Below are 72089 nucleotides of genomic sequence, written 5' to 3'. Positions count from 1 at the left end.
ACGGTACTCAGTATCTCATCAGATTTATCTGAAGCAATAATAATACGACACATAGTGCCTCATCAACTCGAAGTCGAAGTATCCCTGAACACTTCCAATCCTATGGCATACCAACTATATCCGACTTAGCCCTATACAGTTAATAGGGTATTTCAATACATAATTCAATTTCCAATCAATATACAATTTCAATCCATTCCAATTCAATACACTTTTCAATCATACACATACTTTCACAAAATAATTCAATTCAATGTCAATATATCAAACTCACCTCAATTTTACTTACCATACATAATAATAAATACAAAAAATAATTTTAGTTTTCGGATTATAGAAATACAAACCATATTTTTCGAGTTAATCCTCGTTGACTTTTTCCTTTCCTTTCTTAGCTGAGGTCTTCAGCACCGCGTTAGCTACGGAATTAAAACAATTAAAAATTATTAATACACTACAATTTCATATTAAATATTTCAATTTACATTCAACTTTTGTATAGTTTTCAATTCAATCCTTAATCAAAACTAATTTTATTTTATTTAAAATTTCCTAATTTCACCATAAAACCCTAATTTCAAATTTCTTTCAATTTAATCCCTACTACATAAAACTTATAATTTGTTTTACAATTCAATCGTTTTCTCAATTCTAACTAAAAATTCTATCAATTCAAAGCATAATTCTTCAATTAATTCAACATAACCCACATCTAAAAATCAACTAACTTTCAAAATTTCCACTTATACCAAGTAGTATTTTGTTCTAGAATTCCAAAAATATCAAAATTACAAGAAAATGGACTAAATTGACTTACCAATTAAACCTTTGAATCTTTAAACCCTAGTTTCTCCCTTTCTTTTTCTTTCCCTATTCTTCTCCCTTGTTTCGTTTTCCAATTCTGTTTCTTTTTCATCCTTTTGTTTCTTTATTTCTTTTATTTTATGTTATAGAATATAATAATAATATAATAATATCTTTTACTTAAATAATAAGTAAATAATTAATTAATATATGCATTTTATTTTACCACATGTATTTCACTATCACCACACACTTGTCACTTATAGTTTTATTGCTAATTTAGTCCCTTGACGTTTCTTGATTTTATAATCCAACTTTTACCCTATATTCAATATAGTCCTTATACTAAATTAACCTTAATTCAAGCTTATTCATCTAACCAAAACCTAATTAACCACACAACTAACTTCGTAAATATTTTTAATAAATATTTTACGAATTCGTTTTACGAAAATAAAGACTGAAAATACAATTTTCCAATTACCGTAAATTTAGGGTCGTTACATAACATGTCCAAGATACTCTACCTGAGTAGCTCCAAAAATGCACTTAGACCGCTTAGCGTAAAGTTGATTAGACCGTAGCACTTGAAGCACCTCTTGCAAGTGAGTCAAATGGTCAATCCTTTTCTGGGAGTACACGAGTATGTCATAAAAAAAAAACAAGAATTGATATCTTCAAGAAGGATCGAAAAACTGAATTCATCAGTAATTGGAAGCTAGATAGGGCATTAGTTAAGCCAAATGACATGACCAAGAATTCATAATGGCCAGCATGAGTTTTAAAAGCGGTTTTATACATATCCTACTCATACATTCGACTCTAATGATAGCCTGAACGCAAATCCAATTTGGAGAAAAAATTTGCTTGCCCCAATTCATCATAGTCAAATTGGAAAAATTCCATACAATTGGACCAAGAGATAACAGCTAGTGAATACCAAGCACCAAGTCAAATCCTTTCACTGATAGAATTAAGAAATCAGTAGTAAAATTATAACCTTATGCTTCTATGAACTGCTCTGTACAGACCTTGAGTAGACAATCCAACCCCATTTGCTACCATCACTCGCAAAGTACTTCCTGATTCTACTGCCAAATTCAACTTTTTAGCCATCTTAAAATCTATAAAATTGTGTGTGCTACCAGAGTCCACTAACACAACCACTTCAGTGTGACCAATAACATTTGAAAATCTCATAGTGTTATGCCCCTGCCACCCTTGAAGAGCATGTAATGACAACATAGGAGTAGGGCTTTCTGGAATCTGATCTGCTAAATCCAAATGCTTACAATAATATTGAAATTCTTCAGAAGATGGAATCTTCATGTCAGAACCTTGTTCCCATAGTGGGTCAATAATAAGTTGGTACAGTTGAAACTTAGAACATTTGTGGCCTGGTGAGTACTTCGAGCCGCACCAAAAACCAAAGGCCCTTCTTCATTCTTTCTTCTAACTCTGCTTGAGACAAAGACTTGGATGAAATTATTTGTTCAGAGTTTCCATTCACTGACCCCCTAATTAAGCCGAGCTTTCTATCCCTTGCTACACCTTAGAAATAGAAAATAAAGGTCTCGATGAACTAACTCCACTACCAGCAGTGAACCCCCTTTTCACCGGTCCAAGCACAATATTCTCAACTTGCCTAGATAAATTGTAACCCTCCACCAACATTTGAGGCTTAAACAACCTGAGATACTAACCTATTTCAGGTTTTAAATTGCTGATGAATATGCTTAACACATATGTTTCAGGTAGATTCAGCTGATTCAACAAACTCAGAAATCCATCATGGAACTGATCAACAGATTTATGTTGCTTAAGAGTTACTAACTCAATCATGGGATCAAGGAAGGAACCAGATCCAAAACGCTCCCTAAGTCCCCTAGCATACATCTCCCAAGTCAGCTACTGCAGCCCTTCATGTCTGTGTACAAAGAAGTGATGCCAGACTAGTGCCTTCCTTTCTAGATACAACATAACCACCCTAACCTTAACATGTTCACCTATCCCTTCAGCTTCAAAATATTGTTCTAACTTAGACTACCACCCTCTAAAATTACCACCATCAAAGTGTGGACAGTTTACTCGAAATGAGGTATTCCCAACTTCCAAAGTTCCTCCTCTCGAGGACATACTTGAATGGCCTAGATCTGGTATATGCGACACTACTAGGTGTTCCTTTGTTAAGAAACCAGGAGGAGAGCCTAAAATACCTTTCCCTTTACCAATCATCACACCAGTAACTGTAACAAGAGGACTTTGTCCCGAATACTGCTCAAATAAAGAATAAAGTTTAGAATAAAGTTCAGATCGTATTTTGGACCAAACCTCAGACTTAATTCCCTCTTGAAAGTCATTCAAACGTGCATCAATCCTTGCATCTAACTGAGTGAATTTGACTTGCAGTTGAGTAAACTTTCCTTCCATTATTCCTAGTTCCTTTTGTATCCTCGTAGTCACCTCCTTCACGGCCATGATAATCGACAAAGCTCTGATACCTTTGTCACGTAATGGATCTAGAACAGAAGAAAAATAAAGAGAAAAAGAAGAGGAGAAATTGAGAGAGAAGAGAAAAAGAAAATACTGAGAATATTGATTTGAATTTCATAACTGTTTTTGGACTGTAGTTACAGGTGTATAAGGCAACCAAGTAACAGACTCACACTAACAGTAATAACATGCTAAAACACATCGTTTTAATAATATGGGTTTCGAGCAAAACAACCCATTTAGACTAATGCTAAAATGTATTGTATAACTCAAATAATAACAGAAGTAAAACGCAGCGTCCAACAAAATAAATAACAGCAATAACGAAAATATGAAAATGAAAAAGACCGTTGAAACTATTCCATAACAGATAATAGTTGGCGATGAAGGGGAAAGGTTAGTGGTAGAAGAGGAAAAAGGAAAGATAATGGCAGAACAAATAGTACAACAATAGTAAAGAATCTTGATAAGTATAGGGAGTTTTTAGTAGCTATTACTGGAAATAAATGACCATGTAAAACGAAAGAATATGAGATAAATAAAAAGTTGAAGATGAGAGGAATTAGGTTTCCCAACTCTACTTTTAAATTTTCAATTCATGATTGGGTGAACTATTTGAACGATGTAACCAGAGGCTTCTTTTTATCGTTGTTCATCTTCGAAGTTAGGTTCTACCTACCTTTGCATCCTTTCTTTTGCAAGGCACTGAAGGAGTATGGCATAGCCTCTGATCAACTGATGAGCTTCTCTTGGTATATCCTCGTGTGTTTCCTTATTAATTGTCATAAAAGAGGCAACTTTCCAATGCTAAATGTATTTTGTATGATTTACAGACTTACCATATCCAACATCATGTGCTTGAAAGGTATGATGTATTTCACACCTTATAAAGAGAACTGAGAGATAATAAGCAATAAAATGAACAATCTTCATCTTGATAAGAAAAACTAATTTTTCATCAAATAGAACAGTAAAGAGTTGTTTGATTTTTTAAAGAGTTGTTTGATTTTTCTATTTGATGGTTCATCCTAAGTAGCGAATGTTGCACCAAGATTTCAAGTTGAAAATGTATACAAGCAAACTTAGTATGCTCGTTACAGATGGGGTTACCCATTGAAGATAGAAGAGTTGGTAACCATAGAAAAAGTTTGGAAATATTACTTAGAAGAGAAAAGTCCAACAACTTTAAAGTGAACTTAGTTAAAGAATAAATGTTGATGGATTAGTATCATGTAAGGAAGCTTGGCTATGTGGTGTTGATGAATAGATAAGGTTGATTATGTTAGGGAAAATTAAAGAACCCGAAATCCAATTATTGTAAGTGACATAAACGCTAGTGATCATGAAGATGTATCAACAAGCTTTGGTGATCCTAATAAAGATGTTGACACTAATGTTGTTGCTGGTGCTAGGATTACTGGAGCTCGCAACACTATGGTCGAAATTGCTAACAGTGAGATTCTTTCTCTAACATTATGGAGAGCCAATCCTACATTCTTGTGATTAATTTAACTACCTCGAATTTGAACATAACTCCTTTGAGTACTTATTTTGGCAAAACTATACCATGTAGTTTACACTTATAGCTCTGGTGTGTGTAAAAAATCAGTAAATCACAGGCTTCTTTTTCTTGAATTAATCTTGTATATATTTTATCATTTTTAAAAAGTTTAAGTTTTTTTATTATAAGAAATCCTTTAAAAGACACTATGGATATCTCAGCTATGGTTAAAGATATCTTAAGGAAGAAAAGGCCTAAAAGCAAGCCTAATAGAGAAGAAAATCCTTCATTGAAGAAACAAAACACAACTATTGGTCAAGTTTGTATTGGCAAGGATGTCATTTTTAAAAAGAGGATATCCTTACAAGAAACTAGAGAATCTCTTCAACCAGGACAAAATGGTTCTCAGTTGAATAAAGAGAAGGCTTGAGAGGCCAGGGAAGAATCAAAGAAAGGAAAAGACCTAACTTACTAGTGAAGGGATGAACCTTGCAAAGACTGGGTGTCAAGACATTTCAAGGTCTCTTTGTCTATTACTGAGAACAACAAACCTTAGTAGCCCCCACTCCCACTAATATTCTGGCAACTAACCCTTACCGAACAAAAAATCACAAAATGCGTATCCATAATTTAACTTTCTGTTAGCCTTACGAACTAGAAAGACCAAACTCGAACTAACAATCTCAACCGCGTGGGTTGTTTACATCCGATTGCTATTTCTCTTGATGGAATCCAACCGACTACTTAATTGGACACGTCAAGGTATTCTTTGGTAGACTAAAAATGATAGACAATTAACTCGGTACTTCTAACTGTACGTCTACCAACACCGAATCAATGAACTCTTTTTAACTTGATGTCAATATTACTTTATGAGATGACAGTGTCTATCTCCTAAACCGGAGAAACAACATGTATCAAAATGAGGGCTTTTAAATGTGGATTCGGAACTCACGACTCTTTACTAGATTATTTATTAGTCTAAAACTATAAAAAAAAAATCAAATAAAAAAATTGCGCAATTTTGCGCGAGTCAAAAGATACAAACATAATTGAAATTTGCACTTGCTTTTAGTGCCACGTACAGGGGTTCAAAACATCCCTCCTGCTACGCATATATATAAATATATATTAAAAATATAAAAGCTTAATCCTACTTTAATGTAATCTAATCTAATATTAAAGAGTTATTTAAAAATAATTAAAAGATAAAATAATAAAAAATTAAAATATTATCCTAATGAAAAATTAAAAATATCATTTTTACTAATAAGTCTTCAAAATAAAAGTTTCCAAAATAGATAATTGTTCATCAACTTTGTTCTTTAGCCTAAAAGTTTTACAACAGCTCGCTTCTTCGCCTCCTTTTTATTTTTTAGATTTATTTTTACACTTAATAAAAATCAAATAATAAGGTCAAAATTAATTAAATCTAATTTAAAAATATATCAAAATTAAACACAATAAATATATAAATTGGACATATTATCAATAAGTGCATATTTAATAATAATTTAGATTAGAAAAAATTTTACTTAAAAATGTCTATTGCCACCCATCTCTCTTTCTTAAGAACTTACCTCGTGCATAAATTTTCCAATATATTCCATAATCGTCTTGTTCTTTAAAAGCTTAAGAATAAATTGTTTGATGAATCAGGAAGGTAAATGTTCCTGTAGGCATGGGTGGAGGCACAATGACCCCACAAAATTGACCCAAAAAGAAATATTAAAAAGTACTTATAATTTTATTTTTTTAAAATTATATAATTGGTAAATCGACTTATAAATTTTTTGAAAATAATCCAGAAAAATTTATTTTACACAAACTTCAAAAATATCTACTAAAATTTTTGAAATGAATTATTTTATAAAACAAATTAATTTATAAAATAAATAAATAAATCTCTTTCTACTATTAAAATTTAAAATCCCTAATCTTTTTATTTTCCTTCAACACTCATCACTTTTCTTTCAAATTTCTCTTATTGTCACACACACTCTTTAAAATTTTCTTTCATTACTTTCAAGTGGGTCTCGCTAATATAGTAACAACTCTTCTTTTATTTTCAAGCTTTATTAATTAATCTCTAGAAAATTAAGATTATGGTTAACCCCAAAAAATTAGAATTGTGGTTTTTCTTGTCATGGATTAGGATTTTTCATGCAAGATTTAGATTTTATTTATTAAATGAGTTTGGGATATTGATTTTGTATGAGACTCTAACATCTTGATTGTATTTATACAAATAGGATTGATTCTATTTATACTCTGAATTTCTTGAATATTTATTAAAATTTAACATTTTTATCTGAAATAGTTGTTGTTAGTGTGATTATTGTGAATCTTGTATTTGAATGTGAATCTTGTATTTGAAAATTGACATATTGCATTCTTATGATATTAGTGATTTTAATTTTTGTGAAAGAAAGTTAATAATTCTATGTTGGCTTCCATAAAAACTTTTGAGTTTAAAGTTGATATTTATTTGTTATAAATGTTTAACAAGAATGGAAAATGTTTTAAAAGAATGTTTAATAGTGAAGCTGAGTATTTTCTAAATGTTGATTTGTGTTGATTTTGCTAGTTGCTACAACAGGGGTGGAAATAATATTTTTTGCAATAAAATTTGTGAAAGAATCATTTGAGGAATTGAATTTGAGATCAATGGATGAATAATTACCTGATTATATAACTTGAGAAAGATATTTTTAACAACGTTGACAATGAAAAGATAATTTAGCTATTTTAACATATCAAAAAGCATCATGAATAATTATAAAAATAAAGCATGTATCATTCAAATTTATTTGATGTATATTTTTTTAAGTTACTCTTTTAATAGTTTTGTAATAATATTATATTGGTTTATCCACAATTAATATTATGCATGCTTTTATATGACTTTTACAAATATTTTAAAGCAAAATAAAACTTGTAATACATAAAAAATTATTTCCATTATTTATAATTTTATATTTTTAGATTATATATTTTATGAATTTTTAAATATTAATTTTATAATTTTTAAAAGTTCACGTATATTTGATAAAAGGAAATATATATTTTACAAAAGACTGTCATGTGATGCTATTTGATTGGCCACCAATTTTTATATGTTAGTTAAAAATTGTATCATAAACTAAAATGTAGTAATACTTAAAGTATCAAATTAGACAAAAAAAATTTAGGTGTCAAAATGAAAAATAATATACTTTAAGAATCAAATCGTGAATTAAAACTTTTATTAATGAGGTTATGATTGTATTGATAAGATGGAAATTTTAACTATTTAGGTTCAAATCTTACCATAGTTTTGGAGAGTGATTTTATTTTTCAAAAATCTAAATTACTTATAAAAACACCCTACTTATTATTTCTTTTGTTTTACAATTTTGATTTATTTGTATTTTTCAATGCATTAATATTTAATTAATTTGTAATATTTTAATTTTAATTCAACATGATTGCTAAAATTCCTCCAAAATCTAAAAAAGACTAAAATATTTTCAAAAAAAATGATAAATGATATAATATTGAAATGAATCGCAGCTAACATTACATATATGGTATTATCACTCAGGATTTCAGTTTCTGTTTCTGCCTTTGAGATATTATTAGCATTAATTTGATTATACTTATGGCTGTATACATTTCATTATTCTCTCTCAAATTGGTCAAGCTTATTACTTATCGGTAATCTCTTAATATTTGTTATTTGTATTTTTATAAAATATTTAATATGTTATTTTTACTTTGAAAATATTTAATATGGTACATGAATTATCAATACGCGTTTTATTACGATATATTTATTTTCATAAAATCTTCAATGTAATACCTGTATTTTAAAAATATCTAATGCGATATTTGAACTATCAATATGTGTTTTATTACGTTATCTCGTATCAGCAATGTTAGTTAATTGTTAAATTAGTCAATGAAAATTTAACACATAAAATTGTTTTTTCTAAATCATCAAGTCTGCATTAATAATATAATATTATGTGAAAAACTAAATAAAAACAATTTAAAAATGACTAAAGATCTAATTAATAAAAAAAGTAAATACTAAACTTACATAAAAATACATGTACCATCATGGATAATAAAAATATACTTCAAAAATAAATTAAAAATAATATTTTAAATGTGAACTCTTTGGAGAAGATGACCATTTACTTGAATGGAGAAAATGAGGTTTTTGCATATATTTACGCCTTTTATTAACCACATATATATATTTTTGGTATAATGAATGATATCCTATCCTTAATTATTTAGGAGAAGGTGATATTCTAGATGCTGTGGAGAATTTTTCGTATAGAAAGTTTTTAATTGAAGAAGTCTTCATTTTTGTCTTTGAGATAAGCTTGATATTGAGTCTTAGGTCCATACTAGTATCAAGAGTAAAAATAAATAAAATTAAGATTGTGATTAATGATTATCAAATAATTGATAAAATAGATTTTTTTATTTCACAATTTATCAAGATAAAAAAAAAAAAAGCAACTCATCCAATAAAAAAAGGAAGCCCTTTGGATTGGATGGGACTAAATGAAGAAATATTAATTTAATTTGATTTTTTTTGTTTAATTTAGTTATTTATTTATTCTAATTAACCATATTGAAGTGTCATGGGGCTAGAATTATAGTCTACAAATCGCGAGACCTTAGACAATTTCTTGGGTTCAAATTCGTCTAAGTCAGCTTTGCTCTTGAAAAATGAGAATTCTTGTAAAAATTCAATGTAACACCCTTCACTCGTCACCATCATCGAATTAGGATTATGGGATGCTACAATAAATAACATAACAGAATCATGCTATATCAATTCAAATTTCTCTAAACGATTATTAATCATCAATCATAAAGTCAAGAACAGGTTATTCATACAATATTAGGGTTAAATCGAGCTTACAAAAGCTCTAAAAATAATTCAGAATAAAACACAGACTAATTTAAAATATTTTAGAAAAATGTTGCAAAAATGCAAAACAGGGGTCACACGGCTGTGTCGATAGGTCGTGTAACTAACTGTGGCCATGTGGACCTAATTGTAAAACTTTGCAAACATTCACACGGCTGGGTAGCCAGGCCATTTGAGAGACTATGCTCGTGTGTACTTAAAACCAACCTAATTATATAGAGCACACGGTCGTGTCACTTGCCCGTTTGTGACACACGGACATGTGTTAGTTTATAGACCACCTAAAGCATAGCACAAACCAACCTTACGGAAATGACCTATAATGCAATCAATATCTAACGTAAAAAGTGTCCCAAAACTTGATCAATTCATGATATATCATAGCATAAAATCTTTCCTAAACATACAACCAATATACCTTCATTGGCACCAACACAACATTAGACTCAAGTCATTATAATTCAAACCAAAGCCCTTAACCATTTCATACCACATTTTATTTCATATTCATACCAACATCTAAACTTTGCCATTATTATTAACCTTCTAAATACCAAACTTGGCATCAAACCATTCATCACATAACAAGTTATCACATAAAATTTTATGCAAGCATAACTATACCAAAACACATTCATCCACTTATACAAGTTTAACCATCCTATGTACATGCCACAAATAACCAAACTCGAAACATCAAAAGTCTACCAAATCGAGAGCCAAAAGGTGTGTGCTTCTCATTTATCCGATTGACACTTTTGAATGTCCAAAATCTACAGGAAAGTAATAACAAGAAAATATTTAAAATACTTAGTAAGCTTATACAATATAAACAATTACTTACTCCAATTACTTATCACACATTCAATTCATTATACAAAATAAGTATCCCTATCAAGATACAGTACAACAACATCATATACATAAGGCTTTGAGCTCTAACCATGCATATAACCTCAGTTTTCCATTTTCTATCATAATCCAACTTATACCTTATATCCAATCATATACATTACTTTGCCAATATCCAATGGCATATCATCACATTTTCATTCACAATATTGCTCAATGAAACTTTTTAAAAGAACTTCATACACAGGTGAAAGTAATAATGCCAGATTACATGTTTGGGTTAAACCTACACAAATCGGATAATAGTGTCCGGTCACCCGTAAGGTTGAACCTACACAAATCGGATAATAGTGCCTGGACAGCCGTTAGGATTGAACCTACACAAATCATATAATAATGCCCGATCACCTGTTAGGGTTGAACCTACACAACATATAGCCTGACCAGGGCTTAATAAACCTATATTCTCGAGTCTGAAACACATGCTGGAGCTCGGAACCCACTGACAATAATCCGTAACCTCGTATATGAGACTTACTAATTTCATTGGTATTTATTTCACATTATATCACAATTCACAGTCACCAACACTCATCATTGCCAAATCAAATATAACATATTAGTATTAACAATTTAATTATACTATATGAGCTTACCAGGGGCTAACAACAAAAGTAGAAGTGTTAGTGAATAGTCTGTAAATTTCTTTTTTCCTCGATTATCAACCGTCTTGTTCAAATCTTGATCTATAAAATAAATTTATTTCAATTTAATCACTCAAATATCATATAGCAGCCTATCACAAATATATGTAAGCTCAATTTCATTATTTTGGTTAATTTCTTCAAGTTTAACATTTTATTCAATTTAGTCCCTAAAATCAAACTTATCATAACTTTCAAATTTGGACTCCAAATTTTAAACCAACTTCAAATATCCAACTACAACCTCCTATTATAAAAAAAATTACAGAAATTACATGCCAATTTAAAGATATTAATAATTTAGTCCTTATGTCCAAGATTAACAAAAATCACTTTATAAAACAGTCATATTTTCCATCAAAGCTTCAAACTCTACCATAAACATTCAAAAACTTCAATTAACATCAACGAAAACTTTAAAAATCTTTAACAGTTTTGAAAATAGTGATACGGATTAATTGATCCTAATTACAACGATTTCAAAAATATCAAAATTACAAAAAAGAAAAATATTGATTTTGACTTACATGCATCAAAACAAAGCTCAACCAAAAGTTAGTATTCTTCTCCCATGAAAAATTGGTGGTGAAGGAAGAAAAGAAAGATGATAATGGCTACTTTCATCTTTTTTTATATTTTAATATACTTTTAACTAACCCTAAAGATTAACAAATAAATTGTTAATTACTAAGCATGACCGTCCACTAAAAGTTACAATGGCCTAATTGTCATTTTGGCCTTTGTAATTATTTTTTTTCCTATTTAATTAATATCATTTAATAGCAATTAAGTTTTATAATTTTTACGATTTAATCATTTTTCCCTAATTAATCATCCAAACTCTAAAATTTTCAAACCAAACTTCAATTCACTAAAATAGTAACTCCGTAAATATTCAACAATATAATTTACAGACTTGTTTTATGGAAATGAGGTATCAAAATCTTCTTTTTCAAAATCACTTGACTTTCGGTACGCGTCACTTGTATCTTAACTAACTAACCATTTAATAAAATTTATTATATTACGATTCACTATTATACTGTATTTAGTTCATAAATATTGATTAAATATATTTATAGACTCACTCGTCGGAATTGTGGTCCCAAAACCACTATTTTTTATACTACTAAAAAATGAGTTAGTACATTCTCTAAGGCACCGAAACAAAGTAGAAACAAAATTGAAAGAGAAAAGAGTTACGGATGAACAAGAAAAGCCCCAAAAAAATAGTGCACACCAAGTGCTTGAGTAAATGCTTTCGAAAGTATTCTATTACTTTGAAGGTTTACAATTGAATGAATACCAATGAGAGAAAAACCTCTATTTATAATTGAACTCTTTTAAATCCAACGGTACAGATTGAGTTACATCGACGGTTAATATTTGTGCCTAACTATAAAATGAGTCTTAAGGAATTTAAACTCTATATATTTTTATCCCTCAGTATTTATATTAATTACCCTGATAACTCTAACTTAGACTTTTTAAGTAGATGAACTTCTCCATATGTTCTACGAATCGGGTCAATTTGAGCAGGTCAAATGAGTTTCATTTAATAAATTGACCTCCATGACACATTCTGTACATAATGGTCACCAGCTTCGATCCGCGACCCATGTCATGTCATTGAAATCTCATCCTAACGTTCCAAATTAGCGGTTTGCATCCACAAATTGAAGGTGAGAACCAATAGATTTTTAGACCCCATCAAGAGATCTCTAAACAAACCAATTGAAGCAACCTTCGATATACATCATAGCACTCAGCGACTCAATCTTGAGGTTGAAGAGAAGCAGTGAGAAAACACAACCCTATCTAAGTCCCCTATTGATAAAAATCTCATTGTCAAGGAGCCGTTCACTTGTGTTAGAGTATGAGGAAGGCGTTCATAGTCTATTAGGTTGTTATGCGGTTATAGTATGGTTAGCATTGTTAGCTGCAGTTAGCTCAGTTAGTTCATTTAAGCACTGTATATATATGTGCTATTGTAAGCATAAAATAAGTAGTAATTCCATTTTCCAAGAAGCAGTTTCTGATTTACATTTCTCTGTTGAATATGCTTCATTAGTTCTTACCTTCCTTTAGATATTTATACATCTTCTTTAGATATTCTTTCATGGTATCAGAGCTTCACTCTCTCAAGAAAGCTAGTCTCTCCATCTAATCTTATGTTGATAAAATAAAAAGATTGTGTGCTCTTATTGCAGCATTCGATTCTTCGATTTTTGAGGCTGAATGCACGGCAGTGTTACTTACGGGTCTGTCGGCTGAGTCTGATGCGGTTGTCTCCTTCGTTTCCCTTTTCTTGGCTCCATTACCGTTTCAGCGAGTAGTTGATGCTCTCGTTGACTGTGAAGCTCGTTAAGAGAGATCTGTTCAAGATGTTTTATTGTCTGTGAATCTTGTCGAAGGATCTGTTCAAGGGGCAGATAGCTCTTCTCCTGGCTCTTCTCGTGATGGATGTCCTCCTGCTCATGGCCGTGGTTGGGACTTTCATCCTCAGGTCCAGTGCCAAATCTGCAGTCGATTTGGTCACCTTATTCAAAAGTGCTATTATCGTTACTATCGTGATGAGCAGCTGTCGACTGATGCTCCAGTAGTATCGCAAGGAGGATCAGTCTTTGGTGTATCTAGGGATGATTGGGGGCGAGGCTCTCGTTTTCAACAAGAGCATGGTCAAAATTGGATGGCTGCTAGTCAAAATTGGTCTACACCACCACCTGTTTATCCCAAGTCGAATATGGGGGTTTCAAATGTGGATCCATGTGGGCCACATGCAGTGAATTTCTCTCTTGGCCCAACTTCGTTTGTGCCACATGGAAATAGGCCATCTAATATTGGTTTACATTCGGCTTATGGACACCGTTCTTTGGATGATCTTTATGAGAATACTAGTGGACTGCCTACTCGGCCAAATGGGCAAAATGATTCAGGATAGGTTTTTGGGCCTCATGGATCAGTGAGGCCTCGGTTAAATGTTGGGCCAAATTCTTCTGTACCAAATGTTAACTGTGTTAATCTTGATAGGCCCTTACAAAATAATGCCCATTCCATCCCTTGGCGCATAAAACTGTGGGCCCGGGTGTTTGATGTTGACTTTTCTTCGTACGACTCATCTCAGTTCATTGGGATCCCTCGACTTCCTAAGTTGTATGCTTCGAATTTTTCTGATGGCACGGCCTATGGTTCAAATTCTAACGGGAATGACTCGTATGTTCCGTTGCCGGTTGGGAGCACGTCTTGGTGTCTTGACTCCAGGGCTACTCATCATGTGTGTCAAAATGCCTCGGGATTAAATGCATCCACTTCTTATTCAGGTAATTCCTCTCTCCTAATGGGCATGCGGTTCTGCCCACGTTGAATAAATTGTTGCATTTGTTTAATGTTCCCTGTGTGTCGACTATTCGCAAGAATCTTATATCGGTTTCTCAGTTTGCATCTGATAATAATGTGTTTTTTGAATTTCACTCTTCATATTGTGTTATTAAGGATGCCCAGACACAGGCGGTCTTGTTGCGGGGCCAAGTACGTGATAGTCTCTATCAGTTCACTGTTGGTCAATCTATCCCTTCTGCTAAAGCTCCGTCTATTCATAATACTGAGGTTTTGCCTTGTTCTGAAAATAACACTGTTTTTGCACTGTGGCATAAACGACTTGGACATCCGACTGCTACTGTTGTTACTGCTGTCCTTAATAAATGTAATATTGCTTCTACTAAAAAATGTTTAGAAAATGTTTGCGTAGCTTGTCAAAAAGGGAAAGTACATAAATTGCCTTTTGTATCTTCTACTACTGAATATTTGGACTCTTTTGAATTAATTGTCTCTGATTTATGGGGTCCAGCCTCGGTTCCATGTGAAGGTAATCGGTACTATGTTTCTTTTATTGGCATGAACAGTCGTTTTACTTGGGTTTATCTTATTAAGCGTAAATCTCAGGCGCTTAAGTGCTTTCTTCAGTTCCAGAAAATGGTTCTTACTCAATTTGGCAAACACATTAAAAAGTTTCAAAGTGACTGGGGAGGAGAGTTTCAGGCCTTTACGTCTGTTTTAGCAAGTCAGGGAATTTTGCATCGTTTATCTTGTCCACATACTTCCGAACAAAACGGTGTTGTTGAGCGGAAGCACAGAAACATTGTGGAGACTGGGCTTACTCTCTTAGCTCAAGCCTTCCTATGATTTATTGGGGTTATGCTTTCTGTTGTGCTGTCCATCTTGTCAATCGTTTGCCCACACCTGTTTTGCAAAGTCATTCTCCTTATCAGGCTTTGTATAGGACTGACCTTACGTATGATCATCTTCGTGTATTTGGCTGCTACTGTTTTCCGTTTCTAGGGCCTTTTCTACAACACAAGCTAGAGTTCTGGTCATAACTATGTATATTCTTAGGTTATAGCTCTCAATATAAGGGGTATTATTGTCTCACACCGGATGGTAAAGTGGTCATTTCCCGTCATGTGGTCTTTGATGAACAACGTTTCCTTTTCTCGTCACCTGCCGTTAGCACTACCAATAATAACTCTACTCTCAGTGGTTCTGTTTCTACTTATGTTCCTGTTGTTCGATCTTCTGCTGCTCAGACACCTGTTCAGCCACCTGTTTGGCAGTTTTCCACTCCCGATCAATCTATTCCTGTTGACTCCTATGCTGTCTGTAGTGCTCACAATCCATTCTTGTTGCTGAGTCACTTGAGGTTTCTGCCCCTCCTCTTGTTAATACTCATCGCATGGTCACTCGATCTAATGCAGGAATTTTTAAACCCAAAGTTCTCCATGAGAAGCTGATAATTTCAAACCTCGTACTGTGGAGGATGCTCTTGCACATCCAGATTGGAAGTTAGCTGTTCAAGCTGAGTTTGATGCTCTTTCAGTCAACTCTACCTGGACTTTGGTACCCTTACCCCCTGGGCGAAAAGTTATTGGGTGTAAGTGGTTGTTTAAGGTTAAGAGAAATCCTGATGGGACTGTTGATCGTCAAAAGGCCCGTTTGGTTGCTAAAGGTTGTTCATAGGCCCCTGGCTGTGATTTTAAGGAGACTTTTAGTCCGTGGTCAAACCTGCTACTATTAAAGTCATATTATCTATGGCTGTGTCTAAAGGGTGGAGACTTTGTCAGGTAGATGTGAACAATGAATTTTTAAATAGGGACCTCACGGACGAGGTGTTTATACAGCAACCTCCAGGGTATGAGCAGTCTGGTCCTAATGGTGAACATTTGGTATGTCGTTTGACCAAAGCTTTGTACGGCTTACGTTAAGCTCCACATGCCTGGTTCGACAAACTAAAAGGTTTTCTTCTTTCTGGAGGGTTTACTCTATCTAAATCTGACGCATCATTATTTGTACGTGTTATGACTACCTCCACTTTGTATGTTTTGGTTTATGTGGATGATATTATTATTACTGGTGATTTGCCAGATAGCATTGATGTTTTTGTTCAACAGTTGCATCGCGAGTTTTCTCTCAAAAATATGGGTGATCTCCATTACTTTCTTGGCATTGAGGTTACGCGAACGTCTATTGGTAGTCTCCACTTATGTCAACGGAAATATATTCATGACATTCTTGAGCGCAGTGGACTGGCAAATGCAAAGAGTGTGAACACACCTATGATTAGCTCGTATGTTCTTTCCAAAGATGATGGTGAACATCTCAGTGATCCCACCGAGTATAGAAGTCTGGCTGGAGCTTTACAATATATAGTTTTAACTCGCCCTGATATTGCATATGCCGTGAATAGGGTGTGTTAGTTCATGCATGCTCCAATTTTTGAACATTTGGTAGCATTAAAGTGAATTTTGCGGTACTTATGTGGTACACTTAGCTATGGGCTGGTCTTTCGACCCTCTGATCGGTTGTCTTTGATGGGCTATGCCAATGCCAATTGGGGGTTCGATGTTGACGATCGTCGCTCCACGATTGGGTATTGTGTATTTTATGGTCAAACCCCTGTTTCTTGGTCCTCTAAAAAGCAACAAGTCGTGTCTCGGTCAACAGCTGAAGCTGAATATAGAAGTTTGGCTGCTGCTGCCAGTGATGTTACCTGGTTATTATCTCTTCTGCAAGAATTACATTTGTGTTCTATAGATGTTCCCGCTCTCTGGTGTGATAATTCTAGTTCCGTTGCTATTGCTGCGAATCCTGTTCTCCACTCTAAGTTCAAACATGTGGAGTTAGACCTGTTTTTTGTTCGCGAGAAAGTGGCTGCTGGCTTGCTCGTGGTTGGTGAGGTTCCGGCATGTGACCAGGTTGCTGACGTTCTCACCAAGCCACTCTCTGTTTCATCCTTTGTGCGGTTTCAAAATTTTCAACGGGTCTTTCCACTAGAGAAGATGGGAGAATGTTAGAGTATAAGGAAGGCGTTCATAGTCTATTAGGTTGTTATGCGGTTATAGTATGGTTAGTATGGTTGCTCAGTTAGTTCATTTAAGCACTGTATATATACGTGCTATTGTAAGCATAAAACAAGTAGTAATTCCATTTTTCAAGAGGCAGTTTCTGATTTACATTTCTCTGTTGAATATGCTTCATTAGTTCTTACCTTCCTTTAGATATTTTTACATCTTCTTTAGATATTCTTTTAACTTAGATAAAATTTGACACTCAGGAAATGCAGGTTTGGATCCACAATATCATCCACTCCTCAAACCCCATCTTAAGCATAAAAAAAAATAAAAAAAATCAAGAAAGCTCCAGTCTACTGCATCATGAGCCTACCTCAAATTCACTTTGAACATGACTCCCTTGAAACCTCACTTCTTCATGTAATCAATTGTCTCGTTCGCAATCCGTAATCTGTTTACTCTATTTTTCTTCTGGTACATTTAGATTTTATAATAATTTATGTATAGATGTTGATATATTGTAATCTTCTCATTTCCGTTATATATATACATAAACATATTATAGATTATAAATCGTGTCAAAATTTTAAGAAATATTGAAAACTTTAACAACAAAACTACACAAAGGAATTAATAGATATAAATACACACACAAAGGAATCAAAGAAAACAACTCGATACAAAGCTCCGGAAGAAAAACTCGTTTTTATTACAGAATTCATGAAACATTTAAGTTTGTTGCTTGTGCTCCCTCCCTTGCATCATTCTTGTTTCCTTTTTTTTCCTCAATAGAAAGAAAAGAAGAAGAAAATCATACATAAATGGAATTGGAATGCCGAGTGGCATATATTATAAACATGCAAAAGAAGATTACGTTATACAAAATCATGACTTACGTTTGTTTGAGACAATTTTCTTGGTCGGTTTACCAAGAACCCCACAAAAGCCACATCCTGAGATCTTAGGAGAAGGAGGATCGATGGTAGGGGATGCCGCATTTACCGACATACGTCCATTGTGTCCTTCGGATCCGCTGCGCGTCATCAACGCAACTGATCCTCGGTTTCCTTGATTGGTGTTAAGCTTTTTCATTAGGTTCAAATCCCCCGATAAAAACTTGTCGTTCCATATCAACCCTGACGAGCCTTGCCTCCTAAATGACGTCGTAGACCTCTGCAACTTCATCTCCATGATGATCTCTTGTTTCCTTTCCTCAAATCTTGTTGTTTTTATGGATTAAGTTTTTTGGGAATCATGTTGTTGAGTAGAGTTTTTAATTGGAAGGTTGAGTTATGCGGTGTAGGTCCATGGAATGAGAGGATAAAACAATGGATGCTTACTATTTTCAATAACTAGATATATGCCCGCACTTTGCTGCGATATGAAATGATATGTTTTAGTAAATTTAGAAAAGAAGCAAATTAAGTAAAAATATATATGTCAAAATTAAGCCTGCATCAGATAATATTAAATCCAGAACATGAGAAACATAATTGAAGTATGAAATCATATATCTCGTATCATATAGATTTGAACATAAACATAAGAGTTAATTTTAATGAAAATGGGATAAATATAAGATAAAAAACCGTGAGGGGACAATGCCAATATAAGTTCTTGGGCATTTACCTTGTGATACCAATAACATGAAATGCCAAAATAGAATCAGATCTAAACAATCGTTGAAGACATTGGTGAATTTAGGTTTGCAATATAATGTAGAGAAGAATATATAGGATGGTGAGAAAAACTAAAAAGAAAGGACTAATAAAGATGAGTATGTTGTGAATTGGAGGATCTTTAATTGCTGCATTTAAATTGTATTTTCAGTCGATATGATTGTTATTATAAGGTAGATCTTATTACAAATATATTTACATTAATTTGGCTTTATGTGAATATTTAATCTCATGTGCAACATATTGGAATCAATAATATATATGTGAAAATTTACCTTACGTACATTACGATAGTTTAATTAGAATTTTTTGATTCCTCCCTAAGAGCAATTTAAGCCTAAGATGAAACAATAATACATGACCTTGCCTATGTGTCACTTGTCAGCCCGACATTGCTTCTTGCCATATTTGCCAAATATTCTTAATTCGGCGTAAATTTAAATGCGAAATGTATTATTTTTTATTTAAGAGTTAGAGGTAAAATTATAAATAATTATAAGTTTTATATAAAAAAATTATAACTCATTTTTCATACACTAGCATTGGTAGTTTTATACTTATCATTATTAAAAATAGTACAACCCCAATTTTAGCATTTAAAGTTATCCTCAAAAGTCCAAATTCATTATTTAACTCTTAAACATCTTACCATATTAATATAGATTTTAAATGTCTTTAATATGAAAATAATGAGTTTATTATGAGTTTACAAATCACAATATTTTGGTAAATTATAATATTATTTTATTTATGCCAAAATTACATTTACTTTCTCTTTTAGAAATTTTATAGTACAATTTTGCATTACGTATCTAATTAATAATTAAAATTGTATCTGTTATATTATATTTACGATTACATGCATTGCATAAGTATAAACACTAATGATAAAAATATAAACACCACGATAAACAAATATAATTTTTCAAAATCGACATAAAAAATTATTAACATAACAAATTGAGAATTATTTTAATAGCATTGATCATATTTTTCAAATACAACATGAATATAATATCAAAAGAAAAAAAACAATTAAACCGCGAAAAAACGATAATTATCAAAATCTATAAATATGTTAAATAGAATAGTTAAAAACACCAACATGACAAAATTTACATTTCTTTTTCTCCCTTTGTGCACAAAAAAAAAGTGTTAGTTATACATAGTATTATCTAATTAATTAGAATTCAAAGTTACTTCTTAAAATTCCTAAATTAAATTACATGGAATATTGGGAAGACGTGGTTCTTATTTCAATATTTTTTTGCAATTATTATTAAGGCAACTTTTCACTTTAAGATTTGTACTTTTGTTTTTCCATTTTAATGGTTAAATTTGGCATTTATGTCCATTTTAATCGGTTCAATCATTTTGTTCGAACTATTATATCGACCAATTCTCGGTTTGTCCAATTCTATTCTAGTAACATTGGTCATATCATCAAATCTTAAAAGAATCTAAGTTCAGAGACAAAAATGGACAAAAAAAGTACAAATACTAAAGTTGACCTAACTATCAAGTTCAGAGGCAAAAAATCTTATTATAATTATTATTATTTCTCAAATTATGGTATTGTTTCTCCTATTAGCTTTGATGTTCCAAGCTTTTGATATAACAACATTAAGATAAATTTTTATTTATATTCCCTAAGTCATTTGGTGAAAATACTTATTGAAAATTTTGTTAAACATTTTCAAAGCATTTCAAAGACTTATAAAATTACTCAAAAAACTGTTGGATTTTGTGCCTTAAGTGTAGTATATTTGTTTATAAACTTGTAACTTTTTATAACAGATTGGTTAATAAAATAAATCCATTGATTATTGATTTTTCGTAATTTGATACGTCAAATTAAGTTCTCCGTTACACTTAAGGAGCTTATTCTCGAGCAATTTAGATGTCTTTTTGTTACTTTCGTTGATTTTTAATTTTATCATTAACAAATTATTATTTGTTAGTTTTATATAATTTTTGAGACCCAAATTGGCCAAACATGGCATGAGGAATCTAATAGGTTGATTGAGTATTTCAGGGAGTCGACGGTGGGCCGAATGTGAAGAAAACATCACCTAGAAGGGGGATATTGTGATATCAAAGTATGAAAGTCATGATGCCCCTGATAGTGTTGAAACGAAAAGGATTGAGGTCATCTACAATGGTATCGTGATATTAGCCATGGGTATCACGATACCAAGACACCCAAGGACACCCAATTTCAAACTGTCTTGGGTATCATGATACCGTTGCTTGACGCATGAAAAAACTGTAGGAGCAATTTTATGTTCAACAAGCTTAAGTCTATTTTTCACTTAAGGGCATAATGGTCAATATTATGTTAAATATTAGTAGATTATAAATACAATTTTATAAGCCTTTCATTTCAGATTTTGTTGGTTGAACATTTCTTCTAGGGTTTTCATAGTTTTAGGTTAGGTTTTCCTTTCTTTTTCTTTTTTTTTTCATTTTTAGATTAAGTTTTCTCTTTTCTTTTCTTTTTAAATTAGATTTTATTTTATTTTTGTTATTTTCTTTCTTGTTAAAAACTCTTGTAAATGAAGATGGATCAAGCTTTGGGGTGCCTTTGGTTCTACATTTAAATGAGCATTTCTTACCCTTATCTTTATATTGTACAAATTAATTGTTTGATGAAATGTCAATTTGGGTGTTAAGCTTTATTATGTGCTAAATTGGTTGATGGTTGGTGGATTGGTTATTTTTTAGTTTAAGTTAATGTTTATGCTTGATTAATTGATTGTTTGATTATAATAAGCTAGAATTGATGCCTCTAGTGGAAAATATAGATAAATGAGATAGAGAGGAGAATTTATCCTTAGATAGACCGAGAGGAGATCTATATGCCTAGGTGAGACCGAGAGGAGAGCTTAGGTGGTATCTTTTAGTGGAGGATGACACTGAGAGGAGATTCCTACCTAAAAGTGACAATAGATATAATAGTATATGTTTATTAGCTTAGTTAGCGATTAACTAATCAATTGATCACCGTTTTAACATTTACATTATTTAAAACAATAGGAAGAAAGTTTAGCTTAGTTGTTTAAGTGACAGGTTAATTTTAGTTTATAAACAATTTATATTTGATTTCGCACTAATAACTTTCAAATCCATTAAATTAGTAATTGTTTAACTTGTAATTAACTTGATAAAAGCGTATTTTTAAATTATTTTCATAAAAATTGTTTGTTTTCTGTGTACATGCACATATGGTCAATTACATTAATATACTTTGTATAAATTGTCCTCATATGTTTTTTGCAGGCAAAAAAAAAAAAATGGAAGCAAATGTTGCTTATTGGTTGTATAATGTTTAACTAATATTAAGCAATATTACGTCGTCAGATCATAATACAGAAAGACAACTTATATTAGTAGACGAACCTAAACATGTTATTAGTCTAATCAGAAATGAGCAAATTGAATGAAACACTAGTATGTCATTTATCAAGTCCAATTGGGAAAATGTCTTGTCTTGGACATTGGAGTGATTGACTCCCAGAATATAGAGACATAGATGTAACTAACTGGACTGACAATATATCGGATTGGACCCAAGCAGAATAAATTCTGAAACTGTTTATGGATTTATTCACTTGTGACATTCATAGTGTGGCATACCTAAATTCTGAGTGGATGATGGACTATGTATGCATGACTCGTACACTTTGATGTAATTAAAAGTCTGAGTTTGAATAGATAAGGAACCGAAAGCTGGTGCGTTTAGTGTACAACTTTTGCATTATGTAACGTCATTCATAACAGTGGAATTCATAAATTGAGACATGGGTAAATGATATCCTCGTATTAGTATTACATGGTTGATGAAAAGTAAACATATTCATGGGTTGTTTGTCTTTGTAATGAATGACTTAATTACTATTTGATAGTAATTGACCTTTCATGAAGAAAGATGTAATGGTTATCACGAGATAAAATAGGATCATATTGGAAGAATGAATATTATCTCAAAGAGATTAAAGGTATCCTATGAGAATAACACACTTATGACAAGGTCATTGGACGAGAACTGAGTAGTTACTTTTGTAATGGTATGTCGTTAGGGAGAGTTCAGTCATGATACTATAGTGGAATGACTTCGTGACTAAATGAATTTATAATTAATAGGTGAAAAAATGAAACATATTTATAAATTATTTGAGCCCTAATTACATATATCCAATTGGTCTCTCCGCTAATTCGTTGAAACCATAAACGAATTGCAAGATGAATGAAATGAACAGAAATGGATGGAAATAATAAAGTTAGAGAAATGTGATACATTCAAAATTGAATGTGGTTTTCTCACTTAGTATGAAAATAACTTGAGAATTAATTTATGGTTTTTGAATTATTAATTAATTAATTAATTGAAGTTCAAAAATGAATTTATATTAATTGGTCATTGTGAAATCCGTTGAATGTAGAAATATTAAAGATATAATTGTTTGATGTAAAATGAGTAATGAAGAATAGTTTACATACCACTTGTGAATAAAAAAAGTTTAAGTACCAACTTAGGGTAAAAGTCTTTGGGTAATAGAAGTACCAATTTTGAGAAGAAAAAGTAGTTTAAGTATCAATTGAGAAAAAAATTTAAATACTAAGATGAAAAAATAATAATTTAAATATCAATTTGTGAATTAAGCTAAAATGGAATGATAAACACTATCTAAAAAATCACAAAATTCTTTAAAACAAATCAAGAAAGATGAAACATAAAAGAAATATCTAAATTCATTAGAAAAAGCAGTAAGAAAAATTAAAATAGTTTTGGTAAATAAATAAACCCTAAAATCTCCATATCCTTGAAAAGAAAAAGGCGATAACTAAATGCTTGGTGAATATTGAAAAATGTGATATATATAAACAGAGATGGCTGAGTTGTAAACAACATTAAATAAAAACAAAAATGATAGAGTGAATAAAGGTTGCAAGTGATAGGAGTAGGGGTGAGTAAAATTCGGTTTTATTTAAAATTTTTAAAAAAAAAATTTAAGTTAATGAATTGAGTTATTTGAATTATTCGAGTCAACTCAAATAACTCCATTCAAGCTTCGAGTTCGAGTCGAGTTGAATTTTACAATTCGAATAACTCGAATATTTCAAATAACAGATTGATGTAAATACCCTTTTGGTCACTGTCAACTATGAAAATAAACAAATTGATCTCTCTCAACAAAATTACAAAAAAATTCAAATAATTTTAAAATTTAAAATATTTATAAAAATTTTAATTTTAATTTTTAAAAATTCTAAAAATATATAAAAAACTTATGATTTTAAATTTTTCTAAAATAATAATTTTGTGGACCTAATTAATTATTCAAATTTATCATACTCAAATATATTATTTTTATTTTTTTAATTTAATTCGAACAATTTCACTTGATTTGACTCGACCTGAATTTCATTTCACTTGACTCGATTCGAAAAAAATTTTAAATTGAGTTAGGATGATAAAATAGGACTCGTGAACTCGATTAACTAGAAATTTTTTCATTAGATTCGACTCAATTCAATCGAACGCTCACCCCTAGAGAGGATAGGCTAATAAATAAACATGATTTGTGTTACGTTTCCACAATCCTCCCTCGGTTTCTTTCTTATGCAGGGGCGAAGTCAAAAATTTGTTTTGAGGGGAGGTTGAAATTAAATTGTATATTTTTACAATAGTAAAAATACAATTTCATCATTTTAATAGCCTATATCTTTATAATTTTTAAATGATTAAATTAAAATTTTATCTTTTGGGGGGGCAAAATGCAATTTTACTATTACGAATTTAAAATTTTATAAATTATTAAGGGACTTAAATGAAAAATTTTCATTTTAGGGTGCCAAGGCCCCTGCCAGCCCCCTTGACTTTGCCACTGTTATTATGTATTATAATTTATTGTTGCAGTGCATGAGAATGTGACAAATAAAACTCTTTCTATAATTTCCTTATTTTCAAAACACAAGTATGAGAGAAAGAGGAATATTGGGCAAAAGAGATGCTATTGTATTTGGAGTCGGATTGTATTTTGATCCCTTATTAAAAATGGGCAAATTGGTTCTTTTACTTAGATAAAAGAGCAAATTGGTCATTTCAATTAAAAATTCCATCTATTTGTACTATTAAAAACTAGTGTGGTTGATAAAATAACCAAACAGTGACATTTGACGTGTGACATATACCTCATGTTGACATACATGAACTTATTTTTAACACTAGAAATAGATTAATTTTTAACAAAAAGACCAGTTTACTCTTTGATATAATGTATATGAGCTAATTTGCACATTTTTTTAATACAGAAGGTAAAATGTAATCTAACTCATAGTACAGTGGCCTCCATAGTACTTTTACTAGAAGAAGAGTGAAAGGAGAAAGTTGGGGTTGCATGGCGGCGGGAAAATCGAAAAAATGAAAGAGACAATGTCAGGGGGTAATGAGCAGGGAGAATCTCGTAAAACTCACCAATGTTGCTTAGACTTTAATCCAATTTCGAGGCTTTTCCATTTTTTTTTTCCAAGAGAGTGCACACCTAGCTTTTCATTAATTGTTAAATAATAATAATTAGAAATTCTATAACATATGTCAGCGCGTGGAAATCATGTATTTAAAGTATAAATATATATTTAAAAAATAACATACAACAAATAATAACACATAAAATTTGAAACTAATAATAATAAAAATTTGAAACTAATAATAATAACAGGTAAAGCACAAAAACAGTCACCTGACTATTTAGTTCGTTCTATTTTGATCGCTCAACTATTAATTTTTTTCAATTTAGCCACTCAACTCTTCGAAATTAAATATTTAGTCACTTTTGTTGTTAATTAAGTAATGGAAGTCTAATTTGGACTTTTTTATTGGCCTAATAATAAATTTAGCCGTCAAATGTTTATACATTCTCTCAATTTAACCCTAAATCTAAAAATTCAACAAAATTTACCTCAATATTTAAAAAGTTCATTTTAGTGTAATTCTAAAAATAATTAAAACCTTTAAAAATTTATATTTACTTTTTAAAAATTATATAATTTATATTTACTTTCTCATCAACCAAACCAAACATGTAAAAAATCTATAAGTTAAAGTTTCTTCTCTTTTTTTGTTATATAGTTCGTCTTAAATGCCTAATTAAAACTTATAAAAAACTCAAATTTAATAAATTAATATTTTAATTATAGTAGTATTCAAAATTAAGAGTATAGTGTATGTGAAGCATTGTTTTAATAAAATAAGCCACAACCTTACAACTTTAATTAAATGCTGAAACTAGAACTCATACTATTTGATGCAATGTTTTAAATGGATACATGAATCAATCATATATACTTTTGGTCAAAGATATATGAATTAATTATAATTAAAGTAGTTCATTTTTTAGTATAGATGCACTGTGAAATGATTGAGGGTAATTATTAAAAAATAGATCCACCAAATTCCAAATTATGAAAGATATTTTCTCCAAAAAGGGAAAAAAACCAAAGAAAAATCTATTTTTCCATTTTCCATAAGGGAAGCCACTTGATTTTCAGTAAACCAGGAAAAGTAAAGAGGTAAGGAGTAAAAGTTTTCAAAACCAAACCAGTCCAAACCAATAGTTAAACCAATCAAATCATCAATTATCTACCCAATTAGTTCATCAAGTTTGATTAAATAAACCATTCAAAAGTTCATAAAAAAAAAAAATTAAAACACCTTCAACTATTGATTCAACCGATCCATACCGTTCAACCGGTCTACAACTAGCCAGTCTGGTCTGTTCAATCATTGCTTAAAATGACCAACTGCTCAAATTGTAACCAATCTGATTCAGACATTATACCCACCCAACAACTGATTGCAGGGTTTCATTAAAAGCTCTGTGTCACGATTTCACTAGTACAAGCCTGTGAAAATGTACTAATTTACATTGTTTGTTTCACTACAAATATTATTCGATACCCTGGGCTTTAAATTCTGCCCAATTCATTGTTCTTTCAGGAAACATTATTACACAAAATTTATGTTGAAACCCTATGAGAGTGTCGTCTCTTCAAATCCTTGAATTCCTCTATACTCAAAATTTGTAAACCATTTGCTCAGTGTATCCGAGTTCTTTGAGTATGCCGGTTAGCTGCATGTCAAGGACGGTTAAATTTAGATACCCAAATTAAGATAACAATTAGAAAGATAAGCAAAAAAAAAAAAAAACAGAAAATGTGTTTTATTACCTCTCCTTGTGAATAGTCTTTAGCCTTATCACCAGATATGTGTTCCATCATCCCAGGTGGACCGCATACCTGAACAAACACGGGAGAGTGAGTGGATCTATTGAATATTGATCAGGTGGATTGTTTAAGGGGGTGCTTGAGACTTGCAAAATGAAATCGTAGGATTATGGCCATTTTCCAAAGCCATAACTTGATCTTTAACGAAGTTTAAGAATGTCCAGCACAACTCGAGCTCTAAAATTCAAGAAACATGACCATATGAACAACAAAGGTTCATTCAGACTAGCCCTGAAAAGAGTTGTAGTAATGCACCAAGAGATCATGCAAAAGCGTGATGTATGCTTATGGAAAAATCCTATTTGCAGGCTGCTTCTTAATCAGCATAAATAGCAACCTCAGGTAGGTTTTAATCTGACAATACCTCTAGTTTAAGAAAGCAACAGATAAATAAAAAGTTTGAGCGCATGTTTGCAAGTTTTTTAATTTTTTCTATCTTTACAAATGTAGTAAAAAGGTTCCTCTTTGTTGAACATTGATGTCAGTTCTACACCATGAGTGACCAAGGAACAACAAAGAATGGGAATAAAAATGTATTTATGAATTCCTGAAGTTGAAACGATTTTAAAGAAAAAGGTGGCTCCATTTCAGATAAAACATACTCCATGCCTTGGCAAACAGAATAAAAGAAGAATGGTTGATAATTAAGAAAGTGACTTACAAGGATAAGAGTATCTGCAGCAGGACCAGGTAAGCCTTTTGTGACCATATCCTTTGAAATGAATCCAGCACCTCCTTTCCAAGTTTTAGTTGGATTGTCTACAGTGTAGAATACCTGGAGGGAAATGAAAGATGAAAAATGAAAAATTGAAAGGAAATGAGCAAGTAGAAGTAAACAAGCAAGTTACCATTTGAATAACACGTCTACCGTTACAGCAACTATTTCATCATGAAAGAATTCATACCTTAAGATTCGGATGACTAGCAGCAAGTATATCAAGCTTCTGCTTGAGCAGTATATCATCAGGGGAGACATTGGCATAAAGCAGTGACACCTAACAGAATAAAGTTCAAACTAGGCTCATATTTGATCTAAAATAAGCACTAAACAGATGACATTCAACAATAAGCAGAAAGTTAAGGTTGCATATGTACCAATCAGATATGCCTACCTGAGTCTTGTCATCAGGGTTCTTCAGTATAGCCTCAATAACCTGAAGCATTGGAGTTATGCCTGTCCCACCTGCAATCTGTAACAACAGCCCATTATTGAGTGTAAATGGAGATCATACTTTTTCAATAATCTTGGAAAACATAATACAGTTTTGATGATAACTATTCGGATTACTTAGCAGATAATTCGATTAAACATGCAGAAACCATGTGTCCCCAAGTGATAATTGTAAAGAATATAAAACTAGCATTGGATGAATTTTAGATATTAAGTGTAAAGAACACAAAATATACCATTAGCTATATAGTTAGTATCAATTTGAAAATTAAGTATAATATATAAAATCTGTTCGAAACATTGAATCCTTCAGCATAAAGCATACAATTTCCATATGTGTTTTGCTTCTTTTGGAGAAAAAAATAAACAGGAAAGTACAAAACCAGCTCTAACCATGCCAATGTGTTTCTTCATATTGGGTGAGTATCTGAGCTTTTCAATGGGCCTGCAAGTGATAACGTATTAATTTAATACGGCTTTCAGCAAAATCCCTGTGGAACCTAGCATATAGGGATACCTACCCTTTCACCTCAACTACATCGCCTGGTTTCAAGCTAGCAAAATGCTGGCTCATTTTTCCTTCTGGATACACCTGCAAAATTTATTTTATGGACAACGTAATTCAATGTGTGCCTATTCATATGTGAGGCAAGAACATCCCCAAAAGTGGGAGAAAAAAGAGGTCAAAGAGGTGACGACATTCATCACTTCATACCTTGATTAATAAGTCAAAGTATCCCTTAGCATCTGGATCTGATATAGGAGTATACCTGATAATTGAAATTATTTCATTAAAATTATATGAACAAGTAATATCCGTTAATTATGTAACAATTAGGCTGAAACATCATTTTGTATACAAAATATCAACTTAATCTTTTGATTTCTGCATCAATGACTTTGGTGAAGAAATAGGCATACTAAGTTTAGTTTTGTTTAGAATAGGCATAAGAGATTCCAACTTTAAATCATGTCCGACTCGCACTCCACCTAAGCTTCTCCAATTACCTGATTTTAAAAGTTTCTGCTATTTCATTTATTATTCAAAAGGATTATTTTAATAGAACTCCAGATAAGCCATGATATCCATTATATGAATAGTTCTAAATAAGCAATCTCTAATGTAAATTCAGTTAAAGAAAACATATGCATATAATCCTTGAATGTGGGGTATTTTCCTTTCTTATTTTGGAAACTTCTATTTATAGACTATTATAGATTGGAAGCTCTCATCTATTTCAGTCTTCAAGAAGCAAGGCACATTAAAGACCTTACTTTAGAGGTATGGATAAACCAAAGCTTCAGAATTTTTTTCCTCAGAAGCAGATGATATTTGCCACAATAACAAAAGAATAAAATGGAAATTTGTGGAAATGCAGTTACAACATGTACAAGTAAAATAACCTAAAAGCTTTAAATGACTAATGAATCACCAACTTAGAATAATGATCATGAAAAGGGAAGTCCAAGTCAAACCACTAATGAGTTCAGTTTGTAGGCTTACGGTCGTATGACATATTTGGTTTTTCCTTCAGCATCTTGTCCTAATGGAGCCCTGCAGCAACAATAAAGCATCAAAATAGTGAATGTAGAGGCATACTACTTCTAAATCTCATTTAATATGCCCTTGTACATGCAACTTTCAAATACTCTCACAAAAACAATAAGGTTTCTAATAAGTATCTCTGCTTATATTAAGAGAACATACCTAGTAAGGATGCATGAAGCGACATCCAATCCCAACTTAGCAGAGGGATCAAATGAAAACCTGTCAATTTTGAAGAAACTTAGTAACAAATTTACACGTTCTAGGACAGCTCGAGGAAGAATTTGACAATGCAAAAGCACAAGTTGAGATGTTGATTTCAAATTTGGAAGAACAAGTTCTGTTCTGAGTCATATTTTCCTTTTGCTCTCAATCAGCAAGGACTGATTTCTTTTCCCACTTTAATTCCTATTTGAAAGTCCAGAATCCAAGAAATAGCAGTCTTCTCGATGTGGGCACAAATTAAATGAGAGAGATCAAAAAGATATTTAACTGCAAACCAAGGATTTAGAAGTAAATCTGATATATTCACTTTATCCCTATGAGCCTTGAATGTCCATAAAAATGGTTCAGGCAAATAACTAAGTTACTAAAATAGATTAAACCAATACAACATATGAAAACGATTGATTAGAAGTTATATACCTGAACAAGTGAGTGTTGTGACTAACTCTTGCAGTATCTTGCAACTTAAATTCAAGCCACTTATCAGATTTCAGAGCTGCGAATATACAGGAAAATCTTCTGAGTTAAGTACAATATAAAAAGGATCAAAAGAAACTAACTCAGATAATTTATCTTTTATGCAACCACTTTCAACTAAACTTGATGAAATAGCTGAAACTTTAAATATCATCTGACCTAGATGACTGAATTGTGAAGTTTAGTTATGGCAAATATCACCTGCTTGTTAAGGCAAGGGGATCATGACCTAGATGGTTCAACTAAACTTAGCTATTCAGTCATCTAATAATGAGGGATACTAGTAAATTTGTGCTCACCAACTTTTGGACCAGTCTCTTCATTGACTTGATCTAGATGAACCTGTATTCAGAAAGAATAATAATACAATTACAGAATTTGGAATGTACACAGTACACCGAGAAGTGCTAACAAAACAATGGTTAAAACTTAAAAGAGCTCATATATGTAGGCCACATCCAAATAGTTTAGTTTTTAATCATCAAATTTCATCAAGAATACCAAACCCACTAGAACCACCCAGATGTAACCTTTCCTAATTGAAATTCAAAACTCATAATAAGTATCAACATCCAACATTCATTTCAATATCAAAAACCTCCATATGAAACAATTCATTTTATAAAAGAAGAAATCAAATCAAAAGAAAGTCCTACCTATACATTTCACCATTTAAAAAGTAAAATGCAAATATATGTAAACCCCATTACAATAAACACAATCCCTTCAATTTCCAAGCATCTCGCAATGCAACAAAGATCAAAGAGAAACAAAACCCCGATTGGAATTTGTGTAAAAGCTCACCAAATTTGAGTCGGAGAAGCAGTAGTAAGTAGAGATTCCACCGGCAACGGCGGCGATGGTACAGAAGCGAAATCCAGCAAAACCGGACTTGGGTTGACCTCGAAATGCATTGTTGAAGGTAGCTGGGGTGGCTTTGGAGAGTCTCCTAAAGAAGGTAGCAGCCATTTTCAATCTTTTCAACGCTGCAAGCAAAGAACAAAACGCTGAATCTTTTTAGAGGGAGGGTTTTAGACTTTTATATAGTGCGTGTGGAGTGCTTCGACTAATGTCCAGTTTGCAGGAAAAAGTAATGGTACGGTGCCTGCTGTAGTTGGTTCTTTACGGTGTGTTCATTAATTATTTCCAGCCACGTTTCTTCCATCATGGGCTTTCAAACTAGTTTCATAAAAGCCCAAAAACTCAAGGGTGTTCCTTTTCTTTTAGTCATAAAGTTATTTAAAGAGGAAAAATTAGTTTTTTCTCTAAATTTTAAAGGAATAATTCATTTTAATTTACACAATAATTTTAATTAAATAATCTTCAAATTTAAAATAAATTGAAATTATATACTTTCAAAATTATGGCATAAGTATTAAATTATCAACTAAACCTTCTTACATACACCATTTAAAATATATATATTTTTAAAAAGGCAAGTAACATAGAAATTGTTGAGAGATATAACTCTTTTAGGAGAAGTTTTCGAAGTACCGTCATCATGCAACCGATCCAATCACAAAATAATCGAAGGTATTATCCTGATATTGGAGTTTTGTCCCTAGCCTTCGCGAAGAGCGATGTACGATTTGTGGAACCGGGTGTCTATATTTGTGATACCTTCAAAACTCAAGAAAGGTGGCAGCATGAGGCTTGTGAATAATAATGGAGGTACTTGAGTATAGAGTGACTTGGACCACCAACCTAAGGCTTATAGCCCACTTATCTAGACTTCTCCCAAAGAAGCCAATCTTTCCTCACTCGAAACTTAACAAACCATTCGATACAAAAGATCTCTTGCAGCCTCAGCTAACAAAAGAGGGGACAAACTAGCAAAATGAACATTATAAATACAAAGCAAGTCATTAAAACATAGTAGTTTCAAGGGAGAGGGATAAGAAAAATTGCTCTCAAGACGACCTAGTGTGTCGACACACTTGTTGCCCTCTCTAAAGTTGTGTTTGATGTTATTTTGATCAAACTTCGATAGGAATATTTTGCCATCATCAATGAGAGTGGAAAGAAAATAATTAGAATCTTGTTTTTAGTAACTAAGATAATGACAACAATTGCATCCAATTCAATATCAAGATTCTCAAATTAAAAGTTAGTTTGAGTTTATAATGAAAAGCCTAAAGTTTAGTTGCATAAGGCGATTTATGGGAAAGTAACCCAACCAAATGTGACCTAGAATATGGTGAAATTAGGGTAGGTTCACTAGGATGGCGAGGTCCAAAGTGAGGAAATCCAAATGATGAGATGCTAACGAGTCCTTCGAGATTACGGTAGGAAAAGTGAGGAGTTTGCCAAGGACTGGTCTAATCAAGTCTGCCAATGAAGGTATGTTCTAAGAATCCTCAGGCAGGAAGACGAAAAAGCTATCATAAAGGTTCACACTATGAAGCTGGTGTACATCTAAGTCGGTTTAAGGTCAACAAACATCTCATGTAAGGGAGGAAAGACGAGAGGTAAAGATAAGTTTCGCTGATATGGCAAAGTATTTGGGATATAGTTGAGTGGAGAGTTCGGCCAGAGGAAGGTCTTATAGTGAGTCGAGTGGTTTGGAGTATCGGGAGGTGTTTATTACCTTGATAAAGAACACCCGCCTTGAGCGTGTAGGGAGTTTATTTTACATTTGTTACCCTCGTGTAATAGGGTTTAATTATGGTGTAGTGAGGAACTCAATAAGTTCGTTTGAACTTACAAGAGTTTATCTGATGTTCGTAGGATTTGCAAGGTTGACCGAGGACTCAGAGGAAGGACCCAACCAAACAGCAATGAGATAAGAGACTGCAAGAAGCTAGCTAGAGCCATGCACATAGAAAGGGAGTACCATTGGAGGCTTCACTTCAGGATCAATCATGGTGTAACCAAACAAGGTCCTTAGGGTCTAGATTCTGAATTAGTTAACCCTAAGTTAAAAAACTTTAAGGTTTCATTGTAAACAAATAGTCTGATTAAAGGCAGAAATTTGAGGGACTAAATAGTCCGTAGCTTAAGGCCCTTGTTGTAAGAATTATTATTAATTTTATTTTTAGTTTGTTTTATAGCAGTTAAGTTGGAAAAAAATTAAGGATAGGTGAACCCAGTCCATTTGTGACACCCATACTCAAATTTGACAGGCCAAGTTAAGGGTGTTAAATTGGCATAAATGTGAATGCCATTTTTCTGATACTGCTCTTCATTACAAAAAACATAAATATGACTTACAATTGCATCACTTGGAGGGGATGTTCTGCTTGATCAAATGCGAATACCAAAACCTTATTCTCTAGCCAAGGTTTTATAAAAGTTATCGGCCTAATCCAAAGAGTCAAATTGCATTCTACTAGATTTTTCTTAATCGCCTTTATATATTGATCATCACGAATAAGTGAGTTAGTGACTAGTGATGAATTATTCATACATGTAACCTAGAAAAAAAACATAAAAAAAAAGTTAATACACAGTGTAATAATAAAATATGAAATTAGATGAAAATTTTAATACTTTGGTTGAAAGACAAACAATAATCGAATAGAGAGGCAAATTCCATTTTCTAAGGATTTCCTCTATTGGAAGGTGATATATGTGTGGAAATCCATTTTATATAATGCTCGTACAAAGCATGCAAAGACATCAAAATGATATTTTATTTTTATTTTTCATTTCACTCACATTCTTACTCATGTATCAAACCTTCTTTAGTTTAAAATTTTAGACTAAAGTATGAAATAAACAGTGATGAACTAACCTTTCAGTTTTATTTTCGATATATTTGAGTTGAGATGATGAGAAGGAATTGAACTGAAGTGATCAAATTTCAGTTATTCCTAAACGAAATCTTTATAATAATAATAATAAGATTAAAAAGCAAAACCTAAGAAGAACACACCTTTAGTTGATCAAAAGCAATAGGAGTCGAGAAAAATAAAGAACATTGAATAGATTTAGATTCCATTTTTTTTAGAAGAGGAACCGCCAATTTAAGGAATATTTTTAATAAAAGGTTTTTAATGTAAAAAGGATTCTCCTTTTACTGCGAAAGAATTAAATGGAAAATTTTAATATATAAATAGTGTTTAATGTAAAAAAAATTATAAAATTTCAGTCATATATTCATTTTGATCTAACGACTAGAAAAAGAACTTTACAGATCCTTTCCAAATTTAATGTCTTTAAATCATTATTTAATTGGGTGAATAAATTAAACAATTGAATCTAAAATAAAAATTAAATTATGTAATCACTGTAATTTAATTTTATCTGGTTAATTAAATAAGTTTATATATGAATTTTAATACGATAAGAATGATCATTATCTTAATAAAATTAAATTAAAATTGTTAAATCATTTAATTAAGTTTAATTAATTAAATTAAATAATTAAATATTAGGCTTGGTTTTCTATTTAAATCTAAGAGAGGTAAATTTGGAAAATTCAACCAGCCATTTGCTGGCCGTACCAACCGATTAAAGGTGAAGCAGTCGTGGCAATGAGAGTCCCCTCCTATGGGATGCCACGGGCTATATATGTTTCCCGTAAAATATAAAGGTCAAAGCAAATGTTTGTATATTACACTTTAAAATATATATATAATTTTGAATATTAAAGATAATATTATTGAAAAGAATAGTCATTAATCTCAAACATATAAGTAAATGAAGATTGAGCTGAATTGCTCGCAGCCAAAATTACAAGAGTGATTTTTCTATTGTTAAACAATTGAGTTAAGTGATTGAACTGTTAAAATAGTTAAATAATTAAATAGTTGAGAAGTAGTTATAAGATAGTTAGGGTGGACAAATGTGTAGAAAGAAGAGAAGGACAATACAATCTGATGTGCATGGTTTTGTGAATTCTCTTCTACATCTTCTTTTGCTGTTAACTGTTTCTTGATCTATAGTTAGGATTTGTTGAAAATAGATATAAAATGATATCTTACCTTTGAATGGTAATACTTTTAAAATTATTTTATAAAAGAATGAGATGGAATATATAACATAAGAACCCAAAAGAAAGAAGTAAAAATCTAATGACTCAAAAGAAAAGATGTTACATTTTCCTAAATTCCATATTCAGTAACCTAAAATATAATTGAACCGAAAATTATAATATATTAAGATTTAGGGCATAATAAAATTTAAACTCCCACTTAAATTTGTAGCATCAAATCAAAATGGATATAAATTTTAACTCATTTAAAATTAAAATAATGATTTGATAACTGAAAAAAACCGGAAGCTTTTACAGTTTCAAAACTGAAGAGAAAAATGCATTACGTCTCTAAATTATTATTATTTTAATTCCTTACAACAATAATAATAAACCTTTAAAAGTTTGTAAAGCTCATTTTTATTTTCATCGTACATTTTATACACATTTTTATGTCCAAATCAATTTTTCTTTTAACAAATAACGGGTTGAAACTTTAGTACATTTTAATTCCCATATTTAGCAAAGGGTATAACTAGTATGCCAAAGGCACCAATCATGCTTCAAAACGATGCGATGATGAGTGAAAATGGTGAGCTAAGGCATTAAAATGAAGGGCAAAAGAACGAAGATGATGGGATTTGACTTTGCTTTAAACTTGGCAATCGCCAATTGCATCTATGCATTTAAAAGCAAACAGCATCTGGTTCTTATCTTCATTATTATATATATATACACTTGATGCTTAAAGGGATCTTAAATTATTGCTCTGAGAAAGAAAAAAAAAATGCCTCCCTTTTGAGATGAACTGCTCAAAGAGATTCCTTGAATCTTATTTCTGGAATTAAGCTACCTCAACTTTGAATTAGTTATACTTTTATATTATTATTTGCTTGAATTTACCATTGCCCATTGCCTGTAATTCCTTGGACCACTCCCCCAAAAGTGGCATTCAATTATGGATGTTTTCGCCCACAGGGATTTTGACATGCACTTGAAACAAAGTATTTCCATTCAAATTTTCATGAAAAAAAAAAAAAAAAGAGTTAATGGAAGATATTTCGAAGCTTCTTCTGAGTGATTAATGTTGAGTTACATGGCTATGCTTGGAAAAAAAAAGACCTTCACCCTTTGCTCACCCTAAACGTTATTCCACTCCAAGTAGAACAAAAACTGCAGGCAACGTTCTTTTTATAAATTCCTTCTAGGCATCCCCTAAAAAGTTGAAGAAAAAAAAAATGAAAAAAGATAGTGTCAGGAACTTGATTGAATAGCTTTTCAATGGGTTATGTTGGAGATGATCAATGCTGCAATGAGTTCTTACCAAAATCCCTTGGTGTCTTGCACTTGAAGCACTCCAGCCTGCTAGCATAGTTGTGAACTCCACACCCATATCTGTGCAATCAAAATTGCAGTCATGTCAGATAAAGCATAAAGATTATTGGAATGCAATATAAACAAATTCATTAACAGAGACAATGCAGCTTATTTGTGGGATTTTACGCTCATGAACAACATTATGCAAACTCACCTAGTGCACATCCAATCGCCAGTTTTCCAACCAGGGGGAACACTCGTCTCAGAACCCATCATACTATAACCACCATAATCGTTTTTCACGGTACCGCATCGATAACAGTTTGTTCTGCTAGCGTAGTTGTGAGCTCCACAGCTGATGGCAGTGCAATACCAGTCACCGGCCATAACTTCGGTCCGGTTGTATAAGTAAGTCGATACATCAGGGCCACCGTACTTGGGGTACCCGCAGCGTTGGCATGCTTCTCTCTTTTAAAGTTCTGGTGTTGGCATGCTGCACACATCCAATCTCCTCCAGACCAGCTCATTTTTTTTTATATTGGTTAACTGTATTTTACATACCAGAATAAGTTAAATCAGCCCAGATTTTAATCCTACATAAGAAACACAAACATTTGAAAGGCAGGAAAGGAAGCTTACCTCCTTGCAAAATAAAGAGAGCCCGCAAATGTTTGTACTTAGTAGTAGCTGAATGAATAATTTCTTAGTGCAATGGGTGATTTTGGTGTTTGGGGTGGAAGGGCTATATATATACTAGTTAAGGCTTTGATTTGTGGGGACATGGATTTTGCTTTATCAGCTTCTTTTTTTTTTTTTTCTTTCTTCTCAGATGTTTAGATAAAATCTAGCTGACTCCCCATAGTTCTGCTATACATTTAACTATGCAAAGGAAGATAGCTTAGGAGTGTATGTATTCATATTCCATAGTTTCATACATACTTTCTAAATAGAATATATAACTAGACATGCCCCCCTCCCCAAAGCTCTTTATTTGATTCCCTATCATTATTGCTGAAAAACAATGTGAAATATTATTCTCTTCTCATCCACATTGCTACTAGCAACAAGGTGTTATGAGGGGACGATGTTATTTGGATACTGCTAATTCACATTTGTTATTGAAAGTTATTACAAGAATAAATTGAGATAAACCCCGAATTTCTTTTTTTTTTTATAATATTTTTTTAAAGTATTAAGGAATTTAATTTAACCCTTGGTTTGGACGAATCAATGTTGAAATGCCCATATAGAAGTTTCCTTTATTCACATCTTAAACAAAAGGAAGTAGTTCAAATACCTTGTCATCATCAAATAATCCTTTTTAGTCCTTGGATTATTGTTAAACGACATAAACTAAAGTTAAACTAACAAAAGTGTATACCAAAATATCGGAACTTGTTCATTGTTTTAAATGTTAGCTCTTTCAATTAGTCCAAAGAAACAGTTCAAAAACCTAGTCAAAGGTGGTGCATTCCACCCTGTTTGTCCACCCCAACATGGCACTGACCATGACACCACCATAGCTTCATTTTACTGATCAAACGTCACAAGTCGCCAAAATTGCTCCACCCACATGCAAAGCTGACGTGTTTGTACACGAGGAAAGACACGTCATGCTGGCTCCTGCAATATCCAAAGCTGATGTGGATGGACACGTCATCAAATGGCAGAATAGTTGTGGGGGCTCATGAGTCATGACCCAAGTAGCCAGATATACCTTCCAGGAGTAGGCTTAAGCAGTGCCGGTGCAGGTGGGATAATAAGAAAGGGTTAAGAAAAATAAGAGGAAAAATTTACTTTTTCTTTTATTGGCATTTGGAATTTATTCCTTATAATGCATATCCATTGCAAGCTTCCTTTTTGTTTCATGTTTCGATTCCCTTTCTTGCAATAATTCAAAAGTTTCTGTAGATTCACATTAACGACCTCCTCAATAGATACAAGTATGTGTCCAATACTATATATTTATTAATTTTAAAAAAAATAATGAAGAAGTTGATGTATTTCAATCTCATACCCTGACACGTGTGGAAAACAAACATGTATGGATGGTTAAATTTAAAAAAAAAAGAAAAAAAAAGGGAATGTTCTGCTGAATGTTTAACTCAGAATATGGTTTGCGGCGAACCGACGCTGGTGGAGTGGTGGGATATAGCTATATATACATATATCATGTAACTCCAAACTTTCATTTTCTTTCGCGTTTAACATTTATGTTTCATATATTTAAATATATATAAAAGTTAAACATATTCTTATGCCACACTCATCTTGAAATTATTCGGAGCAGAAAGCTAGAGAGAAAAGTATAGAGCATTTGGAGATTGGAGTTTGGGCTCCATTGCACCTGAAAAAATTCCAAGGCATGCAATGTGGTGAGCTGCATTAGTTTGACCTGCATAAAGGGTTCCAATATTGTCATTGCCCAAGATTCCTAAAACCATGTCCCTTTGCTTGCCATGCCATGCAGCACGCCAATGACAGGCGTGCCAAGAGGCCTTGTCCAGTTGATGTACAAACAATTCACCATCCTAATTTCCTAACCACTATTGGCTTTATTCATCAGCTTCACTTAGTTAAATTTAATTATAAAAATAAAAACAGTCTGGCCAAACTAGACAAGTCTGCATGGTATCTTTGTGTTCTTGTTTAAGAAAACACTAACCATTTCTAATCTATTCATTCCTCTCCAGTCTCCCAGCTTAGCCTCATTCATCATGAAAATGGTCTTTGCTTTAGTTGACGTTCAGCATACCCCTCACTCAAGGTTAATAGAATATACTGAGTTAGTACAGGTTTCTTATGAACCAAATTGCAAGGCAAAACCCTCACTGATTATGGTATTTGTGGGGTCTTCATTGCTTATAATGGCAACATATGCATAAATGCTTGATTGTTTAGCAATTACAAGATTGATAAGGAGGAATCGGAATCTTTAATCACCATTTCTTACCAGACATGGTGAATATTCCTCATGTATACAAAACCTCATAACTGTATACACATACATGTTCTTTTCAGAAGAGGTCCATCTCCCTTCAATAATACTTGAGAGAATCCTCATGGATTAGCCGTTGCTTTTAAATTTCGGATATTCCCATTTGCCACGTGATTCCAAGATTTTCAGTTTAACACTAATGAAACCTTAAATTTGGTTGGAAACATGAGGGGGCTAAATATTAAGTAAAGTTGTTTCATGTTTTTCGAAATCGATTTGAGCATCTATCATTGATTGTTGACTCTTCCAAAGAGATGATGGATATTATCCATGCAAAAGTTTCAACTTTCCAAGTGAGAAAATGACTTGTAACCCCGCATCTCTCCGAGTTGGCATCAATTATTGTACCTCATTTAGCTAGTCTTTGTCAATGCATGTGGTGTTATCGTTCCAATAAACTGATCTAAATTTCGATTTTTAAGAGGAATTAGATCAATTGGTAAAGAATTGTATTGTAACCATTGCAGTTATATTCTAACACTTGCAGAATATCAACCAGGCCAAAATGTGGCATAGATTTGAACCCTTTCCTGGGAAATGTTTGGTGTCTTGTCTAGTATTTATCAATTAATCCAGAATTAGGCCAAAATGTGGCATAGATTTCAACATTCCCTTGTTGCAAAGCAAACTCTTGTGTGTGTATATATATTTACATTGGAGTGATGGTTTCACTCCAGTTAATGTCTTGGTAGGAACCTTATTGCCTTAGATATGCAAATAGTCATCATACTAATTGAATCCATTGGTGAACCTAAATCAAGTTATTTGGAACACAATGGCTTTAGGGCTTTCATTGCCATAGAATTCTATGTTAAATTGATTTTTTTTCTTATACTATTCCCTTTCATTTTAAAATCTTACGCGAAAATGGGTGGTATTCATTACGGATAAGTTTTGAAGCATTGGCTTGACTTGATGCTTTTGCTCATACTTCCCTTATTAGTAGTGAATTGGCTAATGCCCGGTGGGTGTTTGAGAAAAGTCCTCTTAAAAGATGCAAAAAAGGACCCCGGGTTTCGATCCTCCAGGTGGCCTGTGTAATAGACAGGACGAGATCTGTTGGTGAATTGTGAGCGTTGAGAGTGGATAATGCAGTTACCTAATCATAAGGCGGAAAATATGGTAGAATGGTGGGGGAAGGCCTTTAATGAAGAGATGGGAGCAGTCAGCACTAATACTGTACAATCAAAGTTGTAACGGGGAGGACAGAAGGCTGACCCAACTTAATATTGGTCAGAGAAGCTCTAAATATGATTGCTATAAGAGATCTGCTTGCCTTCCTTGTGGAGTGTGGTGCAGAGAGGACATATGGCAAGAGCAGCCGTTTGCTGCAAATATCGAACAGGCTCCCCAAACATACAGGACAATCTCTTTGGTATGAATTAGATCGGCCGTCACTTAAACCAACACCCCGTTATGTTATACTTGAGAACGATGGTAGCTGAACAATTACGTCATTAATCAGTTTGCCCCAATATCTAATATGGGAATAATGAACCAATCTGCAACTGCCATGTGTCAATATGTACAAGTATTTCATTTTTCTTTTATTTCTTTTTAAATAAACTTGATCCTTTTCTTTTCCTTTGTTTCTTTTATTTTTCTTCTTTGCTCTTCAAAACAAGAACTCCGGTGACCGGGAAACTCATGTTTTTGGCGGAAAGTTCATATTTTTTTTCAGATTTCGGCTACAAATACCAAATTCCGACAACACTATTTTCCCTTTTTAAACCCCGATTTTGATCCATTTCACCTTTCGATTCAAAACCCATCAGCTAATTTTTCTAAAAAACTCTAATCTAATAAATAGTTAAAGTTCGATCTTGAATGTTCCTTTATATTTCTTTTCCAGCTTTTGAGGTTTGCAATTTCCTTTTATCCTAACCTAGTTAATCTTGATCTAATTTTGCCTTAAAACACTCCAACGGTTGAATCTTTCTAAACGCAAATCAAATCAATTTTGAACCAAGTAACTCAATTCGAAAGTTTTTATTTTAGGTTGAGTTTAGCTTTTAGAATAAAATTCATTTTAAGATAAAAGCATTCCTTGAGAAAAATATTTTCTCAAGCCAAAAATATAATTTTTTGAAAAGCAAAATCTTTTAGATTCTTCCTATTTTTATTTCTAAAACACTTTTGAAAGGTATTATTAAACTAAACATTAATCAATGGATTAATTTTTATAGACGAGTAGGAGAATGTATGATTGTCGAAGACGTTGCCAAAAATAAAACTTGAAAAAGATGATATACAAACAAGTACAATAAAAATAAATAAGAGACTTTAGAAAACGACAAATAGGGTCATATTTATAGAAATTGGTAATAATTTTTTTCTTTAACAAACAATTACAATAAAAATAAATAAGAGTCTTTAGAATTAAAAACTAAAATTAAAAATAAAGTAAAGTAAAAAAAAGAAGAAGAAAATAAAATATTAAAAAATCAAAGAGGAAAAACTCTAGTTAAAATAAATTCTTCGCTTGATTCAAGGGTTTGATCATTGATGTGAGATAAATTTTAATGTTCTTTAATAAATTTGTTATAGTAAATAACGAGCTTCTAGTACTCTAATCTCTTCTTACCTTCTTGATAATTAAGACAATTGTCATTTAAAATTTTCTTTATTGACATGCAACTTTATAACGTTCGCTTAATAATTTAATTTAATTTATAATGAAAAACACCCAATTCTAACCAACAAACACATTATTGGAATTTATTTAAGTTAGATCACATGCCCCACACTATACAAATAATCATGCAGTCGTCACAAATATTAGAAATTAATTGATTGACTAATTATCTAATTGACAAAATAATTATTCTAAGCTATCAAATATCGGTTGAATATTTAATGAACTTAAACAGTTGTAATTATACCGAAAGACATGCAAATACTAAATAGTAAAGAAAGATTAAAAACAACTAATTGGTAGAATCAAATTTCGAAAATTACTTTAACTAGAAAAGAAGAGAAAACAAAATAAAATTAAAAACGGCTAGTTGGGAGTCCCCCTAATCTTAGCTAATCATGTCTATTTATATGAAAAAAATACTATAATGGACAAAATATAAAATTACCCTTAATTAAATAAAACACAGTTGTTTAGGTTTCTCGACTATTTTCATATCAAATTTCCAGACCATTTTTGGATGTTTTATTGACGTTTTTGGGTTTCATCCGTGAAATAAATTTAAATAGATATTTCAATTCTCTTCGAATTGGTATATTATGGGCATAAAATAGATGTCTATAGCTCAAGTTATGACTAAAATAATAAAATTGCACTGGGTTGAAAGTTTAAACCGCAAAAACTTAAAAAAATAACTTATCAAAGAATATACTTTAAATCCAAGTCAATTGATGATGAATGTCGAATATCATGAAAGAAAATTGTTTAGCTTTGAACTTTTTTATGCTGGAAAGTTAATTGAACTGAATAGCTTATTGTGCGAAATGTGAAGTTAAGCAATTCAAGGTTCACCGGTATTGTTGTTAGGGATACTTGAGATGTTATTGTAATTGAGTTTCTGAATTGAGAACCAATACATCTCGGGTTAATCTAGCTTTGGCCTAAATAGATATAACCTTTGTAGGAAGCTGTTGCATCAAATAATGCAAATAATCATCATACTATGTTAAATTGATTAGAGGACTTTCATTGAGTTCACCCCCTCGACTCTCTTTAGAATTCTATGTTATTTTCCTTTCATTTTAAAATCATGAGGAGAGATAGATTCATGGACAAGTTTTGAAGGTTGGGCTTGACTTGAAGCATTTGTTTATACTTTCCTTTTTAGTATATATGAGCAAACTAACCAACTGGACAATGCCCAGTCAGAGCTTGAAAAAAGTCCTCTAAGACATTCATTCTCATCATTTCAACTATGGTTTCTGGTGGTGAAAGTTTATGCAGTTGCCGTTATTTTTGGAATGAATCAAAGGTAAAATCCAAATACAAGTCTTATGAGTTTTGTTACATTTGACTTATGGATACATGCCATCCAGATTTACTTATAGATGGAAGTGAATTTACCTTGTGCACAAAGCTCTGATCCTAGTAAAGAAAACCCATCTTTATTTTATATATTGAACAGGCGATGAATCACAGTGAGTGGAACAAATGGTTTTCTAGAATACTAAATTCACCTCCCCAACCCCTTCTTTGCACCCCCTCTTCTTAGCCGAGTGATCAAAAGAGTAGTGATTATGGTGTAGACCAACTTGAATTTACGGTTTCATGTTAGGGACATGTTTGAATGAGTTCTTGCGTGCTGTAGCTAAAATAATTTTGTCTGCAACTATAAAATAAGCAGCTTTGCCACTGCAATCCAATCAAAAACTTCATTAACAAAAGTGGAATTTATACTTAAAAATACCTTCTAGAGCTACTTGGTAATTAAAAGTTGAAGATGATAATGATGATGAATAACCTGTGGTGATAATGAGAGCTTGTGCAGTGTGATTAAGATTTGCTCTTGCCCATGGCAGCATTCTCACACTGGCCATCTGCAAATACATGTCAAACACCAAGTTATTAAAATGTTGGACTCAATCCTCCCTTAGAAAAGGTTTACTACAGATATTGAAGCGTTCTTACAGTTGGAATGGCAGTGGCAATGCTAGCAACAATGGCTGCCTTAGCTCCAGCAACTACGCCCTCTGGTTGGTTCAAAACAAAATCACCGAGGAAACCCAGCATTCGTGAATGTTGGATGTTGAAAGTGGTGTGTGAAGTTAAAAAGCTTACCATGAGAGCAGCGCTTGGCAAGGGCCACCTTTTGGTCAAGTGAAGCCAAGGTAGAAGAAGATTGAGCCACGCTTGTAGCCATGTTATAAGATGATTTCCAATGAAACCAAGTCTAAGAAAAAAGATGGTATGGATTGAGTATAATTAAGCTACAAAGGATTGTGAAGCTTTGAGTGAAAAAATTGTTAGAATGCTGCTTATTTATAAGCAAAATATTGGAATTGAAGTGGGTTTAGAATTGGTGGGTTTGGCTTGAATTCTAGTGCCAGAGACGCTTGTTTTCTATTTCATTTCTTTTATTGTCGGTTTTGCTTCTTTAGCTCTGGTGTTAGAATAATAGTTATTCTGGTAATCAGTTATTGCTTAACCGATAGTAGTTATTATTGGTTAGTTTCTGTTGTTTTGTAACTGCATGCACTGCTATATTAGCATGCACTGCTCCCTCGCATTGAATAAGTTTTTACACAGTGTTTCTTGAAGTAATACGAGCCTGTTTCTCATTTTGAGTTCTAAACTTAACATGGTATCAGAGGTCCCTTCCTTCCTGGGCACTGCTTCTTGAGTTTTCTTTATACCTCATGGCTCCTTCCAGTCTGTCTGTGCAGTCTGCTACTCCGATGGCTTCTGCTGTTTCTGATGGAGTTGATAGTCGTTTGTTTTCTACCAAGAAGATCAAGATACTTCTTGATGATCATAATTACTTGCTGTGGCGCCAACAGGTGCTTCTAGCCATTAAAACATATAGACTTCAGCATTATATTGATCCTAGCACTGTTCCTCCATCCCTGATAATTCTTGATGATGCTGGGGTATCTCAAACAAATCTTGAGTTTGATCGGTTTGAGCAGCAAGATAGTGCACTTGCTTCCTGGTTGCTGTCCTCGGTAAGCCCTTCTGTTCTTCCACATCTTATTGGGTTAAATACCAGCTTTCAGATTTGGAATGCTCTTGTTGGTGTCTATGGTAGCAAATATACGTCTCAGTTAATGTTTTATAGACGAGCGTTGCATTCATAGAGCAAGGCTGATCTGTCCATGCGTGAATTCTTGATAAAAAGTTAAAAGCTTTTGTGATCGGCTTGCTGGCTGTGGTGAGATCATTAGTGAGCAAGAACATGTAACTGCTATTCTTAATGGCTTGCCTGCTGAATATGAATCTGTTGTTACGATAATTACTGCCAGTCTAATTCCTTACAGTGTACAAGGCGTTACCACTATGCTGCTTGATGCTGAAGCGCGTCAGCAGCTTACACAACTCACAATGATGGATTCTCCTAGCTCGGCCAATACAGTTTCTAATGCACTTGCAGTATCTGACAGCAATAGCCCACCATCTTATCGACCCAATTCTAATTCTCGAGGTCGTGGTCGTGGTCGCTTCTCGAGTTCTCGGGTTCAATGCCAACTGTGTGGGAGATCTGGTCACTTGGTTGATCGGTGCTACTATCGTTTTGACACCACCTACAAAAGCATGAACTATAGGCCACCTCCACCTCCTCCTCAAGCGAATATGTGTTTGTTCAGCAGTGGCACTTCGTCACCTTGGATGTCATCTCCTATAATGGGTGCACCTTAGCATGCACACCAAGGCTGGTTTGGTTCTCTAGCAAATGTTTCTTCCTGGCCCAATTCGTTTGCTGTTGGTTCGGGTCAACATGGAGGTTTACCTACAACTGTTCCTTCACACCCTCAGGCTTTCCTTGCTACCCCTGATACAGTGGCTGATAATACTTGGTATCTCGACTCAAAGCCACTCATCACCTCACAAACTCTCCTGCTGCTTTGAGTGACAGTAGCTCTTATCTGGTCCGTAAAGTATATGTTGGCAATGGTATGGCTCTTCTTTGTCAAGTCTCTTCGGTCAGTCTTCTTTTCGCACTCAATCCGAGCATTGTTCATGCGGTCCTTATTGTTTGTGCCCGAATAACCAAAAATCTTTTGTCGGTTTCAAAATTTGCAAAGGACAACCATGTAATGTTTGAATTTTTTCCATCACAGTGCCAGATTCGCGACCTTCGAACCAGGGAGGTGCTACTTCGGGGTTCTGTCCATGATGGGTTATATAAATTGTCTCTGCTTGGCTCGAGCAAAATAGTTGCGCCTTCTGACTCCGCGCTGTGCTATAATACTGTTGCTTCTACACCATTGAGTTTGTGGCACTCTAGATTAGGCCACCCTTGTACTGATACTCTTATTAAAGCTCTGCATCATTGTAATGTTCAATTTCATGCAAATAAAGAACTAGCGGGATGTGTTGCTTGTCCATTAGGAAAGGCACACAAATTACCCTTCGCAAGGTCTTTGTCTGAATATTCAAAACCCCTTCAGCTTGTTGTTGCGGATGTATAGGGTCCTGCTTCAGTATCCTCCAATGGGTTTCGATACTATGTTGCTTTCACTGATGCTCACTCCAGATACACATGGCTCTATTTTTTGCATACGAAGTCGGAGGTGCTTACTGTTTTTTCCATATTTCACAAGTAGGCTGAACGATCGCTTGGTTGTCAGCTACTTGCCTTGCAAACCGATGGTGGTGGTGAATTTCAGGCACTCAAAAGCTATCTAGCTCATCATGACATTTGACAGCGTATTACATGTCCATATAGCTCTGAGCAGAATGGCTTAGTGGAGCGGAAACATAGGCAGATCGTTGAGAAAGGTCTCTCCATGCTGGCGCATGCATCCATGCCTTTGTCTTGTTGGACTGATGCTTTCGGTTGTGCAGTATACTTGATAAGCAGGTTGCCTTCTTCACCTCTGGGTAGTTTATCACCATATGAAAAATTGTTTCATGTCAAACCAAACTATTCATTTTTGGGTGTATTTGGCTGTCTGTGTTTTCCTAGTCTAAGATTCTTCAATAGTCATAAGCTACAGTTTCGTTCCTCACCATGCATATTTTTAGGCTACTCATCTTCACATCATGGTTATAGGTGTCAAGATAAATATGGAAGGATATTCATCTCTCGACATGTCATGTTTCATGAGTCGACTTTTCCTTTTAAAGATTTTAATTCGCCAGCTCAATCTCCTGTAGCTACTTCACGCTCAAGTACTAAACTTCTTGTTCTTCCCTCGACTACACCTCCTATCCTGTCGTCTGTTGTTTCCCGCTCTCAAGTTGGTACTTCAAATAGTACGCCATTAACCACCTCATTTAATGCTAGACAGTCAGCCTCACCTACTCCTATCACTAACTCGTCAAATCTATCATCTAGTATGCCTATCAATAGTCTGTCACAACCAACCCATCCCCTATCAGCCCTTCTCAACTCTCATGCTATGGTCACACGTAGTAAAGTAGGGATTTTCAAGCCTAAGGCATTTCTCACCAAAGCACCTAGTTTATCAAGTGATACTCCTGCTGATATTCATGAGGCCATGCAAAGTCCCGATTGGGCAGTAGCTGTGAATAGTGAGTTGCAAGCTTTACTTAAGAACAACACATGGACTATTTCCACCCTCCCTGCAAATCGAAGAGTAGTAGGTTGCAAGTGGTTGTTCAAAGTTAAACAAAAAGCCGATGGGACAGTGGATCGGTATAAAGCTCGCCTGGTTGCAAAGGGTTTTTCTCAGCATACTGGTTTCGACTTTCGCGATACATTCAGCCCAGTGGTTCGAGCAGCTACCATTCGGGTTGTTCTTGCTCTTGCTATCATAAAAGGGTGGTCCTTAAGGCAGGTTGATGTTAATAATGCCTTCCTCAATGGTGATCTAACAGAGGAAATTTATATGGCACAGCCTCCTGGCTTTGAGAAACAAGGTCCAAACAGGCAGCAGCTAGTATGCAAGCTGAACAAGGCACTTTATGGGTTGCGCCAAGCACCTAGGGCATGGTTTATTACTCTCAAACAATATCTAGTTACTAACCTTGGTTTTACAGCCTCCAAGGCTGATACCTCGTTATTCGTTCCTGTGTCGTCTGATCATATAGTGCTACTTATGGTGTATGTTGACGATATTGTGATAACAGGCAGCTCAACTGGGGAGATTGATCGTGTGGTTCACCAGCTTCACACCAAGTTTGCCCTTAAAGACATGGGGCAATTGCATTTTTTCTTAGGCATTGAGGTGCAGCATACGTTGCAAGGGTTATTTCTTAGTCAGAAGAAATATATACTGGAGATCCTGCATAAGACTGGCATGACAGGTGCTACAGCTACTCCTACACCTATGGTAACCACTCCGAAATTAACCACCTCGGATAGTAGTCCTCCTTTTACTGATGTTCATTTATATCGAAGTACAGTAGGGATGCTTCAGTACTTGTGTATCACACGACCAGAGTTGTCGCTTTGTGTTAACAAGTTGAGTCAATACATGAATCTTCCGAGTGAAACACATTGGCGAGCTGTGAAAAGGGTACTAAGGTATCTAGTTGGGACTGTTGATTATGGGTTATGCTTCTCGAAAGGTCAAACTGAGGTTGTCTGTTATTCAGATGCTGATTGGGCCTCTTCTATGGAAGATCGCCGTTCCACCACCGGGTATGTGGTGTATCTCGGGCCAAATCCTGTTGCGTGGTGTTCAAGGAAACAACATGTTGTGTCCAGATCCTCATCTGAAGCAGAGTATCGAAGCCTTGCCAACTGTGTGTCCGAACTTCTGTGGGTCAAACAGCTCATAGGTGAGATTGGTCTGTCAAACATTCCTCCACCTGTTGTTTGGTGTGATAATACCTCTACGGTGTCCATAGCTGAAAACCCCACACATCATGCTCGAATTAAGCACGTTGAGATTGACCACCACTTTGTTCGAGAAAAAGTTCTCGATGGCACTCTGCAAGTGAATTTTGTTCCGTCCACTGAGCAAGTTGCTGATGTTCTTACTAAGCCCATTGCACCTAAGCAATTTGAATCATTTCGTCAAGCTCTTCGAGTTCTCAAGCAAGATAGTGTTCTCAGTTGTTCAAACGAAAAAGAAACGGGGAGAATGTTAGAATAATAGTTATTCTGGTAATCAGTTATTGCTTAACTGATAGTAGTTATTGTTGGTTAGTTTATGTTGTTTTGTAACTGCATGCACTGCTATATTAGCATGCACTGCTCCCTCGCATTGAATAAGTTTTTACACAGTGTTTCTTGAAGTAATACGAGTCTGTTTCTCATTCTGAGTTCTAAACTTAACATCTGGCTCATGTGCCCTGCACTCCTGCTTTATATATATATATATATATATATATATATATATATATTCTTTTTTAAATATTAAATCAGAGAGATATTTGTTAAATAATAAAATAATCAGTTCTCTTAAAAATGATGTTGATTCTTGTTTACAGAAAAATATATTTCCCACCTAATTTTTAATCTTAATGGAGATTTTTGCACAAAACCATGGGTACGCTACCTTTTTAGTTTTAAGCCTTTAGGTGATTTTATTTTTAAAAATTAGATCTCATCCAATGATTTTTAATAAGATTATTACAATTAACAGTTGTATCTATCAATTAAATAAATTATTAAAATTAAAAAATTAAAATCCTAATTTATTTGATTTTTTTTCCAAATCCATTAATTCAACATCATTGAATCAATGTATTAATTGATTCTTGACCTGATTCTAACAATCTTAAAAAAAAAAAGAATTCATTCATCTTGAACAATAAAATTCTTATGTACCAATTCATTTATTCTCATATCTTAATAACTATAAATATATATAAAAAAAGAAAAAAAAAAAGAAAAACAAGAAGGTTAATTAGTAACGATGAACATGCAAAGCCCCATGGTGCCAACTGAAAGCAACCTCATGATCAATAACAAATATGTTTTTGGTAATCATGCTTGAGATTCCAGTCATAACATAGCAGTACTCGTTGCTTGATAGGGTCACCAAGAAGAAATCACCAGTTTTCACATCCACAGTCGGAATTCCAGAACAATCTCTACCGCTAGCAAGGATGTTAATTTGACCCGGTGACAAATTAGGCTTGATGAATCTATCAATGTGGTGCTTGTCCAAACGTAATATCTTGTTGTGAACTTCAAAATCCGTTACTATTTTCCTGAATGATGCTTCCACATCGTTACTGCTACAGCTAGAGCTTGATGCCATGGCTGTGTTGTGTTTGTGTTCTCTGTGGGTTTTCTTTTTTAAAATTTTGTGCAGGAATTTATAGGTCAAGAAAGGAGATGATCGAATTTGTGATCAATGCCTTTATTTTCTGATTATATTACAAAATCTTTGATTTTTCTAGATTATTTTCTTTAACTTTCAAGTATCTCCAAATATTCAAAACCCTAATGTTTCACTGATTTTAATTTTCAAACTTTGCAAAGATTTCTCATATCTTGGTTTTGCAGATTTCACTTTTTAAAATCCCTTTTTCCTTTTTTATTTGTTTAATAGGCCGAAAGTTAGGTTAAAATAAAGGTAAATAAATATTGAAGAAAGCTTGGAGGTACACACCATGTTTTCATTCAAATTAAGATCGGAAATTAATTAATAAAACATATTTTAATTAATATTTGTGGTAATTGAAGCAATAAAAGAACAAGTTATTGAGATACTGCAAAGGTATGCCAAACGTACGCAAGTAATTGAAATGTTATGTTCAAACCACCCTAAGAAGAACTAATTTTACTACAAATAATGAATCCGAGTTTGATGGTCTTACAGTTGCAATGGCAATGTTAGCAACAATTGCAAAAGAATAAACAGTTATTTTATGGTGTCAAATGGTGAAGAAAATCATTGAGGAAACAAATAATGTTGACGAAAGACTATTTAGCGCATTACAAGCTGTATTGCATTATTTTATTTAATTAAAATATGAGATTTTCTTGTTTTATTGCGGAAATGTAATTATCATATTTTACTGATTTATTTTAATTATGAACAACTTATTAATCTGAAAATTAAAGTTATTTATGAAAATATAGAAAAAATTTAAGACAATCATAATAACATACAATATGTTAAAATAAATAATTGATAATTAAAAACAAACTTACAATAATTAATAAATAAAGTAAGACAATCGCTAAGTTTTATCAACTAATAATAATGAAAATAATAATAAACTCTAAAACAAACCAAATTAAGTTATAATAAATAAATAAATATAGTTAGAAATGTCACTTGAGAAAATATATAAAAAATTTAAGGGATTGACTCATTAATTTTTATTTACTAGTTTGTATATTCGTGCGATATATTAATTTAATTATGTGTATTAAATAAAAATATTTAATTATTTTATTAAATATTACATGATATTAAAAGTTTAATATTTTTTAAGTGAGTAATTAATATTAATTTTATTTAAATAGAAAATTGATGGTATATTTCAAAAAAATATGTGTATTATGAATATTGATTTTGATTTGATATTTTACTGTGAAATATGCATTAAATTTGATTTATTATTATTAATGATAAGAAAATTATATTTAAAAATTAGATTAAAAGGCAAGAGTTACTTTGAATATAACTGAAAAAGAGTATTTTGGAACTCAAAGAATATCAAAACTTAAAGTGTTCGTATGCTCACGCACTTTTTGCTTTGTTTTAGTTTAATCAAATCGGATCAAAGTCATTACATGTAATGAAATTGTCATAAATCTCACTTTAGCAAAGTAATGTAAGATTACCTAAAAATAAAGTTAACTAACAAATCGATACTTAAACTATAAATAAAGTTAACTAAACAAATTGATACTTAAACTATACTCTTTTTTCCATTTTGTTACTTAAATTAGTTTTAATTTTTATGTTGGTACCTTCGTTATCCAACTATTAAGCCTATTTCATTTTTTAAAAAAAATTAACCTGCAAATTAATACCTAAATTAAACTCTTTTTACCAAGTTAGTATCTAAATTATTCTTCTAAGCTCATTTTACTCAAGAATGTTATATTGGTTAAAGAATCCAACCGATAATAAACTGTCACATTATATAAACTTAAAAATTATTTTTTATGAAAAGAGATTCACTTATACCGAAAAACTAACATGGTTTTACATCATTTCATAAATTTTTTTACTGTTGATATTTTAACAATTCAGCTGTTGAATTTCATGTTCAATTATGTAGATTATCCATGTTAAGTTTGAAGTATCAAATTTTTTAACTACTTATTTTATGCAAAAAACTTTCAATTGTTAAATGCATATTAATATAGTAGGTTAATATAATAGAAATATTGGATCGATTTAAATTTTTACGTGTATGACAAGTGTAATTATATTGATAAATTCAAATGTTTGATTGTTAAAATGACAACAGTAGAAAAAGTTATATGAAAGGTTGTTAAGCCATATTAGTTTTACATTGTGTTAATGAATCCCTTCCCCTTTTTTAAATTCTTTTTTTTCCTTTTACATTATTTCTTTCTCTTTATTTTTTTTAATTTTTCATTCATTCATTCTTTTTTCTTTATAATGTAGGTAAAGTCAGCAATGGTCAGAGTTCAACCTTTCAAGGTCAAGATATTGGCAATTAATTATGTTTTCAAACTTCGCCATCTACTTGCTTGACCTAACGGGATCAAAAAGGTTCTTTCATCCATCAAAACTAGTATTTCCAAAAATGGTCTGGATCAACTAGTTAGACTGATTGGACCAGGACCTAGTTGGGATACCGTCTAGAGATAAGGGTTGAACCATTTGACTCGCGAATCAATACAAAGCGGTTGAACCGATTTGCTCTATTTTAAAATTTTTTATGAATCTTTTAATAATTTATTTAAGACGAACCGATCAAATTAAAAATTGGTGGCTTGACTGGTTCGATCATTGGTCTAGTTCTAAAAACCTTGATAAAAACCATGAAGTTCAAAATGCCCACACTAGTAAAAGAAGCCGAAGATGAGAGGAAGAACAAAAAAAATATAAAGAAATATATATATACATAAAGAGAAAATAATGCTTTTTTATCCTTTTTTTGTCGTATGGCAACTTTTAATTAGTTGTCTTTTTAAAATAGATTTAACAGTTTGATTAACAATTGAACCAATAGTGGTACCAGCTTGCGAAAAAAGTAGTTTAGCTGCCACTTGTGTAACACCCCCTAACCCTTATCCATCCTCGGAATAGGATTACAGGGCATTACCAGTCAATACAATTTAATTACGAACATTAATTAAAATAATTATTTACACTTATCCTAAATTTAACATATTGTCCCTTTAATGGGCCTTCGAACTCCAATATGAACAGTAAAATCAATTTGAGACTAATTTAAAATCATTACGTATTTTTTTTCAATATTTCAAAATTTTCCTATTGAACAGTATCCACACGCCCGTGTGGTCTAAATAGCAAAATCTTCTGTATAAGCTTCTGAATTCTTCGGTACAGCTTCTATTTCTAAATAGCAGACAATCATCAGATCCAATCTGAAATTTTTAATCAAAAGTCATCTGTATACTATACACCCATTTAACTGGTAACTTGTTATCACACTTCTGAGCTTTGCAGATCTGCTATAGAATAGTCAGTTTAACTTTTATCTCAACTAAAATTGAGCCATCTTCAGGTGATAATAGTCGAGTGTTCGTGACTCATAGTACAAAACAAAACTTTCAAAAAACATAAACCATTAGTTTACTTTTTGGCATCAAAACACTGCTATCCCTGTAAATCACAAGTTTCTTTACCGAATTTCAGACTAAACCAGAACTAGCGCTTCAGTTAACTGAGCTTTCAACTAATCAATACCTTGCTGACATTTATCAGATCATTCCAATTCCACATCTTTCTGTAATAACTGTTTCGTTGAAAAATCATTTTTTAAATTTCTGGTAATAACCGATTAGTCTCAGAAAATCTTTGATTTCAGATATATTTTTCACTATCATTTCAATCACAAGATTTATAGCTGATTTAATTTCTTCAACCAACAGTAGTTCAGGTAACTTTTCTAGAAACACATCAGAATTCTCTCGCACTATTGCCACTGATTTTATCCTTAACTTGAATAATTTAATATCCAATACATAAGCAAAGTAAATACCATAACCTCTTTCCGGCACATTTCTATGTTGACATGATTAATATCACAATAGACAAATCGTTCAATCTTCTTTGATTCAACAAAACATTTCATCATCCTGACTTTGCAATATAATATACTTTTTCTTGTAATTTACCACAGCATCGTGCAAAATTAACCATTCCGTTCTCAAAATCACATCAAACAGTAATAACAGCAAATCAATCAGAAAATAGTACCCTAATATCATTATCAGACAGTTCCTGCAAATTTTATCAACCAATAAATACTGATCCGAAAAAATTGATTCTTCCACCAAAAATTTCAGTGAACTCAACAAGCAAATTTTTAGTAGATACTGAATTCATGCAATCATAAGAATAAGTCAAACTAAGATCAATTTAAAATAATCATATCAGTATCGATAAATAAAATAGTACCAATATTGACGTCTGATAAAGAAATATCTTCTTATATATGATTAACTTATACCCTAGTTGATGTTCATTCTTTAAATTTTACAGTGAAGTCCTTTGTCACACTTTGGCTTTCACTCATATTTCTGAGATTACAGGGTGATCTACTTCTGGTAACTGTGTTACTCAGTCTTGAAGTTTGAATAATATCCTTTTTAACTTTCTTCAAACAATCACTAGAATAATGATCAAAAGAATCATATCCAACACAAGTTCCACTCTTTATTCTACATTTTCCATACTTACTACAGATGTAGCTGAAGATCTTGGACTGAAGAATATCGAGTATCTCAATCTTTTACTTGAAGTTTTAGCTTCATTTTAATCTGTCTTTTCTCTTTATTAAACTCTTCGACTTTATGTCTTCATTTTAAACCATCTTCAAACCACTTGTACATTATGGTTTCAGTCGGAATACACTCTCTGATATATTTATTCAATCAAACAAATTGCCTTTATATATAGTTATAGTCATATAACTCTATTTAAGCTTCAGGAATTCTTTACATCTCTGATCAAGAAATCTCTGGCTGATATATATATTTCTTTCAGAACTCATTTTGGAAGATTTCCAAATAACTCTTTCTTAATCACAGCATAATCAATATTTTCCACCACTGGTAAGCTGAATCTTTTAACAGAAATATCATACATTTCTAACATTTATTCGATGAACAAAACAATTCATTTACAACCCTGATAATATTCTCTAACCAAATTTCAGTTCTTTCAATATCATTTTCAACTGTAATTCTCAATTCTTCCATACTATATGTACAGATTAACAGCAGATAATTTACCCGTTCAGACAAGCTCTGTACCTTGAAGCACTTCGGGAACCGGTTGAGAAATAGAAGAGATATATATCATAGAAGATACAGTTCCTTCTACTCACTAGAGAGCATCAGTTATAATTCTAAATAATTATGTATTATCTCTTTCTCTAACATTACATTATTCAACATCCTGTGGTTAATTATCTATTGAGTTAATACGCAGTGTTACCGACTCAGTTTCTATCTAATTCACGAGACTCTTTGTCTCTAGTATACATTTTGTAATTAATATCATCAATATATTCATTTAACATCTTCAACTATAAAAAAGAAGCAAACAATTATATCAGCATTCGATCCCGACTCAATTTTGACTCAACTATGGCATGTACCTCTAGACTCGATTCCGAGCTCGATTTAGTCTAAGAATCGGCCAAACCTGAATAGCTTTGATACCACTAAATGCAACACCCCCTAACCCTTATCCGTCCCCAAAATAGGATTACGGGACATTACCAGTTAACACAATTCAATTACAAACATTAATTAAAATAATTGTTTACACTTATCCTAAATTTAACATGTTGTCCCTTTAATAGGCCCTCGAAGTCCAATATGAACAGTAAAATCAATTCGAGACTAATTTAAAATCATTACAAATTTTTCTCAATATTTTAAAATTTTCCTATCGAACAGGATCCACACGCTTGTGTGGTCTAGAGGACACGTCCGTGTGTCTCCATAACACGCCCGTGTCCTCTATTCGTGGAGCTCTCTAACTTTTTACTCATGAACAAATTGATTTCACATGGTCAAGTCACACATCCCTGTGCTCAGCCCGTGTGATTTTATTTTCAATTCGAATCTATTGTAGTTTTCATACGGCTGTATCGCATGCCCGTGTTCAAGACCTTGTCTTCCACACGGTTGAGACACACGGCCGTGTCTCTGCCCGTGTGGTAGTTCCTGAGCATTCTGTTTCGCAATACTTTAGATGCAAGGGACACACAGCCTGACAACATGCCCATGTGCAAGCGGTGTGTCTCACACGGTCTGGTCACACGCCCTTGTGCCAGGCCATGTGGACTCAAAATGAGCCTTATTTCTCAAGGTTACCAACCCTGCAAATTTTAAACCACAAGCAACATAATTTCTAATCTTTTAACTTACTCAAATTACGATCTTATACATCTAAAGCATATTAATTTGACCAAAATAAACACCCAACCAATGTACCTTCATTGGTACCACAATTTATCATAACTTTCTAAAATGACCACTTTTGATGTAACACCCCGAACCCGAGACCGTCGCCGGAGTCGAACGCGAGGTGTTAACAGACTTCAACCCACTTATTGACAATTTTCAGACAAGCTGCCAATCTGAGTACTAGTCGCTCCAAAATTCATAACTTGAGTTTTACAACTCGAAAATCAGTTCCGTAAATTTTTCCTGAAACTAGACTCATATGTCCATCTACATATTTTTTTCTAGAATTTTTGGTCGAGCCAATTAGTACAGTTTATTAGTTAAAGTCTCGCCTGTTGTAGGGATCGACTACACTGACCTTTGTGCGTTACGAATTGGATATCTCCCTGTACAGGGCATCAATACTGATGCCGTTTGTTTCTATAGAAACTAGACTCAGAGAGGAATCTACACATATATGGAATGACTCCTAATTATCTCTGGTTAATTTACAATGATTTTCCAAAGTTGGAACAGGGGATCCAGAAACCGTTCTGGCCCTATTTCACAAGAACTTTAAAATCTGTTAACTTATAACTCATATGACCATTTCGTTTCTTCCATATGAAAGTAGATTCATCAAGGTACACTTACATAATTTATTTGCTATTTAATACCATTCCTACTATTTTTAGTGATTTTTCACATCCACGTCACTGCTGCTGTCAGCATCTGCCTTTAGTAGGCTTTACCTATTTCATACTTTCCATGATTCAATTGGCCCTTTTTACATACATAGCACAAAGCGTGATCATGATTAACCATTCCAATGGCTAATCGTTTCAAAATAATTCCATACCTCATAAGGGTCAACATACAAACGATTATAGTTCTATGCTAAAACGTATATAAGCCATTTTCGCATGGCTATCCAAGTTTACACAAACCGGAAGGTACATGACCTTCAACAAAGGATGGTCCTATACATGCCATTTCAAAGTTCAACCAAAATTTGTACCAAAATGGGGCTTCGATAGTGTGGATGACTTGACTTCTTTGATCCCGAATCCGATAGCTAACGAGCGAAACCTATAAAACAGAGAGCCAAAGCAACGGGTAAGCATTTTAATGCTTAGTAAGTCTCATGCAATGAAATCAGCTTTGACTAAGGTATTTTATTCACATGGCTAATTAAACCACTTTACTAATTCACATTCCCATACTCATACTTATTTCACATCACCGACCCTTATGTTCATACACAAAAGAACAACTTAGCCCAAGGCGGTAGCTCGTTTATCAACTTAGCGATACTTACTTGTAAGAATTCAATTAGTACAAGCACATACAAACATACCTCATTGCTGGAATTTTCACAAGTGTATAAGCTGAAATTTTCACAGCAAGATTGCTCACTTCGAATCACATACTTTCGGATTTAACCGGATATAGCGACTCATACGATTGCCTTGGTCATAACCGGATTTGGTGACTTGCACAAAGGCCTTGGGTCTTAGCCGGATATATCAACTCGCACGAATGCCTTCGGTCTTAGCCCGGATATATCAACTCGCACGAATGCCTTCGGTCTTAGCCCGGATATATCAACTCATACGAATGCCTTGGTCTTAGCCCGATATATTTCCAATGTTCACTTACACATATATCAATATTCAAGACACGTCCATAGTTCATTTTCGTTACTAAAGCTCTAACACAAAATATTTATCAACCTTTACTATTTCGGCTCAATGGCCACACAAACAAGGAGCATAATTTTGATATAATTCAAGTAGGGTCATCACTCAAGACTTACCTCGGATGTTGTCGGCGATTTCGACGGCTATTCAACTACTTTTTCCTTCCCTTTATCGGATTTAGCTCCCTTTGCTCTTGAGCTAATTCACACAAATTTAACTTATTAAAATCTCATCATGATAGCTTATGGCGAATATGACAAGGAGTGTAAATGGTCATATGGCCATCCTTTAGCTCAAATACACAATGGTCATGCACATTTTTACATCACAACAAGCAATTCAATACATTCAAACATCAACGTGAAGTTCAAAGTACTTGGCCCTTATATACATTAGGCATCAAAGTTGCATATGTACGAAATCATAAATCGAACTCAACACATTAGTTAATATTCCTCTTAGTCAATTTTCTAAGCCAAGAATAGGCATCAATATGCTTGCCTCAAACCGAATGCATGCACACTAATTACCCCTCATGTGGCGAATATACACTTAATACCACACAAAAAAACAGCATACATTTTACTACTAACACATTACATATCGTAATTCATTGCACATCTCTTATTTACTTCATAATCAGCACATCATCACAAGCAAATATACACTTTGAATTAGTATATATGTCATACCAATCCATCATGTGCAAACATATATTCATGTAGGTGCAAGGGCCGAATTCTCAAGTGGCTTATATCCAAATATATACACATTTCCAAAGCTTAAATCTTACTTACCATGCAACATGCATGAATTATACTTATGGATATATCATGGCCGAATACCACAACACCACACCATTTCAATTTGGTCATGGTGAAACAAAGAACTTAGTATCTCATTCAAAAAAAAAAAAAATGCTAAAAGAAAATCTAAGAATCTTCAATCCTCCATCACATGTATCACTTTCAAGCTTGTTATTTAACATGCAATGGCATTAACACCACATTCACTTTGGCCGAATTTCATTCCCATGACATAACAAGGATTTGAACCATGGGCTAACAAGAACATTAAGCTAGCAACTAAAAACATGCATGAACCTCAAACATACCTTAATCTTGATGCAAGTTTAGCCAACCTCTTCCTAATCCTCTTCCAAACCAAATATGAAGCAAAACTCCTTCCTTATCCTTAGTATTTTCGGCCAACAAGAGAGTGAAAAGAGATGAACAAAATTTTTTTCTTTCTTTCTTTAGGACATTCGGCCAAGCTATGGAGGAAGATGGACACTTTTTTTTTTTTGTTTCTCATCTACTAACATTAATTGTTTATTCCATACCCTTATTTTATTCTTTCCATCATAACCCATTTACCAAACATGTTTCATGACATGATTTTTGCCCATAAATCCTTGTCATGGCGGCCACTAGCTATGGGGGAATTTGACATGCAAGTCCATTGTTTTGCATGCATCCTTTAATTAGTCATCACACATTTCCCTCATACTTTCAAAGTTTATTACTAGGTCCTTTCTAGTGAAATTCACATCTATAATTCTAAATCAAAGCATAAAAATATCACACATGAGTTAACACACATTATAGGCAATAAAATAAATATTAAATTATTTTTATGCCTTGGTTTTGTGGTCCCGAAACCACATTTCGACTAGGGTCGTTTTAAGGTGTCACAACTCTCCCCACTTTAGAAATTTTCGTCCCAAAAATCTTACCGGTAAATAGGTTTGGATATTGCTCTTTCATAGAGTTCTCGGGTTCCCAAGTAGCTTCTTCTATCCCGTGTTTGAGCCATAACACTTTCACTAGCGGAACCCTTTTGTTTCGCAACTCTTTCATTTCACGAGCTAGGATACGAATCGGTTCTTCTTCATAACTCATATCGGCTTGAATTTCAACCTCTGATGGACTAATTACGTGCGACGGATCAGATCTATAGCGTCGAAGCATTGAAACATGGAAGACGTTGTGAATCTTTTCAAGTTCAGGGGGCAAGATCAAACGATACATGGCCCGGGCCAACTCGTTCGGAGATTTCAGACGGCCCAATGAATCTCGGCTCAACTTGCCCTTACGGCGAATCTGAGTATCTTTTCCACGGCGAAACTTTAAGAAACACTTTATCTCCCACGATACTCAATGTCCTTTCGTTTCAAATCGCATACGATTTCGACGATCGGAGGCTATCTTGATTTTCACGGATTACTTTTACTTTCTGCTCAGATCTTTAATCAAATCCACTCCAAAAATTTTGTTCTCACCGAGCTCGGTCCAAAACAATGGTGTACGGCATTTACGCCGTACAAAGCCTCGTAAGGCGCCATCTTAATACTTGATTGAAAACTATTGTTGTGCGAATTCAATCAAAGGTAGGTACCGCTCCCATGAACCACTCGAACTCGAGGATGCAACATCTCAACATATCCTCAAGTATCTGAATTATACGCGGATTGACCATCGGTTTGGGGTGAAAGGCGGTCTGAAATGCAACTTGGTGCCCAATGCTTCTTGTAATTTCTTCCAAAATCGCGAGGTGAACCTCGGATCTCTATCCGACACAATGTAAATCGGTACCGTGTAATCTCACAATCTGAGAAACGTACAATTCAGCTAGTTTATCCAATGAAAAATCCATACGCACGGGATAAAGTGAGCCGACTTAGTCGATCTATCAATAATAACCCAAATTGCATCCTTCTTACTTGTCGACAACGGCGGTCCGGACACAAAGTCCATTGTGACTCGATCCCATTTCCACTCGGGTATCGTGATCGGTGAAGTAACCTCGAAGGCACTTGATGCTCCGCTTTCACTTGTTGACATATTAAACATCTTGCAACAAAGTCGGAGATGTCTCGTTTCATACCATGCCACCAAAACCGACGTTTCAACTCATTGTACATCTTCGTACTCCCGGGTGGATTGCCATTCGGCTACAATGAGCTTCGTTCGAATTATCGAAATAAGTTCAATTCTTTGGAACACACAAACGACTTCAACCTCAAACAATCGTCATCATCAATTTGAAACTCCGATTCCTTGTTCGAACACACTCACCCGTTTTGCACGCAACTCCTCATCAACTTTCGAGCTTCACGAATTTGATGAGTCAACAATGGTTTGGCCTTTAATTCGCTACTAACACATTGTCGGGTAGGATAGACAAGTGTACATTCATCGTCAGAAAACAAGCGGTGATTTCCGGCTTAAGGCATCCGCAACCACATTAGCCTTTCCGGGTGATAGTCAATGACCAGCTCATAATCCTTTAACAGCTCGAGCCAACGTCTTTGTCGCAGATTTAAGTCTCTTTGAGTCATCAAATATTTGAGACTTTTGTGATCCGAATACACATGGCACTTCTCACCAAATAAGTAATGTCGCCATATCTTTAAGGCGAATACGATGGCGACCAATTCGAGATCATGGGTCGGATAATTTTTCTCATGTGGCTTTAATTGTCTCGACGCATAGGCCACAACTCGACCTTCTTGCATCAATACGCAACCTAACCCAAGTAGGGAGGCGTCACTATAGATGACAAACTCTTTGCCAGATTCGGGCTGTACTAGTACTGGAGCTTCCGTCAAATGAGTTTTCAATTGGTCAAAACTTTTCTGACACTTTTCCGTCCATTCAAACTTGACATCTTTCGAAGCGGTTTAAGTCATGGGTGTGGCTATCATCGAGAATCCTTTTACAAACCGTCGGTAGTAACCGCAAGTCCCAAAAAGCTCCGAACCTCGATAATATTTCTTGGAGGTTTCGAGCTAAGTATGGCTGAAATTTTGCTTGGTCGACTCGAATACCGATCGCAGATACCACGTGACCCAAGAAGCTAACCTCTTAACCGTAACTCACACTTGCTAAACTTAGCATATAACCGCTTATCCGTAAAATTTGCAACACTAATCTCGGGTGCTCGCATGTTCGGTCTCATCTCTTGAATAGACCAAGATGTCGTCGATGAACACAACTACGAACCGATCCAAATATGATCTGAAGATCCGATTCATCAAATCCATAAATACCGCAGGGGCATTAGTGAGCCCAAACGGCATCACTAAGAACTCGTAGTGACCATATCTCGTTCTGAAGGCGGTTTTGGGTATGTCCGAATCTCGGATTCATGGCGATAATAGCCCGATCTCAAATCTATTTTTGAGAACACTGAGGCTCCCTTCAGTTGATCGAACAAATCATCGATACGTGGTAACGGATACTTGTTCTTTATTGTCACTTTATTAAGCTGACGATAGTCGATGCACAACCTCATGGTTCCGTCCTTCTTTTTCACAAACAACACTGGTGCACCCTAAGGTGAAAAACTCGGCGAGCAAAACCTCTATCCATCAACTCTTGCAACCGAGCTTTCAACTCCTTTAATTCCGTTGGTGCCATACGATATGGAGCTATCGAAATCGGTGTGGTCCTGGTACAAGCTCAATGCCAAACTCTATCTCCGAACAGTGGCAAACCCGCAATTCTTGGAAAAACGTCCGGTATTCACAAACCACCGCATGATTTGGGTTCTATTCCTAACTCCTTATCATCAAGTACATACGCAAGGTATGCTTCACACCCTTTTCTTACATATTTCGGGCCAACATTGATGATATTACGGTGGCAACCCTTCAAGTTCGTAGACTCAACTCGGATCATCTCGTTGTTTGCGCATCTCAAATCAATAGTCTTGCTTTTGCAATTCACAACCGCATCATGCACGGTCAACCAATCCAACCCAAGAATAACATCAAATTCATCGAACGGCAAAAGCATCAAGTCCGCGGAAAAGCAGTACCTCGAATTACTAGGGGCATTTCTTACACACTTTGTCGACCAGCACATAACGACCCAAAGGATTTGACACCGAATTACGAACTCAAGAGACTCAATAGGTAAAGTCTTCTTTGGATGCTAAGGTTTCGCATATATAAGAATGAGTAGAACCGGGGTCAATCAAAGCAATCACATTAGTATCAAAGAGAGTGAAAGTACCAGTAATAACATCTGGCGAGGAGGCATCCTCGCGTCGCAGATAGCATAAGTCCTAGCTGAGCGCGAGCCTCGGATCCGGTCGCAGATCTCTAGATCCTCTCGACCACCACTAGCCTTGCCCGTATTTCCGGATGGTCTACCTCGAGCGGTGGTAGTACCCGGTTTCCCACTCCGATCTACATTCTGCTCGCACAACCTCGGGCAATCTTTAATGAAGTGGTCAACTGATCCACACTTGTAACAGAGCGGTCACGGAATCTACAGACTTCAAAATGCCATTTGCCACAATCTCGCACTCCGTCCTCTCGTCGATCATTCCCACTCATGGCGATCGAAGTGATTCGTGGGTCACAGGGGTCGATCGCGATCTCGTCTAGAAAAGCCCGGTGTCTCTAGATCGGCCTAAGCCATCTCTAAGTTTCTTTGATGACTGTTGGAAGGGCTTCCCGAATACCTCTTACGAAACTCCCTTGCTCCCGCTTCACTTTCCTTTTCTCCATACTAAACTCCTCGGCTTTGCATCGCTCGCTCGACGAGAGTCACAAACTCTGATTTCCAAAATGCCAACATACGACTTTATCTCATCATTCATCCATCTTGAGCGTTTACATCATCACTTCAAGAAATGCATTCTCGCTGCATCGGCTAAGCCTCACGAATTTTCGTTCATAGTCGGTAACCGACATGGAACCTTGTTTAAGTTCGAGAAATTCCTTTCGTTTTTGGTCCATAAATCTCGACGATATACTTTTTCCAAACTCGGTTTGGAAGAACTCCCAAGTTACTTGTTCATGGGCACAACAGTAAGTCGAGTACTCCACCAATAGTAGGCGTAATCACGTAGCAAGGAGATGGTACACTTTAGGCATTCATCGGTGTACAAGATAGCTCATCGAGTATCCGGATCGTGTTGTCCAACCAAAATTCAGCTTGCTCGGCATCATCACTATCCGTAGCTTTAAATTCAGTAGCCCCATGTTTTCGGATTCTATCAACTGGGGGCTTATTCGACCTTATTTGGTCAATTACCGGAGGCATTGTAGGTGCTTGGCTGTGTTTGTTGGGAATGGAGGTTGTGGAACAGTAGTATTAGTTCGAATGTATTGGTTGAACCAATCATTCATCACGCTATAAAAGGCTTGTCTAGCCTCGTCATTCGGATTGCTAGCAACAGGTTGAGAGTCCGCCGGCGCTGTCCCTTGTGCGGGAGCAGGCGCCACACTCTCCACATCATCAGCTATCGCTCGGTTGGGATCGGGATCCATTACTATAAATAAACACAAGTTCAAACGTCAGAAATCACCACACTATCATATAATCACATAAAATGGCATGTATAGCTAGACCCAAACGCATTACGGTAGTCCTAGAATCGACTAAACCGTAGCTCTGATACCAATAAAATTGTAACACCCCGAACCCGAGACCGTCTCCGGAGTCGAACGCGAGGTGTTAACAGACTTCAACCCACTTATTGACAATTTTCAGACAAGCTGCCAATCTGAGTACTAGTCGCTCCAAAATTCATAAATTGAGTTTTACAACTCGAAAATCAGTTCCGTAAATTTTTCCTGAAACTAGACTCATATGTCCATCTACATATTTTTTCTAGAATTTTGGTCGAGCCAATTAGTACAGTTTATTAGTTAAAGTCTCGCCTGTTGTAGGGATCGACTACACTGACCTTTGTGCGTTACGAATTGGATATCTCCTGTACAGGGCATCAATACTGATGCCGTTTGTTTCTATAGAAACTAGACTCAGAGAGGAATCTACACATATATGGAATGACTCCTAATTATCTCTGGTTAATTTACAATGATTTTCCAAAGTTGGAACAGGGGATCCAGAAACCGTTCTGGCCCTATTTCACAAGAACTTTAAAATCTGTTAACTTATAACTCATATGACCATTTCGTTTCTTCCATATGAAAGTAGATTCATCAAGGTACACTTACATAATTTATTTGCTATTTAATACCATTCCTACTATTTTTAGTGATTTTTCACATCCACGTCACTGCTGCTGTCAGCATCTGCCTTTAGTAGGCTTTACCTATTTCATACTTTCCATGATTCAATTGGCCCTTTTTACATACATAGCACAAAGCGTGATCATGATTAACCATTCCAATGGCTAATCGTTTCAAAATAATTCCATACCTCATAAGGGTCAACATACAAACGATTATAGTTCTATGCTAAAACGATATAAGCCATTTTCGCATGGCTATCCAAGTTTACACAAACCGGAAGGTACATGACCTTCAACAAAGGATGGTCCTATACATGCCATTTCAAAGTTCAACCAAAATTTGTACCAAAATGGGGCTTCGATAGTGTGGATGACTTCGACTTCTTTGATCCCGAATCCGATAGCTAACGAGCGAAACCTATAAAACAGAGAGCCAAAGCAACGGGTAAGCATTTTAATGCTTAGTAAGTCTCATGCAATGAAATCAGCTTTGACTAAGGTATTTTATTCACATGGCTAATTAAACCACTTTACTAATTCACATTCCCATACTCATACTTATTTCACATCACCGACCCTTATGTTCATACACAAAAGAACAACTTAGCCCAAGGCCGGTAGCTCGTTTATCAACTTAGCGCATACTTACTTGTAAGAATTCAATTAGTACAAGCACATACAAACATACCTCATTGCTGGAATTTTCACAAGTGTATAAGCTGAAATTTTCACAGCAAGATTGCTCACTTCGAATCACATACTTTCGGATTTAACCGGATATAGCGACTCAAGACGATTGCCTTCGGTCATAACCCGGATTTGGTGACTTGCACAAAGGCCTTCGGTCTTAGCCCGGATATATCAACTCGCATCGAATGCCTTCGGGTCTTAGCCCGGATATATCAACTCGCACGAATGCCTTCGGGTCTTAGCCCGGATATATCAACTCGCACGAATGCCTTCGGGTCTTAGCCCGGATATATTTCCAATGTTCACTTACACATATATCAATATTCAAGACACGTCCATAGTTCATTTTCGTTACTAAAGCTCTAACACAAAATATTTATCAACCTTTACTATTTCGCTCAATGGCCACACAAACAAGGAGCATAATTTTGATATAATTCAAGTAGGGTCATCACTCAAGACTTACCTCGGATGTTGTCGAGCGATTTCGACGGCTATTCAACTACTTTTTCCTTCCCTTTATCGGATTTAGCTCCCTTTGCTCTTGAGCTAATTCACACAAATTTAACTTATTAAAATCTCATCATGATAGCTTATGGCGAATATGACAAGGAGTGTAAATGGTCATATGGCCATCCTTTAGCTCAAATACACAATGGTCATGCACATTTTACATCACAACAAGCAATTCAATACATTCAAACATCAACGTGAAGTTCAAAGTACTTGGCCCTTATATACATTAGGCATCAAAGTTGCATATGTACGAAATCATAAATCGAACTCAACACATTAGTTAATATTCCTCTTAGCGAATTTTCTAAGCCAAGAATAGGCATCAATATGCTTGCCTCAAACCGAATGCATGCACACTAATTACCCCTCATGTGGCCGAATATACACTTAATACCACACAAAAAAACAGCATACATTTTACTACTAACACATTACATATCGTAATTCATTGCACATCTCTTATTTACTTCATAATCAACACATCATCACAAGCAAATATACACTTTGAATTAGTATATATGTCATACCAATCCATCATGTGCAAACATATATTCATGTAGGTGCAAGGGCGAATTCTCAAGTGGCTTATATCCAAATATATACACATTTCCAAAGCTTAAATCTTACTTACCATGCAACATGCATGAATTATACTTATGGATATATCATGGCCGAATACCACAACACCACACCATTTCAATTTGGTCATGGTGAAACAAAGAACTTAGTATCTCATTCAAAAAAAAAAAAAAATGCTAAAAGAAAATCTAAGAATCTTCAATCCTCCATCACATGTATCACTTTCAAGCTTGTTATTTAACATGCAATGGCATTAACACCACATTCACTTTGGCCGAATTTCATTCCCATGACATAACAAGGATTTGAACCATGGGCTAACAAGAACATTAAGCTAGCAACTAAAAACATGCATGAACCTCAAACATACCTTAATCTTGATGCAAGTTTAGCCAACCTCTTCCTAATCCTCTTCCAAACCAAATATGAAGCAAAACTCCTTCCTTATCCTTAGTATTTTCGGCCAACAAGAGAGTGAAAAGAGATGAACAAAATTTTTTTCTTTCTTTCTTTAGGACATTCGGCCAAGCTATGGAGGAAGATGGACACTTTTTTTTTGTTTCTCATCTACTAACATTAATTGTTTATTCCATACCCTTATTTTATTCTTTCCATCATAACCCATTTACCAAACATGTTTCATGACATGATTTTTGCCCATAAATCCTTGTCATGGCCGGCCACTAGCTATGGGGGAATTTGACATGCAAGTCCATTGTTTTGCATGCATCCTTTAATTAGTCATCACACATTTCCCCTCATACTTTCAAAGTTTATTACTAGGTCCTTTCTAGTGAAATTCACATCTATAATTCTAAATCAAAGCATAAAAAATATCACACATGAGTTAACACACATTATAGGCAATAAAATAAATATTAAATTATTTTTATGCCTTGGTTTTGTGGTCCCGAAACCACATTTCGACTAGGGTCGTTTTAAGGCTGTCACATTTGACATCTTAGGTACATGCCATTACCAATAATAAACATACTTCTCCACTTACAGTTTGGGATCGGCATGGGACGCTGATTCAACGATCAGACTTTAACTTATCCTACGCATGGAAACAAACCGTATGTTGAGTATGAACTCAGTGATATTTCTATAATCTAAACACTTAATAATATGAAAATATAACATTTACATAAAAATCATATAACAATCACATTTATATAATTGTTCAATACATAGATAAATTCCTTGTAACTAATTTAATTCTTATTATCTATTAATCCAAATAGCTTTTCACGATAAATTCACAAATCATTTGAACAATATTATCTTTCGTTCATATCCAATTCAGAATTACTTAATTCATATATTTTATTCATGCTTCAGTTCACTGTTCAATATCAACAAATATTATTCAACGATTCACTCTCAATCATTATTCTATACCTATCCATGTCAGTAACAGTCAGCATTTCCATATTAATTTCTTTATCAATATCATTCAGTAACGATCAATTGTTCAGTAACAATTAGTTATTCAGTATCAGTCAATTATTCAGTAATAGTCAGTCATTCAGTACTTTTATTTACCCCTATTAACATGACTCGGGCATTGACAGATACACGGATCCAACCATCACACCTGTACAGTACGCACATAGTGCTTCATCAACTAAGCCAAAGTAAACAATAACAGTAACAGTACGGTACAGAGTACCTCATCGAAATTAATCTGGAACAGTAACAGTAACAATACGACACACAAGGTGCCTCATCGACTTAAAGTCAAAGTAACAGTACGACACTTATAGTGCCTCATCGACTCAAGGTCGAAGTATCCCTGAACACTTCCAATCCTATGGCATGCCAACTATATCCGACTTAGCCCGAATACTGTTAATAGGGTTTTCAATTTCACTTTCAATTTTTTTTTCAACCAATACATATTTCAATTAATCACATATATTCTCAAATCAATACAATTTACTTTACTTTTCAATAAAAAATATTTAAATTTCACAATAATCACATATTCATAATTAATTTCATCACATTCCCAATCAATATATTTTTCAAATATAGCATACATCCAATATTCAATTTTCATATCAACCACATATATCCATATAAATTCAATTCAATAACAATTACTAATACTTACCTTAATTTCTTATAATAACATATAAACCGAATATAACAGTTAATAATTAAAATTCAGATTAATTACCAACTCAATTTAAATTCAATACCAATGCTCAAATATCATATAAATTATAATTTCACAAATACTCAATTCAATATCAAATATTCTACACTTACCTTAAATTTCTTACCATAAACATTTAAATTAAAATATAACAATTAATAATTAAATTCGGATTATAGAAATACAAACCGTGAATTTTTCTCGAGTTTACTCCTTGTCCACCTTTTCTTTTCCTTCATAGATTAGCTATGAAAAATTAAGATAATTTATACTATTAATAAAACACTAATTTATATTGAATAATTGAATTTCTAATCAATTTCTACCTTATTTTCAATTTGATCCTAACTAAGTTCACTTACTTTTCTAACTCAATTCATACTTTATTTCTACTCAAATTTCTATCATATTCAACATAAATATCCAATGTTCATGATAAAACCCTAATTTCAAATTTATTCCAATTTAGTCCTTCAAACACAAAACTTATAACTTACTTTACAATTTAATTCTTTAATCAATTCTAAATAAGAATTCTATCAATTTAATCCCTAATTAAATCATTTGTTCAACATGAACTATACTCAAAACCTAAGAACTTCCAGAATCTCAACTTAATTTCTACAAAACTTTGTTCTAAAACTTCTAAAACATCAAAATTAAAAGAAAATGACTTAATTGACTTACCTATTTAAATTCCAAGCTTCCAAATCCTAGTTTCTCCTTTTCTTTTTCTTTCTTATTCTTTCTTTCCCACTTTCGGCCAAGCTGCTGTTCTTTCTTTTCTTTTGTTTCTTTCCTTTCTTTCTTTATATACTTTATTTTATTTACTTTATTGTTTTAATTACTTAATAATTAATATAATATCAATATAAAATATCTTATGCTTAAATTTTAAGTAAATCAATTATTTAATTACATTTGTACATATTTATATTATTACACTTGTATAAATTTTTACCATATATTTGTCAATTATCTTATTTATTTAATAAAAATCTATTTAACAACAAATAATAATATTACAAATGTACATATATATTTTATTCATAAATGTATAATATCATTTATACCATACACTTGTAAAAAAATCTTATAATTCAATTAATTATCTAATAATTATCTTTTACTTAAAAAATAAAAATAAATATCTTCTACTTGAATAATACATATATTACAATTGTATGTATTTTAATTAATACACTTGTATTAAATCATTACCATACATTTTTCTTTATTGAACTTATTTCATAATATAATAATAATTATTATAATTTATAATTTAATATTAAACCTTAATAATTTTAATTAAATATCATGTAATATCTTCAATTCAATCAACTTATACCGCCTCATATTTATGAATTGGCTTAATTCCCAATTTGGCCCTTTATACTTTCTTTTAATCTATAATTCAACTTTTACACCTTATTCAATTTAGTCTTTTTTCCTAATTACTCTTAATTAAGCTAAATTCACTTAATTAAAGCCTAATTAACCACTCGATTAACTTCACAAATATTTTTAATAAATATTTACGAATCCATTTTTCAGAAACAGATACCTGAAAATATATTTTTCGATAACCGTAAAATTCAGCTCGTTACAACTTGTGACAAAAAAATGTTTAGGTATTAGAATAGTAAAAAAATCATAGTCTAGGTACAAATTTGTGGGTTAAGATTTTTAAAAAAAATAAAGAAGAAGATTGGTTTGAGTAATGGTTGGACAAACAAAGGTACCGTGTAGCACCCCAAACCCGGCCCAGAAGTTATGGCCAGACCCGGCATGCCACATCAAAAACGTAAGAAAAAAAATTTCCATTCTAAGTCCAGAAAATCGTACTCGATGTTCAAAAGATTAATTCATTAAGGGTTAAAGTGAATGGAAGTTGTGCACCGTAGGAAACCTAAAAGAGGTGGTGAGTCCATCTGATGCTTAAGTACCAAGCTCCTTCGGATCCAATCCTAGACATGCATACCGCCATTGCCACACTTTAACGTCATGGATATTTCTAGGAAACCGATTTGATTAAGTCATTTTTAGGAAAAGTGATTAATTTTAGAAAATACTTTCATT

The 72089-nt window shown here is 33.5% G+C and overlaps 3 protein-coding genes and 1 pseudogene across 3 annotated transcripts; all 4 read right to left on the bottom strand.

The window, feature by feature from the left end:
* Positions 1-18187: 18187 nt before the first annotated feature.
* Positions 18188-18988, bottom strand: LOC108484847 (uncharacterized protein At1g15400). Its single transcript, XM_017788740.2, has 2 exons — positions 18525-18988; positions 18188-18402 (listed from the first exon to the last, which is right to left on the bottom strand). The coding sequence occupies exons 1-2, from the start codon at positions 18817-18819 to the stop codon at positions 18347-18349; spliced, it is 351 nt and encodes a 116-aa protein (XP_017644229.2). The 5' UTR covers positions 18820-18988; the 3' UTR covers positions 18188-18346.
* An 8154-nt stretch (positions 18989-27142) lies between these two features.
* Positions 27143-32135, bottom strand: LOC108484068 (NADH-cytochrome b5 reductase-like protein). The gene is made up of 13 exons (XM_017787701.2): positions 31817-32135; positions 31312-31354; positions 30956-31031; positions 30473-30532; positions 30269-30319; positions 29480-29534; positions 29286-29356; positions 29158-29209; positions 28706-28783; positions 28499-28588; positions 28255-28368; positions 27537-27605; positions 27143-27439 (listed from the first exon to the last, which is right to left on the bottom strand). The coding sequence occupies exons 1-13, from the start codon at positions 31979-31981 to the stop codon at positions 27383-27385; spliced, it is 981 nt and encodes a 326-aa protein (XP_017643190.1). The 5' UTR covers positions 31982-32135; the 3' UTR covers positions 27143-27382.
* A 4838-nt stretch (positions 32136-36973) lies between these two features.
* Positions 36974-37777, bottom strand: LOC108485853 (RNA-binding protein involved in heterochromatin assembly dri1-like; annotated as a pseudogene).
* A 6698-nt stretch (positions 37778-44475) lies between these two features.
* On the bottom strand, positions 44476-45077 carry LOC108484846 (early nodulin-93-like). The gene is made up of 4 exons (XM_017788739.1): positions 44996-45077; positions 44846-44907; positions 44679-44754; positions 44476-44561 (listed from the first exon to the last, which is right to left on the bottom strand). The coding sequence occupies exons 1-4, from the start codon at positions 45075-45077 to the stop codon at positions 44476-44478; spliced, it is 306 nt and encodes a 101-aa protein (XP_017644228.1).
* Positions 45078-72089: the final 27012 nt, after the last annotated feature.

The sequence above is a fragment of the Gossypium arboreum genome, chromosome 6 (assembly GCF_025698485.1).
Source record: "Gossypium arboreum isolate Shixiya-1 chromosome 6, ASM2569848v2, whole genome shotgun sequence".
Classification (NCBI taxonomy): Eukaryota; Viridiplantae; Streptophyta; class Magnoliopsida; order Malvales; family Malvaceae; genus Gossypium; species Gossypium arboreum.
This window is presented reverse-complemented; position numbering and strand designations above follow the sequence as displayed.

Coding starts and splice junctions, on each gene's coding strand:
- LOC108484847 (XM_017788740.2), bottom strand. CDS start 18,819: ATGGAGATGAAGTTGCAGAGGTCTACGACGTCATTTAGGAGGCAAGGC. Junction 18,403..18,524: donor GAAAATTGTCTCAAACAAAC/GTAAGTCATGAT, acceptor AGGAAAAAAAAG/GAAACAAGAATGATGCAAGG.
- LOC108484846 (XM_017788739.1), bottom strand. CDS start 45,077: ATGGCTACAAGCGTGGCTCAATCTTCTTCTACCTTGGCTTCACTTGAC. Junction 44,908..44,995: donor TGCCAAGCGCTGCTCTCATG/GTAAGCTTTTTA, acceptor TGAACCAACCAG/AGGGCGTAGTTGCTGGAGCT. Junction 44,562..44,678: donor AGCTCTCATTATCACCACAG/GTTATTCATCAT, acceptor GCAGTGGCAAAG/CTGCTTATTTTATAGTTGCA.
- LOC108484068 (XM_017787701.2), bottom strand. CDS start 31,981: ATGGCTGCTACCTTCTTTAGGAGACTCTCCAAAGCCACCCCAGCTACC. Junction 29,535..30,268: donor ACCAAATATGTCATACGACC/GTAAGCCTACAA, acceptor TTCAATTATCAG/GTATACTCCTATATCAGATC. Junction 27,440..27,536: donor AAGACTATTCACAAGGAGAG/GTAATAAAACAC, acceptor CTTGACATGCAG/CTAACCGGCATACTCAAAGA.